The sequence below is a fragment of the Camelus dromedarius genome, chromosome 10 (assembly GCF_036321535.1).
Source record: "Camelus dromedarius isolate mCamDro1 chromosome 10, mCamDro1.pat, whole genome shotgun sequence".
Classification (NCBI taxonomy): Eukaryota; Metazoa; Chordata; class Mammalia; order Artiodactyla; family Camelidae; genus Camelus; species Camelus dromedarius.
The window spans coordinates 75830116-75894118 of record NC_087445.1 but is presented as its reverse complement, the minus strand read 5'-3'; the positions used below and the strand labels follow the sequence as shown (position 1 = coordinate 75894118).

General features: G+C 60.9%; 1 protein-coding gene across 21 annotated transcripts; it reads right to left on the bottom strand.

Annotated features, from left to right (window-relative positions):
• Positions 1 to 4177: 4177 nt before the first annotated feature.
• Positions 4178 to 58430, bottom strand: KCNT1 (potassium sodium-activated channel subfamily T member 1). 21 transcript variants are annotated; one of them, XM_064490680.1, is made up of 32 exons: positions 58285 to 58430; positions 36681 to 36722; positions 30578 to 30657; positions 29960 to 30059; positions 27323 to 27379; positions 25926 to 25974; positions 25782 to 25841; positions 25554 to 25628; positions 25403 to 25486; positions 24654 to 24748; positions 23304 to 23484; positions 21562 to 21726; positions 21178 to 21314; positions 20184 to 20247; positions 19997 to 20105; positions 19634 to 19742; positions 18697 to 18846; positions 18169 to 18407; positions 17655 to 17889; positions 16323 to 16428; positions 14777 to 14949; positions 14338 to 14409; positions 14086 to 14220; positions 13750 to 13861; positions 12087 to 12188; positions 11607 to 11690; positions 11381 to 11509; positions 11069 to 11089; positions 9956 to 10280; positions 8574 to 8636; positions 5378 to 5462; positions 4178 to 5284 (listed from the first exon to the last, which is right to left on the bottom strand). In XM_064490680.1, the coding sequence occupies exons 1-32, from the start codon at positions 58377 to 58379 to the stop codon at positions 5164 to 5166; spliced, it is 3654 nt and encodes a 1217-aa protein (XP_064346750.1). In that variant the 5' UTR covers positions 58380 to 58430; the 3' UTR covers positions 4178 to 5163. The 21 variants fall into 21 exon arrangements, 18 of the variants coding, with proteins under 18 accessions (XP_064346750.1, XP_064346749.1, XP_064346743.1 ...); XM_064490679.1 differs by lacking the exon at positions 58285 to 58430 and adding an exon at positions 42205 to 42364; XM_064490673.1 differs by lacking the exons at positions 36681 to 36722; positions 58285 to 58430 and adding an exon at positions 42205 to 42364.
• Positions 58431 to 64003: the final 5573 nt, after the last annotated feature.

Genomic DNA, 64003 nt, shown 5'->3' with positions numbered 1-64003 from the left:
CAGGTGTCAGACATGGGCACGGGGTGGGGGGGCGTGGGCTGGCTGGGGTGGCTCTGGGGCACCGCATGTGCTTGGTGGGGGCCCTTCTCACCCGAGTCCTAACTCGTCAGGTGTCAGGTGTGGTCCCACAGGAAGGGCTCCTTGTCTTCAGGGTGGGGGCGGACGGCCACCCTGAAGCTGGGTAGGGCCGTCTGTTAGACCTGCAGGCCGTCTGGGAGCCGGGCTGGATGTCTGAATGGTCTGGCCTCCTGAGTGCCAGGCCGACGCCGTCACATAAGCACGGACAACACTTAGGAGCCCTGTCAGGCAGTGCCTCAGCCACACAGATGGAAGGACTCGACAGTGGTTTCGCACACGGGCTAGCAGCCCTCAGTGTGGCCCCTGAGGGCGGGTGGGCAGGCGGGTGTCCCTTGAGGGGACGCTGGGTGGTGCCTCCTACTTGGAGCCGCTTTCCTTCCTTGGGACTGGAAATGGATCAGCTGAACAAGGAGGCCCTGCTTCCCGGACGAGCATTATGTTATTTTTGTTTATTTAAAAAATGACGCATTCACTAAGAATATTAAGCGCGGTAAAAGGTTGAGAAGTGCGTCAGGGAAGGCCGAAGGCCGCCTCCCCCACCCAGAGCCCGCGCAGAGGGCCCTTGCCTCCGGCCTCTGCACACTCCGCGTCACACGCAGGGCGTGTGGCGTGCGCGGGCGTCCCCTGGGCCCCAGGCCCACAGTCACGTCACATGCCCTGTCCCCATGGCACCCTGAAGGGCGCCCCGAGTGTATTGACTGTGGTTTCCCTGTCTCCTGGGCTTGGTGATGGGCTCTGAGGCCCCAGGGAGCGAGCAGGGCCATGCGCTTCCACGCGGCCTGCGGCTCCCCGTCCACCTCAGCCCCTCGCGCAGGACGCAGGCTCAGCACCAGCTCTTGGGGAGGCCTGGGGTTGGGGAGGGGTTTCCCTTGGAAGACCCCCAAGCCCACCTGTGCAGCAGGACAGCAGGAACCGATGTCCCCCCATGACCTCCTCCATCAGGGACTCTGGGAGCTGCTAGCCTGAAGGCACAGGGCTCCAAGGTTGGTCCGGAGGAGCTGTGGCAGGGCAGATGCTCAGAGCCAATCTGAGCCCCCGACGTCTAGAGGGAGCTGTGGCTCAGGCACTGGGACGGTTTGGGGCAGCAGAAAGGCGGCACTGGTGAGCCGCCCTCACAACACAACCCCAGAGAGACCCTGGAGGCCTGGGTCTTGCGGCTTCCAGGACCCCGGCCTGGGGGCCAGGTTCCCTGTAGACCTTCGGGGACCCTCCCCCTGACAAAGAGTCCCTCTGAGGTAGTGGAGGTGCCAGCCAGAGAAGAGATCTGTAGGAGCCAGTGACCTCCCTGGAGGTGACCAGGGCCGGAGTGGAGGTCCACTGTGACCCCAAGTTGTTAACTTGGGCCTAAGTCACCTAGAACTGGGGGGAGGGGGAGCTGGTGTGGAACAGTCCTGGGTAAAGATGCTTTTTCTATCAAAAACACTTCGTACGCCCGTCGCCCCCTGCACCAGTCTTCTAAAGGATGAAACTCAGGCCTCAGAGGGCACCTCCCGGGTGGAGCAGGACTGATGGTGGGACCAAGCTGTGGTCCGCAGCCTCAGAGCCCCAGGTGCTCCTGAGGATGGCAGGAGGGTGCAGCTCAGTCCACAAGCGTGATGCTGCACTTCACGCCCAAGTGCCCGAGAGGGACAGGCCCTGGGGGGGCAGGGATCCGGCAGCCACCCCCGGCAGGGGGCTCAGAGTGCTGTGATAAGGGCCCCGGAGGGGGACGCGGGACGCAGGCCTCCTGAGCTGCCACCCCCTTGTCCACACACTCATGTCGCACCCCCAGTGGAAACCTCGTGTCCCTGGACATCCTCCTGGTCGCCAGCCCCTCCAGGCTCCCAGTTACACTGCCCAGGTGCCCAGCAGGAGGGCGGAGCAGGGCCCTGAGGCCTCGACCATGAAGGGAAACCATCCTGGCCTCGGGCAGATGGGCCTGTGGGGCCCTCACAGCCACAGCTGCGTCCCTGACAGAGCAGGCCTGGCAGGAAGGGTGTCTTCCGGGGGAGAGGAAGACGCCTCCAAGCCTGGCCCACATCTCCTGGTCCAGCGGGCCTCTCTGAGCCTACAGTGACGTGCCGGAGTGGGAGCCAGGCGGTGCCCCCACTGCGGAATGGCTGCAGAGGGTTTGGGCCTGCCTGTGTGGTGAGGGAGGCAGCGCGGAGTGCTGCCCTCAGGCAGGTGCCCACGCAGGGTGCCACGGCCACAGAGGACCTGCCGGTCACTCCCACCACAACGCTCTGTGACCAGGGTGAGGTGGGACATGCTGCAGGGAGCCCCCCCCCCCAATCTGGGACGGTCCCAGCTGGAGGCCCTGCTCTGGGTGCCCCCAAGCTCCTGCTGTAATCACTGGGGATGAAGGTGGCCCTGGCCAGCTGGCCGCCCTGGAGACCTGGAGTTCTGGGAGGTGCTCTGCCAGCCCCTGCCGGCGGAGATCCCAGCTGAGCCCCGCAAGCCCCAGGTGGGCGGGGCTGCTGCGGGGTGGGCAGGCTGAGGTCCTGGACCGCAGACCGCAGCGTGCGGCCAGCCTGCATTACTGTCGGGCCCTGGGCCCCGGCCCTCCAGACGCAGCCCCGCCCAGCCTGTGAGAAGCTGTAGCTTGCCAGTTTCAAAGAAGACTCTGCAGCTCTCTTCTGAGAAGTCCACCAGTCAGTGCGCGCAGGAGTCCACCCGAGGTTGAGTCCCCGTAAAGAAAAGTCACCTTTGAGATGGCTGGGTGTGGCCGGGGTCTGAGTGTTGTGGGGGCGCCTGCTTCGTGCTTCTGTGGAGACCAAATGGAGGCCTTGCTGTGGCCTCGTGCCATCAAGGGCTGGGACCCTGTGCCAGCATGCATCTGCCGGGAGGGGAGGAGGACAGGCTGGGCCATGGCCCCTCCCCGAGGCCGGGCCTCCTTCCTCCGCGCCCCCGGGGGTCTGTCTGCTGACAGGTGCACGTGTTCCCACCCTGTCTTTCGTCTCCGTCTCCCTGTCCCACTCCTGTGGTTCTAGTGAGTGTTCTACGTGGCTCCAGCTCCTCTCACCTCCCTCTCGTCTAACTTTGCACGTCCCTCTACTTGCCGGTTCTGGGCAGGAACAGCTCCTAGGTTCAGGTCTCCGGCCTTTGCTGGGCCCTCTGTCCTCAGGGAGCAGTGGACGTGAGCCTGCGTCCTGGTCTGGGGCAGAACCCTCTCCTCAGTCCCTGCCCTCTGAACCCCGAACTCAACTCGGGCAGCTTCCAGGGCTGCCTCCCAGATGCTGTCTTCCCGGTGTGGGGTTTGAGGGGCTGCAGCCCTGCCAGGATGGAGCCCCCCGTCCAGTGGCCAGGTAGGGTCCCCTCTGCCCCCATTCTCTCAGGGAGCTGGAGCGTGAGTGCCAGGAGGGGTGGCTGGCCAGGAGGGGACACTTGCTGGCAGAACCCTGGAAGCCACTGACACCCTCTGGGACAGGCCCTGGCCCCCAGAGGCCACCCCAGCCCATGTTGACAGCCTGTCACTCTGTTAAGAGCCCCAGGTTTCCCTTCCCTGATCAGCAGCACCTTCCTGACAGCTCACAGCCAGCACTGTCCCCAGCACCGCCCCCTGTTGGGCTTGTAGACACTTTCTGGGCAGGAGGGTCCCAGGAGGGCAATGTGGGGTGAGAGCTGGCCCTGTGGCCAGGGCACAGGGAGAAGAGGCTGGCATTGGGTCATGTCCCACCCTGGGGGCTGTGTGGGTCCTTCGCCTGCCAGTCTCTTGGGGTACTCTGAGCAAGAGCTCCCACCCCAAACAAACAGGTGCCTTTGTGCTGGCGAGGTGCCCAGCTGTGGGCCTCGGGGGTTGTGCACAAGTGCCACAGCTGGACAGAGCCTGGGTCTCTGTCACCCTCACCAGGACTCAGCCGGGCTCCAGGACTGGGCAGCTCACCAGGGAGTCCTCCTGGACACTGGGACCCCCCTCCCCATCACCTGACTTGCTTCCCACTTTTTGGGGAGGACCCAGGCCACCAGCATTTCCTTGGGGTTGGGGTCTTCCCTGTGGGGTCCAGGTGGGTTGGGGACCAGAGCAGGTGTTCCTAACCCTTGAAATTGGGCGCCTGGGAGGGGCCTACACAGGCCGGAGCGGGGGGCCACAGGGTTTGCCTTACAAGGATCCTCGTGTCTGCAGAATGCATCCATTTAATAGAAGTTTCCAGCACTGACCGTGCAAAACCCGTCAAACAGTCACAAAAGAACCATGGTGGCAACCAGAGCCCCTTCTTCAGTGAGAAACCTCCACCCGGGAGATACGGGCCAGCAGCCCCGGGGGGCTGAGTTGTGCTTCAGGTCTGGTGTTAAAAGGGTGTCAGACGGCGCGGCTGCGCAAGTTCCACGTAGAGACAGAAAAAGGACATTGTCTGATTTTCTTCCACAGAGTCATGGTCTGCGGGCCCCTCTGGGGGTCTCAGGCAGCCCCACCTCCCCCCTCATATGTCCAGAGCCCGCCCAGCCTCAGCCAGGGGCTTGGCCAAGATGGAGACCCCCTTGCTTTCCGTCTCCTTCTGGAAGGGGCTCCCTTGCTCGCCTGTGCCTGGTTCTGGAGCCCCGTGTGGCCTGACTCCGGGTCAGACCTCACAGCTGAGACCAGCTGGGACCCACAGGGCCAGGGAGAGCGGCCCACCACCTGCAGCCTGGCCTAGAGCCGAGGGCAGGCCCACGAACTGGCCCGGGTGCGTGGCCATGAACATGGGCGGGTTGAGGTGGGCGTGGCTCTCCTGGTCTGGAGTGCGCTCCATGTGAGCCCAGTGTGGGGCCGGGGCTCGGCCCAGGCTCCTGCCCGCCCTGCATCCAGGATCCATCCAGGATCCAGCCAGGCTCCAGCCGGGCTCCCCGCCTGTCACCTCAGTCAGACCCAGTCACGAGTTGCGGTGCGTTTGTGTAGACATGTGAGTTGTATGGATCTGTAAAAACAGGTTAAAAAAGACTTCCGCCAGCTTCTTGTGGTGCCCGGGGCAGCCTCGCCCCCACCTAGGTGAGGTCTGCTCCCCCCGGGCCAGTCCCGGGGCAGCTCTGGCCGGTTGGCTGGGCCAAGTGACAGGCCCTTGCAGGCTCATGCATCACGCGGCTTGCAGAGTCGGGAGGGGACAGGGTGGTGGAGGGGCTCTGGGCAGCTCAAAGCTGCGTCTCATCCCGCGTCTCCGGGTTGCAGGAGGCCAGCTTGTTGCTACAGCTGCTCTTCCGGCTCTTGGGGCCGCTGGCCACGTGGGCCAGGGGGTCGGAGCGGATGAGATACCTGCGGGGAGGGCAGGAGGTGTGGGTGCGCAGGGCCGTCACACAGGTGGCAGACAGGCAGCTGTCCACACTTGCTCGGGTACAAGGTACTTACACGATGTCGTTGGGCTCCAGCCTCGTGTCAGGCGGGGGGTTGATGAGGACGTAGGAGAGGGTGTTCTGGTGGTCATTCATCTCGTCTGCAGAGGAGACAGGGCCCCGGCGGGTGGTCACCACTCTGCCCCTGCCCACCTCCGCTCTGTGGGGCTCGGAGCAGTGGCGGCAGCTTCCTCCTGGCCTCTCCAGCCATCCTGCCTGAGCCCTGGTCCTGTTGAACCCAGCTGGGGCCGCCCTCCCTGGCAGACAGCTGCCACACCCCGACCCTGCACAGGTTGGGTCAGCCATGAGGGGCGGGGGCACCAGTTCTGACCCACCCCCTACCTAGGCAGCTTGCTCAGCTGAGTCACCAGCACCTCAAGACGTGGTGGCCCTGAGCAGAGGCATCCAGCACAGCTGCCCACACCCGCCCACACCTACACGTATGCACACACTGGCACCACCACACACCCCCATCACCTGCACACACCCCTGGCCCAGCCCTCAGGCTCGTCTCTGCCCCACACAGGCCACCCCGTCCCTCCTCAGCCTTCCACTCTGGACTTGTCCTCCATTTCCTGAAACCTGTTCTGTGGCCCAGCCCAGAGTGTCTACCAGCTTACCCTCCTGGAGGGGGCCCTTGGGTGCACTCGGAGCCCGGGCTGCTGCCTGTCCTGGGGATAGCCCGGCCTCTGGCTCACGGGGTGTGACCCACAGGGGTGCAAATGGGTTCAGGAGAAACTGGTCACCTCCCAGGTGTCTTGCTGGCCACCATTCAGCAGTGACCTTCAATTAAAGCTTGTGGCCTTAATTTATCATCTGGTGATGTCTAAAGGCACCTCCTGACCCAGGACTGGGCCTCAAGGGGCCGCCCTCCAGAGGGCTCCAGCCCTGGGTGGCCTCTGCGCCGCCCCTCCCACCGGGAGTGCACCGGCCGCAGCCACTGAGGGACGGAGTTCTCCGGGGAGCGGGAGCGGCTGCTGTTGGCTTGTCTGGGTTTTGCTTCTCTGAACTGCTGAGTTCAGAGCCGAATCTGGTGGTGGATTCGGGGTCCCCTCAGGGGCAGGTGGAGCACAGCGTGCTTCCAGGGGAGCAGGCAGGGGCATGGGCTGGGACTTGGGGGGCCAACAGATACGTGGAGACTCTGATGGTCATCTGTGCCAGCCTTCACGTCTGTACCCAGGGATGGGACGCCTGCCTACTCGGCCCCCCCACCACACAGGTGAGTCACCCTGCCTGATGGCCAGGGCCGGGGCCGGGACCCTTTGATGGCAGCTGTGTGTTCTGAGGGGGTGGCTCCTGCTGGAGGCTAAGCATTTCCGGGGTGGGCAGCATGGAGCCGGCAGCAGCAAGACGCAGGTGGGAGAGGGAGGCGGCTTCTGAAGGCCCCTGGGGACCCCGCAACCCTGAGCACAGCCATTAGCTGGGCAGCCACTTGGTGACAGGCGTGTAGTCAGAACAAGTGAAAAAGGAAAGGACATGTCTGGGCCCCTCTGCTGGACAAGGGCGAGAGCCACGCCTGCCTTGCTGGCCCTCCCCACCTGGCCTAGACTCTGCTCCTCCCCAGGGGTGGACGGACCATGGGCGTTTCTGGGACTGATGGGCCTGTGGCTGGCCCGAGTGAGGCCAGCTTTGTGCTTCTAGGGCACAGGGCTGAGAGCCGGGGGCGGGGAACGCGGGGCCAGGCTGAGCATGGTCAGTCATGAGGCACAGACCCTGATTCCCTGGGATGGGTGGGCTTCACCATGGCCGCTGTGCTCTGGGCACTTGCACACAGGCTCCCGCCCAGCTCTGGCGTCCACTTCACTCCTCTGGAGCCCCTGCTCCGACCCCAGCCTTGCTCTCCTCCTCCATGAATTGAAGGTACTGTAGTGCCCCCCAGGGTGGCTGTGAGGAAGGGGTTGTGTCTGTGTGTTGGGGCTGGTGGTGTTTCCTCCCTCATCTGCATGCAGCTGGGGGCCCTCATGGATGGTGCCCCACCGGACACCTATTAGCCTCCCCTCTGGTTTTAGGTCCTGGCCCAGGCACCTCTTGGTGTCCACATGGTGGTGGCAGGGGTGCTCAGTAAACACCACCCAGTGAGTCCTGGTGACCCCATAGGGGAGGCCGTCCCTGCCCAGGAGCCATGGCAGGAAGCAGGGGCGCAGCCGGGTGTCGGAAGGGGGCTACAGCCATCCATTCATAGAAGCCCCAGGCTCGGACCCGTGCTGGCCTGGTGGGTCTTCATGAGCGGAGTCATGGGGCGCGGGGTGAGGAGGAGCGCAGGGCAAGCAGGCCAGCTCCCGGCAGCACCCCCGTCTGTGAAGTGAAGCACAGAGCTCACTCCTGGGCCTGCCCCTAGATGTCTCCAGGTCATTGCCAGAAACAGGCCCACCTGAGCTAACGCCTCCCTGGACTTAGGGCAGCTCTGGGCTCACCCCAACCCCAGGGACCTGGGCATGTGGGCTCCAAGCTCCCCCTGGGGCATGAGGAGCCCAGGGTAGGAAAGGGTCCCAGCAATGGGGCCTGTGGCCCAGGCTCTGCTCTGACCTCTGCTGGGGTCTTGGGGCAGGTCTGGGGTCTACAGGGTGTCTTCTTGGAAAAAACGGAGTCCAGGCAGCACCTGAGCCTGTAGACTATGAGAAATGGGGTGCAGACAGACTCTGCTTTAACTGAAGAGGGAATACCCTTCTTGAAGCCCCAGGCGGGGCATGGACGTCAGCAGTCTACCTGGCTTGGGGGGCCCTCGACGTCTCAGGGTGGAGCAGACCCCAAGGCCCCAGGCGCCAGCCCAGGCCTCACCACACCCCACCGTGCAGGGGCGTGGGCACCCTGGGCTGGAGCCATCTGGGTGCTTTCCGAGAGCTGGGTGGGCTTAGGGTCCTCGGGCATCCCCAGGGCCTGGCTGCAGGCAGACGCCTGCCTGTGTGGTCAGGTCAGGGCTTAGACGACAGTCGGGGTAAGGAGACTGGGGTACTGGGGTGAGCTCCACAGTCCGGGCACCGGCACAAACCACAGGCCCCCTGGGGTCCGTCCCGTTGGCAACAGGCCCAGAGGGGAGGTCAAGGTCCCTGCAGTGGGGCGGCCTGGGAGCACGTGACTTCCTGCCTGCGGGACCCTCTCTCGTGCCTTGTCCTATCTGCCTCCCTGGCCAGGGCAGGCGGCCACCAGGCTGACTGTCAGCATGGCGCTGGCAAGCCCTCTAGGCCAGACTCCGGCCGCCGGAGCAGAATTACCTTGCAAATATCCCAGGTTTACCCGATTCATGACATCACTGGCTGTTAAATTTGCTACATCCTCTACAGAACACACAAAAAGAAGGACAGACAGAAACAGAGAGAGAGAGGTCAGCAAGCAGTGCGGAGGTGGCAGCCGGCACAGCAGGGTGGGGGCAGCCAGCTGCACATGGGACCAGCGACCGCCAGCTGAGAGGCCTGTCTGTCCCTGACAGAAGTCGGCTACCAAGCTCGGGTGGGGGCTGGCGGGGGGTCTCAGCAGCTGAGGGGAAGGCTGCGGAGGTGGGTCCCTGCCCTAGGGGTCAGCCCGGCTGGAGTCTCAGTCTGCCAGCATGCAACCTGGGGCAGTGAACACTGGGAACCCCACTTGGAACCTCAGTGGTCAGTGTTCTACCCAGAAGGGGTGACAGCACCCACCTGGGGAAGATTCACTGAGAGAGGACAAAGGTAAATTGTGTGGCGGGGAGAGGCTGGGGCGGCTCTCGTGGGCCACCCGTCCCCCTCGGGGCCAGGTGTGCACAGCTAGCAGACAGCCTGGCTGGAGTGACCCTTTGGCAGCTTCTGGGTGAAGCCTGAGCTGCCTGGTCCCACTGGGAGGGGGCTCACGGGCCCCTGACCCAGAAGGTGGGGAGGCTGGGCACCTCTGGGGGACAGAGCCAGGCCTGGGCGGTGGGCAGAGTCCCCGAGATGGAACCCAAAGGAGGCCAGAGCCTCCACTCAGCCCAGGGCGTGGACAAGGCCGGCCAGCAGTGGGAGCGTGGCCTCTTGGCCCCATCAACAGAGGCAGCATCTCTGGAGTGAAGGAGGAGGTGAACGTCTCTCCTCTGGCCCAGCCAGGGCACCCCAGGTCTGTTCATGGTCAAGGTCACCAGCTTTTCCCCAAAATGAGCTACAGGGTGAATCTGCCAATTATGAATGCCTGGGTGGCCCTGCCCCGGGGTAGCAGGAACAGGGCGGCCATGCCCCAGGGGCAGCCAGGAAGCGTGCCTTGGTGCTGGGCCATTCGACCAGCTGCCCCTGACCTGCCCCCACCGGACCTCTGGCTGCTGGGAGGGGAAGGGGAGGGGGGCCTGGGTCTCTGGGGTCTCCTGTTCCTGTTCCTGTTGCAGGGCCCCTGCACCCCTGATCCCAGCAGGACTGGCCAGGAATGGCTCATCAGTCCCCACCAAGGCTTGTGCCCTTGGCTTTTGGGGAGCCCCACAGTGGCCTCCTCGGGGGCTGCTGCGTGCCGGCTCGGCCAGCTCTGCGCCCGTATCTGCAGAGCAGAGGGGGTGAGCCCTTTCCTCTCGGGGCTCCTGCACCCGCCCCAGCAGCGGAGCTCCGACAGACATGGGGTGGGCACCCCGTGGGCTGGGCCAGGCCGGCAGGCGGGGCGGCCTTACCATAGCCAGTGGTGGGCAGCCCCAGGTGCTTCATGCGGTTTTTAACCAGCTCGGAGAGCTCCTGCCGCTCGGAGCGCTGGTACAGGCTGAGCCGCTGCTGGCTGATCCACTCGGCCGCCGCCTTCCCCGAGTGCCGGGGGCCCTTGCGGCTCAGTCTCCGTGCCCACGGCAGGCTCTTGCGCCGCAGGAGCGGATGCTCAGCCGGGTCGGCGCCTGCTGTCTGCCGGCCGTGGGCGCTGCCGCCGCCGCCGCCCACCCGCGAGCCCCAGGGCCCCTTCACTTCCCGCGTGTCCTCGCAGTCCTCCACGCTCACAGAGACCTGGGACTGGCAGGCAGGAGGAGTGAGGGCCAGGGGAGGGCATGCAAACAGAGGACTGGCCGGGGCAGAGGTGGAAGGGGAGGGAGCAGGGCGGGGAGGGGTGCTGAACAGAGCATGGGATGGGACTCACAGAAGGGGTGTGGGGAGGACAGTCACAGCCCCCGGAGGGTCCCCAGACCAAGGGCGTGAGTGCCTTCCTCTCCAGCTGGGGAGGGGGTGCCAGGCCAGAGCCTTTCTCCTGAGCCCCAAACTGTCCACTCAGTAGCCCTGGTTCCAGGTCTGTCCCTGATTTGCTGGTGAGAGAGGGCACCTCCCTCAGCCTCTGGGCCATGCATGTCCTGACTTTGTCACAGGAGGGCCACCTCCTCTGTGCCACTCAGTTGCCTCATCTTGGCAGGGGGGTGGGTGGGGAGAGCTGGGGCGGGTGCATGGTGGGCTCTGAAGCACCAGGGCCTTGGGTGGCTCGGTGGGGGTGTGGGGCTCTGGGGGTGATGTGGGGGCCTGGGGGCATGGAGGTTGGGACAGACAGTGGGGAGGAAGGTGCACCCGCCAAGATAGGGGCCGTGGCCTGAGGTGCAGGTGGCACGTGGTGGGGGGAGCCCGGTCTTCCCATCGGGCCTTGTCCCCACCTGTACGCGGCGGGGTGGGGGGTGAGGAGGCCTCTGAGCTGCACCTCGGCCAGCACATCCTGGGGACCTGTTCCCTCACCCCCTCCCAGGCCTGGGGTGAGTGTGGGCTCAGGCAGGACTCTTGTGAGTTAAGTGAACCCACGTGGGCCCAAAGGGGCCACTCACCTGGGCCCTGAGGTCGTGGGGCTGCAAAGGAAACCAGGGCAGCCTGGGTACCTGTGGGTGCTTCTGTCCCCAGCCCCCAATGCTGCCCAAGCCCTCGTGGGCTCAGGACAGTGGGCAGGCCGATTTCCGTGGTTCTAGCTGGTAGTCTGCGGCCCCTCGGTGCTCTGGAGCCTCCCCTGCCCCATTGGGGGTTACAGCCACCCAAAGGGTGCCGCACGTGGACCTGACCGTGACAGGACCTGACAGCAAAGGCCCAGATCCCCAAAGCTAGAAAGAGGGGGCTGACCCAGTGGGAGCCCCCTCCTTGCAAACCTCTGAGGTGGAGAAGACGTGGCACTGGGTCCTGTAGATACCGATGGGGATCTCGGCGCTGGAGGAGCACAGCTTCTGGAAGAGGCGGCCATAGGTGCGGATCCACAGGTCATCCTCGGTGATCTTCATCTGGAACGCGTAGGAGCCCTGGGCTGGGCTGGCCTCCCTCCCCTGGGCTCCCCCCGGGCACAGCCTGCCACCCGCCCGGCCGGCCCAGGGCACTTACGGCACAGAGGTAGCCGGAGCCCGGCGTGGTGTCCAGGCCCAGCAGCAGCCTGGTGATGGGGATCATGTAGTCTTTCACAAATGACTGGAAGGAGGGGTGGCGGTGAGGCCGGGATGGGGGCCCAGACCGCCCCCCAATCCCAGGGCTCCACTGGTTCCCCGGACATGACCCCAGCCTCCCATGCCACCTGCTTGCTGGGCCCCCAGCACAGCGTGCCCAGCAGACAGAGCTGGGCAGCCTTCCCTGGCCGTGGTGATTCACTTGGTCAAAAGGGATCAGAAACCGAAGGCTGCTGGGAGGCGACCCCAGCGCAGCACCTTCTGGGAGGAAGAGGACGGGGGACGTTTAGAGGTGAGCCCCTGCTGCTCCCGGGGCCCAGGGGTGGGCGCTCAGAACTTGGACTGGACATCGGCCAGAGACCAAGAGTGGCTGGGCCCCGGCCCGGCACCGCGGGTGCCTCCCTGCCTGCCTCCCGCTGACCTGATACAGTAATGTGTCCAGCATGCTGATGCTGAAGACGCGGCCGGCGGCGAACGGCAGGCGGAACATGAAGGCCAGGTTGGAGCCGTTCTCCCGCTCCCTCTGCAGGACAGGGGCTCAGGCTGGCTGGTGCCCATGGTCGCGGGGCAAGCACCAGCAGATAGCTGACCACAGGCCAAGTGCCCAGCTACGTGTCCCCCCAGACACTCAGGGGCCAGAGTCAGGAGTAAGGGTTCGGGGCTCTGATGGGAAGAAATGGGGACTGTGCTTGGTTTAATGCCCTACTGTTGCCACTCTGGCACTCCTAACACCCTTAGTAATTTGATCTTGGAATTCGTGTTCTGTAAGTGAAATCGGGGAAGGTGGGGTGCGCAGGCAGAGACGTGTGTCTCGTGGTTCCTGCCTCCCTGCATACACGGCATTCACGAGGCTCCACGGCCCAGATTCTGAAGGCCCCCCATGTGTGATTCCTGCTTCGGCTGCTGGAACAAGTTACCGAAAACCCAACAGCTTAAAACATCACACATTCGCGCTCATGGTCTGGAAGTGGCAGGTCCAAGTGGATTTCAGGCCTGGAATCAAGACCGAGTCCCTCAGGCGGCCCTCGAGGGGAATCTCTTCACCACCTTCCCTGGTTTCTGGAAGTGGATGTCCCTCTGCTTGCGGCCCCCTCCTCCACCTTCACGGCCGGCAGTGCAGCACTGTCCCCTCTGTGACTCTGACCTCTGGCCTCCATCTTACAAGGGCCTGGGTGATGGCGTGGGCCCCCCCGGGTGTCCAGGGTCATCTCCCACCTCAGGATCCTTAACTGAGTTGTTTGTGTCCCATACTCTGTGCAGGTTCTGGGGTTGGGACTTGGACATCTTGGGGCTGCTGCCCCCCCTGCATGAGGCAGGCCTACCACGGAGGGGTGGGCTCAGAGCCCAAGAGGCCACCCTTCCCACTGGACCAGAATGCAATTCAGACAGAAAGAAGGCGAGATGCCCAGGTCACCCAGGAGCCCGCTGGTGGCCCTTCTCGCTGGCGCTGCTTCCTTCCCTGCAGCTCCCTTGCTGCAAGCACTGATGGTGGGACCGACAGACGTCTGGGCAACTGTCAGCAGGGAGCTGAGGGCACTCTGGCAGCACTGCTGGTGTCCCTGAAGGTGTCTCTCTGCCCTGGGCTCCACACCTGATCCTGGCTGATGCGCCTCATGGGGTCCCCAGGGGCAGAAAACTGATTCCAGCTCTGTCACTGCTCCGCTGTGTGACCTAAGGCACATTACTCCCCTCTCTGATTCCCAGTCCCTCGTCTGTGCTGGGACGGGCACATCCCTTCTGGGCAGTTCATAGAATGGACATGGTTCAGGTTTGAGGGTGGTGTCACCTGGGTTAGAAGTTTCTGACTTGACAGGCAGCCTCGGCCCCCCACATGGCCAGGCCTGGACCCTGCCTTAGGGGATGATGCTGCTCCTGGACAATGACCGTACCGTCTCTTGGCTACATCTGAGCCCCCATCTCTGAAGCCCTCTGGCTGGAGGAGGGCAGGCACCCAGGCCTCCCGTGGCCCCCAACCCCCAGGGCCCCTCAGCCCCTTCATTCACTCCCTCCAGGCTCTGGTACAGGCTCTGAACCCCATCAGCTCCACAGGTCGGGCAGGGGAGGTCGGGCAGGGGGCCACTCACCTTTTCCAGTTTGGAAAGAGCCAGAGAGTAGCTGTCCTTGGCGCGGAACTGCATGAAGCGCATGTTGGACGGGTGGGTGAGCTCTGTGGTGATGCTGAGGCTGGGGAAGAGCCTGGGTAGGGGGAGGGTCCCTGGTCACGACGGGGAGGGGGCTCAGGGTCCCTGGTCACAGACATGGGGAGAGCTCAGGGTCCCTGGTCACAGACTTGGTGGAGGGGCTCAGGGAGGGTCCCTTGGTCACAGACTTGGTGGGGGTGCTCAGGGAGGGTCCCTGGTCACGGTGGGGGAGAGGGGGGCTCGGTGCATCTGCCCTGCACAGGAGCCCGCGGCGCCCACCGGAACATGGTCTGCACGTTGACAATGGTCTTGGCGTCGGCCATGTAGTCCTCCTCGGCGCTCATGGTGCTCTCCTTGTCCACCACCACCAGGTTGTCGGCGTAGATGATGCCACACTGCAGCAGGCTGTCCAGGCTGCAGGGAGACTCCCTTTGGGTGCCTGGTCCAGCCACCGCCCAGAGGCAGAGGGGAGAGCAGGGGTCTTCCCTCTGAGAATGGGAGTGGCCCACCGCCCTGGGCCCAGCGCCTTACTTGTCCACGGAGCCCTCCATGTAGTAGACCATGGGGAAGCAGCAGATGGCCTCCAGGAAGTGGTGGTCGGGCCTGTGGGGACAGCCGGTCCTGGAGCCACCCACCTGACCCGCTCCCGCCACCCATGTCCAGCCCGGCCCTGACCTGGATGAGAGGCCAATGGGGAGGATCTTTTTCATCCCAGGGGAAACCAAGGCCCCAGGGGGCAGGATGGCCAAAGCTGGACTCTGGGCTCCGGGCTGCCAGGACTGGGGGTAGTGGTGCTGGGTAGGTGCCCAGGGGCTCATGGTTGTGGGGCCCCAGCTGGGTCGGGGAGACTCTGAGGGAGGATGATGCAGCATCCCTGAGGGCCTGAGAGCGTGGGAAAGGGCCAGGGGCCCACCCGCACCCCGGGCCCTGCCGGCCTCCCCCCCAGCCCCCCCAGCCCAGCTGGCCTCACTTGTTGTCCAGCAGCAGCACGATGGGGTTGAGCTCCCTGCGGGGCCGGTAGTAGGCCCGGAGTGGCACGATGAAGTTGTACAGTCCGTTGCCCGCCATCTCCGCCGAGACGATGATCAGCTTGTTCTTGAAGCCATAGGCCTTGGCATCTTCGTAGCTGTTGTGCTTGCAGCCCTGGGGGAAGACGTCGAGTCAGTGAGGGAGGGGCAGGGGAGGGACGGGGTCTTCAGCCACACGGGCCCACCACGGCCAGAGGCCACCAGCCCGCCAGAGAGAGCTGGGGCCGCGGCGGGGGAGCTCGCGTCCGGGAGGGAAGGGAGGTGTCTGTGCAAGCACGTGGTCTCAGTAGATGCAGAAATGGACAGAGGTCTCGTGTGTGCGTGTCTGTACACATGTTCTGTCCTGGGTGCGTGTGTGTTCACACTTTCCAGCTCTGCATGGAGAGGCCCAGACGCACAGCTGCAGTGCACACACCCAGGACCCAGGTGTCATTTTTAAACATCGTTTCCACTAAAGGGAGTCAGGATTCTTGGAGAAGTGGTAGGTTCCAGGACTGGGGCTGGGCAAGTACAAGACGGGGCGGGAACTCCGGGGACTCAAAAGCACGCAAGTGCTCAACGGACAACGGGGACGTGTCGGAAGGACCCAGAAGCCAGCTCGACCGAAGGCCCCGCCAGCAAAACTAGGAAAGTCTGCGCATCAAACCCAGCATGATTTGTAGCAAATGACGGCACTGCAGTGATCCTACCGTAATGAGCAACCATCTGCATAAAACAGCAGATCCACACTGATGTACGTAAACGGCTAAGAACACGCATTTGGGAAAAGGGGAGGCACATCCTTGCTGTGGAAAGCTGACATAAATATGGAAGGGAATGCAATCAGCAAAACATCGGATGCAGCTGAAACGCATGGGGGAAGCTCGGTGAAGAGCGGCTTATGTACCTGGCCCCCAAATGTCTCCCTCCAAATGACGTCCTGACTGCAAAGGCAAAACCCATTTCTCCAGCGGAGGGACCCAGGGGAGCCACCTGAACCACGTGACCTAAGGCGGCATCACAAGGGCCCCTAGGAGGGACCCGGCCCTAAACACACATACAGGCCCAGGTGCCCCTCCGGGGACACTCCACTGAACTGATGGCTGGGATCCCCAGATGCCGAGGCCCAGAGACGCTGAGGACCAGGTTGGGACGAGGAGCATTAAGGATGGAGGGAGGCAGTCGCAACAGCCAGATGCAGCATGGGGTTGGGACTGGCTCCGGCCACAAAGGGTGGTGAGGGCTCCTGGGACAACAGGGCACTTGAGTGTGGGCTGCAGGTCTGATACCGTGTCCTGGCCTTGGTGTGTGGACTGTGGTTACCGGAGGGCTGCCCTGGCTTCAGGAGATGCACGCGAACACAGGAGGGAAACGTGAGAAAGGATGTCCCTATGACAGAACAGCTGCCCAGGAAGGCAGGGAGCCAAGGGGCAAGTTGTGGACTTGGGATCAGGCCCAGGATCTCCTCAGAGTGGCCCTGCAGCTTCCCTGATGTTTGCTGCAACCTACCTTGTCTAGTCGCAGGCAGCAGAAGGGGGCCTTCACAGGCAGAAGGTGGCACAGGGTGGGGGAGCTGCCGATGTAGGGCGAGTTGGGGGGGTAGCCCTTCACGTACCTGGGGGGCAGGGGAGGGTGTGGGGAGACAGAAGTCTCAGCACAGGTGGCCACTTGGGGGCGCCAGATCCCACAGACCTGTTCCACCTCCCGTGTGTGAAGCGGCCCCTGCTGCTGCTCCCTGCCCCCAGGAAGCCCCAGGACCCCCACAGTCAGCCTTGGCCACTCCAGGGTGGGGCATGAAGGAGGGCTGTACCGGGGACCACCATCTATTCCCTGGGGGTCTGGGGGAGATTCCACGAAACACACACACACACACACACAGAGAACATGCACACGGAAGTCACATGCACACGCACACCTGCACGAGCTTACACAGGCCTGGAGACCGCAGCAAAACTGTAAGGGGCTCTGACGGCCCCTCACCCCGACCCCCCGTGCCCCCAGCGTCCCAGTGACTAGGCCAGTGCTGGCCCTTGGCCCTTCTCTACTGGCTCCCACAGCCAGGCGGATCCCCCTGCCGTCCCCAGCAGCACCTGGAGTGGTCACCCTGCCATGGTCGAGACCCCCAAGCAGCCTGGGGAGGGGCTGGCCTCCTGCTTTGCCTCCACTTGGCTTCAGGGACGTGGCATCAGAGGTTAGCCCTTCCTCTGCCCCAGGTGTGTCAGAGCCCTGCTGGCCCCCTCCCTCTCAGAGCTCATCCCTGGCAGGCGCTCTACCCTTAAAGCACGTCTCCCCTACCCAGAGGCAAAGGCAGGAGCAGAGAGTAGCTGCAGTGACGGCCCAGCTGGGAGGAATGGGATGGTGGCTGGCCATGGCCCTGTGGTCAGGAGCCGCCTGTTCTGGCTGAGGCCAAGTGACTAAGAGTTGCTGAGGTCACAGTGGGGTCTCTCCCATCTCATAATCTAGAGGAAGTCCTGGCCCCAAACCCTGGGATGACAGCTCAGGGTGGGCCAGTGGCCTCCAGGCCTGGCCAGCTCCTCGACCAGGGCTCCCCTAGAGGTGACCTCTGCAGACTATGCTCAGAGGATAGCCGCCCCTGCCAAGCAGGCCACGGTACTGAGGAGTGGCCACCCAGGGCGCGAGGCAGGGAGGATGAGGGGTGAGGGCAGGCACAGACACTTTCCTGTCCACCTGTTGTGTCCTCAGAAGATTCCCTGTACAAACAAGGTCTCTGGGGGAAGCTGTTTGGAAGCTGGGATTGAGAGCATGGAGGGGACCCAGGACCTTCGCCAGTGACCCTGCCTCTTTCGGGGTGCCAGCTCTCATCCCCCAGGTGGCACTCACTCCACCACAGACAGCCCCTCGTCGTCCGACGGCGTCATCTCATCCTCGGACTGGTCACTCAGCAGGTCGCAGGGCAGCAGGGCGGAGCTGTCGGCCAACTCCAGGACAGGCGCGATGCTGGGCCGCCGGCTGCCGGAGCCGTTCTCCGTGGGGAGTGCCAGCTTGCTGCCCCCGCCGCCCCCGCCGCTCTGTGCAGGCCGGCACTCCGTGCTTTGGAGGTCCATGGCCACGGTCCCTGGAACAGAGAGGCTGAACTTGGCTGACAGCCCCTCCCAGACCTCCTGCGGGCAGGTGTTCCCAGAGCGGAGGTGGACAGAGGCTCCCATGATGCAGGGCGGTCTCACCCCACAGGCACTCGGACACTGATGCCGACAACAGTCCCCACAGGAAGGCAGGGATAGCCCTCTGGCCAGAAGCGAAAACAGGCCCAGACACGGGACTCCCCAGGGCTACAGCGCAGGCCAGGAGGAGGGGGCGGGCCCTGGCCCGCCCTGCCCGCCCCGCCCCGCCTCACCCATGGAGGCGAGGACGCTGCGCACGGGCAGGTGGGGCGGCCCGTGGTACAGCCCCGGCCCCGAGAAGCCCTTCTTCTTCTGCTTTTCCTCCTGCTTGAAGATGAAGGCAGAGTTCTCCTCCTTGGTGATGTTGATATAGAAGCAGGTGTCGGAGGCGGCCAGGATGTGCCGCGGCCCCGGGTTCAGCAGGATGCTCTTGTTCTCCTCCCGCTTCAGGCCAATGAGGCACACGCCATACCTGGGTGGGCGGGCGGGGGCTCGGTGGGGCCCAGAGCTACTCCTCCTGGCACCCCGCCTGGGCATCGGGACCCCTTCCCACTCGACCCAAGACCCACCCAGGTCCGAGCCTCGGAGGGGAGACGCCCCGTGGCGGGTCTGGTGCTGGTGTGGATGTGATGTCCAACCCCCGGGTCCCCACGTGCCCACCGGGCTTGGCCCGCCCATTCTAGCCTCCAGAGCCCTGCCCAGCACTCCCCTGCCCTGCCCTGCCGTGGTCCAGGTCTAGGGGGCCGGGGTGGGGACCGTACTTCTTGTGGGCGTGGAAGGCAGCGTAGGTGAAGCTCTTGCCCTGGTACTCGCGGAAGAACTTGCTGTCCCCCATGCGGATGTGGTAGACCTCGTTGCCTGAGCAGCGACCATACATGCGCTGCCACTGCTCCGGCGACTCCTGGCCTTCTCTGGGTGGGGGGCGGGTGGGAGGTCACCTCCACGGCTGCCCCCTGTCCCCCACTCTCTAGCCTGGCCGGGATGCCGGTGCCCCCCTAGTTTGGCTTCTGATGGCATGGGTGGAAGCCAGCTTGGCCCCTGACCCCTTCTTATCTGGCTGAGACTAGACATGGGTGACCTCATGGGTCACTTGGCCATTTTTCAAAATCTGTAAACACAATGGTCTGACTTTAGGGGGTGTCAGAATGTTTTAGGGTCAAGACCAGCCTCTGTGACCTGTGGGTCCTCCTCCCCTGCTTGGTCCCTCCCCTGGGGCCACCCAGGCCCCATAGGGAGCCAGCGGAGGCCCAGTGTCTTGGGGAGGGGGTGCCAGCCCCAACCTGGTCTTCCCAGGAAGAAGATAATGCCCCTCCTTTGTCCCAGGGCAGCCCAGGTGCTGAGAACCAAACGCACTTTCTCCCTTAAACCAAGATGCACTAGCCCCCGTCACTGTGCCTAAAACTCAGGGCTCTCCCCGGCCCCCACCCTTCCCTCTGCTCCATGGCGCGCGCTGCTTGCAATTCCCAGCAGCCCCCTGGCTGCCCCTCAGCTCCAACCCCTCCCTTGGTGAGCTGCCTACTGCTTCCCACATGAGCCCGACATCCTCAGCTGAGTCCTCCCGTGGTTGCCCTCTGGGGCATTCCCCCATCTCCGCAGCCCCACACCCCTCCCGTGCCCCTAGCGCCCCTGCCTTGTCTCCCTGGGGTGCCCTGTGGGCGCTGCACAGCTGGGTGGTGGTCACAGGGAGGGGGCACTCACTGGCCGCGGGACGTGTGCACCAGCAGCGTGATGAGGGTGGATGTGGCCGGGCAGATGCAGTTTAGTGCCAGCATGGCGTACTTGCATTCCTCCTCACACACCACGTGGTCTTCGGGAGGAGGGCAGGTCACTGCGCAGGCCTCCCTGCCCCAAAGGCAGCCGCCCCCTTGCCAGGTGCCCTCCCAGAACCCCTCCTCTGCTCAGCCCACCCAGGGCACTCACCTGTCCCCCAGGTGCCCATAACGGTGCTTGTCAGACAGGGCTCCTGCCCTCACTGACCCCCAGGCCCCCAGGTGTACAGCCTGCATGAGCTCTGCCACCCCTCCACCCCAGCACCCTCTTCCCTATCCTGGCCAAATGTACCTGCAAACTTGACGTGAAACTTGTTCTCGGGCTTGAGGATCTGGACGTACAGGGGGCAGTTGGGGGCAAAGTCCTTCACGGCCCAGGCGCGCAGGATGGTCTGGTGGTCCTGGGGGTGGGGGGGCGGCAGTTAGTGCAGGCGCCCCCCGGCCTGTGGGCAGGTGGGCGGTGTGTGGGGGTTGCTCACCGCTGCTGTGCGATCCACCTCGTTCCGGCTGCTGAGGATAAAGCAGGCCTCCCCGTTGTCCATCCTGCAAAGCACCAGGTCTGAGCACCCTCAGGACTGTCTGTGTTCCTGTCTTGGCCATCAGGGGAAGGGGTGGACCTTGTCAAGACCCCATCTCACTCTCACCAGCCCTGGATGGGCTGAGGATGGGCCCCAGCTAACTGGGGATAGGGCCGGGGCACAGAACAGAGGACACACTTGGTGGCAGAGCAGAGATGCTGGACCCCGCCTGCTGGCCTGTCCCGTCTTGGGGCAGGCTGCCTGAGGTCTGGGATGACCAGTTCTGCTCCCCTCACACCTCCCAGAGCCCCTGGCTACAGAAAGAGCATCTAAGAAACTGTCACTCACACCCCAGGGCAGGGAGGCCTGGAGCCTCCCACCCCATCACCATGCACCCCCAACATGTCCCTGCCTGGGGACTTGATTCCTGCCCCCAGTTTATGTGCGAGACTGGGGTCCAGGGCTCAGGAATTGGGCAGGTGGAGGACTTGGCTGCCTGGTCTCCTACCCCCTTGGCCCCCATACAACCCACATTTCAGCAGGAAGGTTGCATCGGGCTCTGGAATAAAGTCATGATGGGGGTGTGGGGCTCCTGCAGTGTCTCAGAATGTGCTGCATCACATTCTGAAAAGTTCAGTTCACAACTCAGTCTTCTCACCTCAAGTCACTCTGTCACCTCGTCTTTAAGAGAAAACCCGCCCACAGCCTTAGCTTCCCACCAGCCCACCCTCACTCCCACTTTGAGCCTCTCCCAGAACCTGGTGCACATTGGGCAGGTGGGAGAGCTTTGCCCGGGTTGCTCTGCGGGCTCAGTGGGGGGCCTGGCTCTCCTGGGTGGGCAGCAGGCATGGAGCTGGAGGTGCTGCCTGCCTGATGGCCCATACCCACCGGCCCACGCTCAGGGCCATTGCTCAGGTGATGCAGGACCACACCCTCACCCCCAGCTGGCACTCACTTGGCCCGCATGAGGTCTTGGTCCTTGAGTGCGGAGCCCTGGAGGTAGATGACCCGCTGGGACCACAGTGGTATCTGCAGGACCCTGCGAACCTGGATGTCCATCTCAGTGGGACACAGGATGACAACGTAATAGTCCTGCAGGTAGGGCAGGTTCAGCCATCTAGCAAGCTCACCCCACCCTCTGCCCACCCTGCTTTCCTAGTGTTTTCACACCTGTTGCTTCTTGAGATCCCCAGCCCTCTCTGTGATGGAGTATCTCGCAGGAGGGAAACGCAGGACCCCACAAATCCATCCCCAGAGTGTGGGAGACCACCTGGGCTCCACCACACAGCCAGGGGAACCAAGATCCTGGGGAGGGGTGGGGCCGTGGGTGCGGCCTCACCTGCAGCCGGGGATGGGCATAGAACTCGTTCAGGAAGTCCATGAGCAGGTCGATCTTAAGGGAGCTGACGCACAGGATCACGTGCTTCTCCGTCTGGGCCCGGTGGCGGCTGTAGTTGCCTCCTGATTTCTGCCGCTCCATCCACAGGTAGACGAGCTCCTCAAACTGCAGGTAAGAGCAGGTGAGTGCCAGGTGGCCTGGGGCTCCAGGAGCTGCGACAGCACAGAGCAGGACAGACAGACCGCTGGCAGCACGTGCAGGGCAGGGAGGGCAGAGAGCAGAGCAGGACGGAGGAGGTGGGTGTGGGGCAAGGACAGAGCTGCGTCCCGACTATGTCTTGGAAGACTAGGTGTTTGCAGCACATGTCACTCAGTGGGACGGGTGGACGCAGAGTGGACATCCTGGCCAGTGTGTAGGACAGTGAGAGACAAGTTGGTCCAGCTCCCAGCCCCTAGAGGCCAAGGTGACCATCGTGGCTGCCAGTCTGCGGTCTGGACATCCAGATAACTATGAGACCTTTGGGTCTCCATCAGCACCTGAGACACATTTTGGAGAAACCTCGAAGTGTCAGGAAATTCTCGGCCACAGAATTAGGGACCCAGACTCCTAGCGTGGAAGGAACACCACTGTGGTTATGAGCCCACACCAAGGGTGTGCCAACTCAAGGCTGCTGTTTGGGGTGCCGTCCACTCTGGCCCACACTTCCTGGCCGTGAACTTTGGGTGTTGGGAGCCCTTTTTAAATACGACATTGACAGATACATAAAAGTCAGCTGGAGGTGAGAGTGTGTGAGGGCTCCAGGGAGCTGTCCGGGGTGCTGACCCGCCCAGGGCCTCCCGCTGCAGTCTGACCTGTGAAGTTTCTCCCCATGAAAGTTCTCAGGTTTCCATCTCAAGCACTCAGGTCATTTATTCAACACAGTTTAAAATGAATGGTAGCGGTTGCCCCCACAGTGCTCACCTGCGCTGGGCAATGTGCTAGTAAGTAGGCCTTCCTGGGGGGCTGTTCTCTGGCCCAGAGGGAAGCAGGGAACAGGGGGTGTCGGCTGGGGCTAGGGGCTCTGAGCTGCAAGGTTGGGGTGGGGGCAGGGGCTGGGGGACTGAGCTCAGGGGCAGCAGAGGACCCCCTGGGTGGACTGGCCCCTGTTATAGCCACAGTTAGGTGCCTCCCTCACCCCTGTCCCTCCACATCCCGAGTGTCTACCTTGGGGTCTGGCTTCCCCTAATCTGTCCTGATCCCTCCCCAGGCCTTTTCCTGCCCTCTGAAGGGTCAGGGGTGTCTGCAGCTGGCTGGCCCCCTCTCCAGGCCTCCACCTTTCATACATAAACAGAGATGGGGTCTCTCTTCCCGCAGTGTGACTCAGCTGTCAGACTGGCCTTGCTGACAGGTGACATGTGGTCCTGACAGCTACGCCAGCTGAGGACTCCTGACACCCAGCCCGCGGAAGACTGGCAGCTCTTCCAGCTCCACACTCCGCACAGGTCCTGGGAGAGCCAGCCTGCGGCACCTGGAGACCACCTCTCCACGTCTGAGAACACTGAACTCGTCCACAGTCCTGACTGCCTCAGGCCTCACTACTTACCAGACCCCCAGTGGGCCCCTGGCAGGCACCCCCACTCCGTGTAGTGTTGTTCCCTGCCTCTTGGGATCTCGGCCCCGGGGCCCCTCCAGTGAGCATCACCCCTCCTCTGCTTTCACACCCCTGTCTGGAGGAGGGACGACTCCTGCTGGGCGGGGCTCACCTGCAGTGGGAGGACCACAAGGGCCACGCAGATCATGACAACCACCAGCAGCTGGGATGGCCAGATCTTGGGCGTCACATCTCCGTAGCCCACGGTGGAGAAGGTGACGATGCAGAAGTAGAAGGAAGTCAGGAGTGACAGGTTGTCGCCCGCACGCTCCAGGTGCTGGATGCCACAGGTCCTGGGGGCCGGGTGACAGGGGCTGCGTGGGGCCTCAGATACCCTGAGCTCCTGGGGCAAAGTGCTGCCTGCCTGCAGTACCTTGTCACCCAGAGCCCAAGGGTTGCCCCATCACTGACATGGTCCCCCAGCTGGCCCTCAGCCCAGCTCACCGACTGGGACTCCCAGTGCTTCCGGACCCCAACCAGTGAGAGCCAGCACACCCAGCACCTCGGATCCCCCCAGACCTTCCTTTCCCACCCCCTGGCTCTTTTGAGGCCCCTAAAAAATTGACCCGGAGTGTGGACACAGAGCTGTGTGGGTTCAGCCTGGGCCTGGGTGGAGTGGTCAGTGGGGGTGGGCATGGCCGCCCAGCCTGTGGGCCCCTATGTGCCACCCCACCTCAGAGCCTCATCCTCGCCTGGGAGGACAGACAGGGCATGGGGCACACTCAGCCCCCTGCCAGCTGGGGCTGAGCTGGACAATCCTTCCCATGCCCGTGGCCTCATGTTCCTGTCCCCAGACTGGAAGGTGCTGATGGTGGACTGTGGTGTGTGGGACCCTCCCCTTGGGATGACAGATGGACACGGTGTCTGCTGGGAGGGAGCAGGCTGAATCACCCTGGAGCTTTCTACCCCGAGGACACCCCATCAGCTCGTTGAGGTCTGTGTGTGTTGGGGGTGAGTGGGGGGGGGGAAGGAGACACGTGACCCTCCCTCCTGGGCCCCAGTGCCTGCCCTCATCCTGGTCTGGGGCACAAGCAGGCCTGGGGCGTGGGCCTTGCTCAGCAGGGGTGGGGCTGTGGTGGGGGTGTGGCTCTCAGCTCCAGGGGCCCCACCTCTCACCCAGGCTGCTCCCAGACCTTATTCTCAGCTGGACCTTAAGTAAAGGGTCCCCATCTGGCCAGGGTTTGAGGCCAGTTCCCTCCTCCAAGCTGCCTCCTGAGGGACCATCCAGGAAGCCAGACCTGGGGCTTCTCGGCACCAGAGGAGCTGGACGTGGGATGCTCTGGCCAGGGAACATGGGCTCCGAGCTGACTTGAGGTCCTCGGTCACTGCCGGGCTGCCACCCGCCACCTGGAGGCCTTCCTGGCCTTCTGGACACAAGGGCCTGGCTCTGCCCAGGGAATGGGGTGCCCTGCCACGCGGTGGGACCTCTGGGCGTGCGGGGGCCTCTTGGCAGCACACTCACCCCGTGAAGACCAGGCACAGCAGGGTGCAGAAAAGGATGAGGACCTGGTTGAACATGGCTGACTGGGTGCGCAGGATGGCGCGGTGGAAGTCGTTCTGCGGGGGTGCCGTCAGCAGCAGAGGCCGGACCCGGATGGAGCCCAGATACACAAAAGAGAATAGAGGGAGGTTGAAGGCCCCTGGGTACAGCAGGTGGACTCGACCTCAGCTCTCATTCTCAGCACCCTGAGAGGCTTCCACCATGGGGTGGGGGGTGACCAGAGGCTGTGACCTCAGCACCGTCTCCTCACTTCACAGTTAGGAGGGAGGGAGAGCAATGGGGCCTAGGCTTGGGGTGGCACCCTGGGAGGAAACGGTGCTGCCTGCTGCCGTGGGCCTTGCTCAGACCTCAGCACGGGGACCTGCCTGTGGCCCTGGGTCACGTGGTCCTCGTTGTGTGGCCTGAGTTTGTGTGGAGCCCTGGGTCACATGGCCCCATTGGCTGTCACTTGCAAGTCTCCCTGCCCTTTCCCCCAGCCAAGGTTCTGGGGTCAGGAACAGCCCATGGTGACCCCCTCGGACATCAGGGCTGGGGCTCCAGCTGGTCGGGAAGGAGACATGAGGGCATCTCAGTAATGGAGACCATGCGTGTCTGCCCAGGAGCGTGGGAAGCTGGCCAGCTCTCTGCCAGGCCAGGGCCAGGGCCAAGCTGCTGCCCAGGGTCCTGGGGTGCCCACCCCCCTGTACGGAGCTGCCTGGGCCCCGGCTTACGATCATGTTTTCCAGGGCGTGTTTGGCCAGCCAGCAGTTGAGAAACACAGGGATGAACAAATTCCGCAGTGGGGCCCAGAATATCTGCAGAGGAGATGGGTCAGGGGGCTGGGGGCCCAGCAGCCCCCCGCTCAGCCGGCGGCTCACCCACCGTGATGATGAAGGGCAGTGTGTTGATCATCTCCAGGATGAAGGACACGCGGAAGATCTGCTCCCAGATGTTGCCCTGGGGAGCCAAGCGGGCCTTCAGGTGAGGTGGGGTGGGGAGGGGGCACAGGAGTGGGGCGGGGGCTGAGGAGAGAGACAAACCAAGCAGGAGGTCAGGGAAGTGGGTGGGGGAGGGGGCCCAGGGGCAAGGCCAGGCCTGGGGGGCACTCACTTTGTAGCTGAGGTAAATGAGGAGCATGGTCTCCAGAAAGCTGATTATGGCCACGATGACCTGGGGTGGGGTGGGTCAGGAGCCTTTGAGCGGGGCTGGGGGAGGCAGGGCCCACCCAGAGCTGCACCCACCCCACCCACTCACCTGAATGGCCCACAGAGGCATCTTTCTCTCCACCCACAGGATGGGGGCCCTGGGGAGAGAGGGAGGTGAGCCCCGGACTGGGAGACCCCAGCTGCCGGGGTCTCCAGCCAGACAGAGGGCACCAGCCTTGCCCTCAGAGGGGACGAGAACAGGATGGAGCGGAGGTTCCCCGGAGGCCTCCAGGGAGGTGCCTGTGAACTCAGGGCCTAAATTGCCTGCCTGGGGGCTGGGCTGCGGGCTCAGAGGCTCCAGCTGGCCCAGGTGCCACCCTTTCTTGCCCGGGCTCCTGGGGATGGGCTCCTACACGTGTCCCAGCAGGGGAGGCGCTGACCAGCCACCCTCTCAGGTTTCCTGACCTCAGTTCCTTGTCCATAACCTGGCAGAGCTATTGTGAGGGGAGCGACATGGGGAGGGGGTCTTCCTGCCCAGACGTAGCCTCCGGACAAAGGTTGGGTGAGAACAGAGGGATGGGGCCAGGCCAGCTCAGCGCTGAGCCTGCTTCCCCAGGCAGAGGCCAGACCCCAGGTGTCCATGGCCCTGACCCCCGAGGGCCCCCCCTGGGGTGGGAGGGCCCCCTATCTGGTGGGGGGTGTTGGGCCTATTGTGAGCACCTGCCACCCCACCCCTACTCCAAGCCAAAGCCCCAGAAAGGAGGGACTTCCAAGGGCCTGGTGTGCCGGGAAGGGCTGGCATGTCCCTTCTTCCTCAACCCTCTGTGTCCCCCAGAGATGGGCGACGGGCTGGAGTAGGAACAGCTGAGGAGCTGGAACCAGGGGTCAGGGCTCCTGCAAATTCGGTCTTGCTGCTGTGAAGAACCAGGTCTGCTCTGCAAGGCTGGGCTGGGGGTACCAGGGGAGGGTTGTGGGTGCAAGAATAAGGCCGAGGGGGTTGCTCTGGGTTTTGGGGACAGACGGTGAGAGACTGGAAGGGAGAAGGCCCTAATAGGGAGGTAGCCAAGCCCCTGGGACACGTCCTAACCTCTGGACCAGGCATCCTATGTCTCTGGGGTCACTTCCCACTGCCTGACGGGGGCACTTGCTCTCCTGGGCTAAAGTATCATGACATGGAGTCGCAGTGACTGACACTCTGGCAGGTCCTCCCAGCTTCTCTCCTCCCCACCCATCATCCGTGATGGGGCCTGGGCCAGGCCTGCTTGTGGTGACACTAGTTGTAACTCACAGATTGCTCCTGGGCCCTCAGGGTTCTCCGCAGGGCCGTGCCCCAGCGCTGCCCACTGCTCCACCAGGGCCTGGGGGATCTGGTTGGCTATGTCCCCAGGGACCTCAAGAGGCTCACAGGCTGAGGCTGGGCATCTGACCTGGGGGCCAGGCAGTGTCAACCTCTGTCCACCGCACCCCACCCTCGGCCTCTGAGTGGGAGCTGGGCACTGAACTCACCAATTGATCTCGGAGGACGACTCATTGTAGGTGTAGTTCTGCTTGGGGCAGCCCCAGCTGTGGAGAGACAGAGCTGGCCCAACTGCAGCCCCTCCCCCTCCCAGTACCAGCCCTGAAGGGACCAGACCCCTCCCAGAGCTGCCACAGGCTCAGGGAGTGTGGGGGGCACCCTCTTCCCCTCCCAGGGCCCAGCCCACACATCTCAGGCATCTGTGTTCTAGCAGAGATGGGGTGGAGGGACCAGGCAGCCTGCTCCCACCCTGCAGACATGCCCGGAGGGTCTCTAATGAAGGAGGCCAGGCTTGGTGAGGGTACAACCCTCTGAGGTGTGAGAGGCCAGCCAGAGGAAGCAGCTTGCCGGGAAGGGCTGGACACGGCCAGAGAAGGACCACAGAGCACTCAGGGGCTCCTGAGCGTCAGAGCTGCTGCACACAAGGCTGGACAGTGGGAGGGAGGCATGGAGAGAAAGCAGAGCTCCTACCCACTGGGGTGACTCCAAGACCAAGTCACTCCTGAGGACCAGTCCCCTAAGCCACCTGGATACCTGTCACTGGGAAGGTGGCAAGGGTCTGATGGACACATTAGTTCTGCCCCAGATTATAACCAAGGCCAGTGTCGCTGATCAATGGGCCCTCACTCTCAGAGCCACATGGTGATGGGAGATCCCTCCGGTTTTTCTCAACTGACTTGCTTCCTCCTCAGTCTTACTGAGGCTGTTGTTGCAAACTCACCACCCATAGAAGGGGCTGGCCACCCTCTCACCCTCCATGCATCTATCTATGCACCTACCCATCCATCCATCTACTCACCCACTGTCCATCCGTGCACTGTCCATCCATCCACCATCCCTCCATCCATCCACTGATTTATCCATCCTTCCATCCTCTGTCTATCCACTCATCCATTCATTTATCCATCATCTATCCAATCACCCACCCACCCACCCATCCATCCTACCCATGCCTCTACCAGCCCCCTCATCCATCCATTCGCTCTCCCATCTGTGCAATGAACACAGCAGACCTGGTCCCCATGGGGATGTGGAGCCAGATGACCCAGATGCCTCTGGGAGTGTGAGAAGCTGGGATGCACCCACAAAAGTCAGTATGAGAGTCAATTAGAGCCCCAGTTTTCCTTCTCAAACCACCATGGTGGGATCTGTCCGTCCTCCTGCACTCGGGATGAAGACAAGAGGTCCGTTCTCAGGAGAGAGTGTTAGAGTCTGGCCTGGGGAATCCATCTTGCTGCACTTGGGGGCGGGGGTGGGTAAGTATAAGCCTGCACAGCAAACTTTCACCCTTCTTCCTTCCTCCTCCATCTACAGGAGCCCAGTACCAGGCCTTCCCCTCTAGGAAAGATCTACTCTGAGGAGCTGGGCAGACAAGTGGCCCCGGCCACCCAGAGGACGGTGGTGACCAGGCCGCACCCCCTGACCGCAGGGCTCGCAGCCTCTGAGTGCCCACCCTTACTGTGAGCCGTGCCAGGGTGGCCGGACTTCTGAGGAAGTCCCCTCAACAGAAGCCCAGGAGAGCAGAGATGGAGCGAGAGAGGAACACATAAGCAAGAAAAAGGGTTTCAGACAAGCCCCAGAGGCATGGAAGACAGTGCTGCCTGCAGCAGGGATGGACACTCGGAGATGAAGAGTTCTTGGGAATTAGAAAACACGAGAGCAGAAGTGAAAATCTCAACTAGAGAGCTGGAGAGAAGGCCAAGGAGAGCCGCCAGAAAGAACAAGAGGGAAACAGGAGGGAGACAATCATTCCAGAACATTCCAGAATCCCACATCCAGGTACGAGGGAGGCCAGGGAGGGCTCTCGGAGCAGACGGGGGAGGCAACCTCCAAAGACCCAACTCTAGAGGAGCCCAGCCCGGCGTGGACCCAGCTCAGTGTCCACGGGGACCAACGTGGTGAAGAGAAGGGGCCACGCCAGGCGTCACAGAGACTCGCCAGACACAGGCACAGAGAGAAGGACCCCAGCTTCCAGGGAGGAAGGCTGGGCTCCCCACGAGGATCACGAGTGGAAACGGCCAGGCCACCTCGACCGCAGCAGGAAGACGCCGCAGCAGGAGCCCGCGCGCCCCACCCTGCTTCCGGCCGTGGGCCCAGGCAGCTGTTCCCAGGGCTTTGCCGGGAAGTCACATGGCCCGTGTTCCGGGTAAACGGAGAGTTGAGGAAGAGGACACTAGGGGCCCGGGAGGCACAGTGGAACCAGGTGGAGCTCCAAGAAAGGGGCAGAGACCCTGCAGGGCTCACACCCACCCCACCCAGGGGCCTGGCGACACCCCCAACCCCCACCCAGCAGTAGCTGAGAGCCTCCCGCACACCAGGGCCGGGGGGAGGGGGGCGGCATCCCAGACCCCCAAGGAGAGACCTGTCCAGGTCCGCGCACAGCTGCAAACGCAGCCGTTGTCCACAGACACTGACACCATCTGCTCATGCGCAACTTTCCGGTCAGCGGGATCCTGTGGGCAGTGTGCTGGCCGCGGCTCTTTTGCGGACAGATGTCAGGTGGGGTCACGTGGGGGAAGGAAGGACTCCCCAAGGCCCCGGGCATGGACCCCCATGCAGACCCCGTGGGCCTCTGTAACAGCGGCAGGCCCGGCAGGAAGGCTCAGCCCTGGGCCATGGTCACCCACCATCCGATCCCCAGGGCTGGGTCGTCGAGCAGCACTCGGACGATGTAGAGCAGGCAGGTGAGCAGCTTCAGGGAGAAGTTGAACAGTCGGATCCTCAGGCCTGTGGGGGCGGGGACGGTGGTCAGGCCACACTCCCCCTCCCTACTGGGCCTCGGATACCCTGACTGGCCCTGCCAGCACTGACGGGGTGCTCTGCATTGAGGGGGTGCTGTTGGGCCAGACTCTGAAAGGCTCCACCCCGTCCTAATGCAGGACATCCTAAGGTGGGCATGCAGAGGATTCCCCGAGCTTCTGGATCCCGGGGCAGACTGGAGGGGTTTGGGGAGCAACCGACAGACCAATGGACTAGGACCCACGGGAACCACTTCCGGGCCCCATCCCGCATCCCAGGTAGCCGAGCTCCTGCTGGGAAGGGTGGGGAGGGAGCCTGCACTGGGTGGGGGGGGCACATGCAGGGGCCTGGGAGGGGGCCGGGTCCCCACAGGCTCCCTCCAGCTCCCACCACGGAAGGTGGTGCGGAGCTGAGATGGGGGCACTCCCACCGCCCCTGTGCCCCACCCCCCACCGACACAGCCCCTCCTCTGCAAACCACCCCTCACCCCTGCAGGCCCCACTCACTGGATCTTTGGTTTTTGATGAAGAACAGCTTGAGCCGCTCCTTGAAGGTGTTCTCGTTGACGTAGAACTCCACCTGGACCCTGGGGGCCAGCACGGGCGTGGGCTCTGGGCCAGCAGGGGCTCAAGCCCAAATCCCCGCACCAGGCTGCTCCTCCCCACTGCCCGAGCCAAGGTCAGTGCCTCCACCTCGGATGGGAGGCCCCGTGTCCGACATTCCCAGGCCCCCGGCAGACCTGCCCACCGGCCGACACCGTCTCAACGCCCAGGGCCCTGCAGAGGTGCACACTCACGGGCCCCCAGCCTCGCTGTCACCAGCAGCTGCCAGGATTCAATGGGGCCTGTGTGGCCCCTGGCCTGGGGCTCCAAGGCCATATCACCTGTATAGAATGTTCCAGAAGCTGGTGGGCAGGTGCTCTGTCTGGCATCCCCTGGTGGTTATGCCTGGGGGCTCATGCAGGCTGCAGGACATTTGGGGCAGACGGCCAGCAGTGGGGCCCCTCCAGCCACTCCCCTCCCTTGAGCTCACTGCACCCGGCCAATCCTCAGATGCTGGGAGCCCCTGTCTAGGCTCCCAGAACCCACAGACGTTGCTGGAACCCCGTTGAATAGGGGAGCTAGAACAAGCTATCTGGTCACCCAGGGTAGTGTGAGGCCTGCAGGCAACAGGCCTGCTGTGACCCACATGCTGGATGGGTGGGCGAGGGCTTAATGTTCCACCAGAATGAAAACACCAGTGTTGACAGCAGGCAGGACCACGGATGACCCCGCAGCCAGGTTCCCAGGGCAGGAACGGTCGGCTCACACCACTTTCCTCGTGGAAGTGGGGGCCCCTTGCTCTGGGTTTGCACCTGCTGTCTCCCAAGCCTCTTACAGCCTCCATCACAGGCTGCATCTGCCCTCATCGGCGAGAGAGTCTTAGGAATCCCACGAGCAGCCCACAGGCATCACTGTGGCCAGGCTTCACTCCATGACCAGGCAGAGGCACCAGCAGCCCAGGGATTTGGGGTGACGCTTTTGGCCAGAAAGGCCTGGTCCAGATGCCATGCCCTGTGCCCCACCTTACCCAAATGTCAGGTGGAGGCAGCCCGTGACACTCAGGGATGTTGTCAGGGTGGGACGAGACCCCCCTAGGTGAGGCAGCTGCTTACCCACAGCTCCATACAATGGTCATGACATGGGAGGCAGAGGGGCTGAGCACCCTGAAGGCAGACTCCAGCTGCCCAGGGGAATCCTGGAGGGCTGCATGGAGGAGGTGGCTGTTGAGCAGAGGGGATGCAGGACAGTGGCCCACAGGCAGAGGTGAGGTGCTGGCTCTCGCAGGTCCCTGCTCCCCACCCCCACCTCCCTGTCATCTCCTCCCAGGGCAGGGGGCTCTGACACCCAGGCGGGTGGGCTGTGAGCGTCCTCCTCCTCTGACCAGACTCTGGCTCCCGTCAAAGCAGAAGTGAATGCCACTCTCACCTTGAAAGTTAAATGTGCTGCTCTGCTAGGGGCTGGCTGCCCCAACATCCCCAAGAAGTGTTTAAAATATTCATCACTCCCCAAAGTCTGCTCGAGGTAAAGTACCTGACACAGACTTGATGTTTTGGCCTCAGCCATCTGGACCTACCCTGGGGCTGGGCCTGAGGGAGGGGCCTTGGGCAGAGCCCCAGCACCTCCCCGACCTGCCACTTGCTGGGGGCCCAGGCCTGACCACAGTGGCCTCCACTAGTCTCAGGGCTCAAGAAAGGCCCAGGGGAGAAGATGCACAAAGCCAGTGGTCAGTGTACCCCACTGCACCCCAGCACACCCTACTGTCCTCCAGGACATTTGTGTACTCCACTGTGCTTCAACGCACCCCACTGTATACTGCATCCCAGCACACCCCACTGCACCCAGAATACCCCACTGTGCCACTATACCCCACTGCACCCCAGAACACCCCAATACACCCCACTGTACCCTAGCAATCCATTGTACACTGCACCCCAGCATACCCCACTGTACACAGCACCCCAGCACAGCCCGCTGCATTGGAGCCCCAAGCCCTGTAGGTGCCACCTGGAGTGGGGTCGGGGAGCTCCCAAGGGTCCCTTCTCTCTGGAGGAGGGATTCAGACAAGCCCGGCTGGGCTGGGGCCGGATCAGGGGACAGATGCCCCTCAGCAGCACCCACATGTCTTGAGGGACCACGTGGCCCAGAGCACCAGCTCACAAACATGCCCCCCCACCCTCTTGCCCCGCACAGCGAAGCCTTAAAGAGGGGTCCTCACCTCTGGGCCCCTCCATTCCGGCAGCCCCACAGCACCCTCATTGGGCCAGCAAGGCCGTGCTTGGCCCATATGGCTGGTGGCTGAGTCTCCTCCATCCTTCTCAGCCCCTGCACCCTGACACCTGCTGGCACCCTCCCTGCCCCAGCTCCCGGCCCACGTGCCTCTCACAGTCGCACCGGGGCTCGTGGATCAGGACCACGGGCCTGACACTGGTCATGCCTCGGACACCTTCATTTCTAGATCCTAGACCCTCTCCAGCCCCCAGATGTGGAACCTCCATCACTCGTCAGCCTGCCCCCTCAGGCGGCTGTGGACGTCCCCCTGGACAGACCCCTGTGCCCCAGTCTCTCGCATGAGAGGAGAGGAAGAGTGGTGAGGGGAGATGCCCTGAGGCAGACCAACCCCGGGAGGTCCAGCCTGGCGCTGAGAACCCACGGAGCCCCCTCCACTTTTATTTTTCACGAGCTAAGATGCCTGCTCCTCCCACCACCACAAAAATCAATTCCGAGCTTCTCCTTTACCCTGCTGCAGTACGGCTAAGGCTGCAGTGCAATTCGGCCCAGAGTGGTGCTGGGGAGGGTGCTGGCCCACCCGCTGACACTCTCCATGGGCTGGTCCTGGCTCAGCAAGCTCATGGGAGGAAGTGAGCCGGCCTGAGGTCATGGACAGACAGACTGGCTGACCAGGCAGTGACAGGAGCACCCCCCACCCCCGCCATGGGTGTCCCAAGGGTGCCTGGCAGGGGGTGCTTAGACCATGGAGAAATTAAAATGGTCCTGTAGGCGTCTCAGGGTCCTTCCCTGTACAGTCCAGCTAAACAGTGCTTTTCAAAGGGGAGAAGTGAGTGAGGGGCGGGCCCTGGCACCCAGGGGCTCAGACAGTCCGGGAGCTCAGGGCTGGCCTTGCTCCGTGTGTCCGACTGTGGCCACACCTATCGCTCACGCCACCGGAAAAGGACGGCCCCATACCCCAAACCCCCGTGTGCACCTGCAGCGGGCCTGTGGCTGACGCCTACCATGGGCAGTGGGCAGAGGCCTGAATTTGGGTGAGGACTGTGGTCTGTCCAGCTGTGGCTCAAGCCCCATGGTGGAGCTGGTGACCAAGCTCACAGGAAGATGCTCTGAGGAGCAGGGAGGAGCTGGGCAGGGGACTGTGGGCTGCGAGAGCTCCCACGGTGACGGGTCCTGAAGCCAGGTGGCAAGCTGCCTGCAAACACAGCTCAAGAGCCTCGGGCAAGGGCAGAAAAGAGGGTCCTCCTACTGGGGGTTCATTCACATTTCTTTACTACTCCTTCGGCAAGATGCCCGCTGGGGAGGGCTGGCCACTGCTGCCCGCTGCCAGGGGTGCGGGAGGGCCTACAGCAGGGGTGACTCACCGGCATGTACTGGGCAGGCCTGGTCACCTGGCCCTGAGGCTTCAGGGAATCTGGGCCTCAGACGGCCCCTGGGATCAGGCCATGAGCCACGAGGACTGGACAAGCCAAACCCACACCCTGTCCTGGGACAGTCTGCAGCCCTGGTCCCTCCTGTCCTTCTCAGAGCGAGCAGCTTTTGGGCTGGTGAGGACAGGGATTCAGGCCAGGTGGCTGGAGAGCCATCTCCCTGAGCCCTGCACCTCAGAGGACTCCCGCCAGCCCCGTCCCTGCATGCATGGTAAGGCAGACCACACCAGTCACCCAGGGGGTCAGAGGCACTGAGGCTCTGGGCTCTCCATTGGGCCTGGGCCTCCCGAGTTTTGGGGGTGCAGGGTCAGGTCCCAGCAGGTAGCTCTGCCCCATCCCCACACAGCTTGTGTTAGAGCGAGCTCACACCTGGTGTGCGGCCCGGGCCTGCTGCCTCCCTGTGACCAGAGTCTTGCCCACACTGGGGTGGACCTGAGGAGGTCCCCTTGTTCCAGCCAAGTGGCCTGAACCCCACCCACCCCACATCAGGTTGGGACCTGCCAGGTGAGGGCAGGTGGAGGGCGGGGGCCGCAGCGTTCCCTGCTGACTGGCAGGCTCGGGGGGCGGGTCTTCCCGGGATTCCTGGCAGGCGGTGCCGGCAGATGGCCTGGGCTGGGAAGCTGCAAATGCAGGGCCGGGCAGCCGGCCCTGGCGGGAGGGTGGCCAGACACCAGGCACACGGCCGCAGGCAGGCCCACCCGCCCAGCCATGACAGCTGCACACTCACATGACGCCGAGGTCCGGCTGCCTCTTTCCCTTGTCTGCCACTGCTTGCGGGTGGCTCTGCAGCAGGTGCCTGGGAGCTCCACACAGGAGGCCACGGAGCCGTGGGCAAGAAGGAAAAGCAGAGCCCAGGCCCAACTACTGACCCCGAGGCCAGCTATTCTGAGAATGGGCAGAGCCTGTGACCAGCCCAGGGCCCGGGCAAGGGCAGACACGTGGCCCGCTCCGCTCCCCAAGCAACGCCACGTCCTGGGGTGGGCGGGTAAGGAGCCGGCCAGGGAGGCAGGTGCCTGGGGCTGGTCTGGGGTTGGAGGCACAGAAGACTGGCAGGGGGGCCGCTGGGGAAGGTCACTGGGCTGGAGGGGGAGGAAGGGGCTGTTTTGCCCCCAGCACAGCCAGCCCTGAGCCTGCAGACTTGCCTACGGGCGTCAAAAAACATTCTGGCGGGGACATCCCTCTCACCCCGCCTGGACTCTCACCAGCGTGGCTCTGGCTCCACTTCCAAGGCAGGGTGGAAGGGGACGGGGCCTCAGGCTGGGCCACAGGACACCTGCCTTCCCAGGTTGTCTTGCAGTGGGTACCTGGGACACTGAGGAAAGGGAGGGCTCCAAGGGGCCGGCAGGGTGGACAGTGGCCTCTCAGACTGACAGATGGGCCTGGCTGGTCCTCCCCAGTAGGGTAGCCCCACCTGGGGCCCACTGCACACACATCCAAGAGGGTCTGGCACCTTGGCTGAGCCAGGGGTCCTGGGGAGCCTCCTTGGGCCTCCAAGGGCCTGGGGACATTTGCTGCACCAGTGACAACTCCACTCTGGGGCAGTGGAACTGCAGCCTCAGCCCCTTGGGTAGCTGTAACCTTCTGTTTCCTCCCACAGTCTCAGCCCTGCTCCTGGGGAGCCAGTGGGGCCTGGAGAGCCCTGTGACCGTGGAGGTGCCTTCCCAGTCACCCGTTACCCAACAGGGGACTGGCTGGGAGACTGCAGCCCAAAGTTGGTCCAGCCTCCAGCTCCCAGGCTCCTGCTGGGGGGTGATGACACCGAGTCCCGGGTTGTACGTGGCAACGTGGAGGGCATCACGGGAAGTACCGAGTGGGCGTGGCTGTCGCCACCACTGATGCTGATTAATGGAATAACCCAGCCCCCTTCGGAGGCCGCACTGAACGCCATGGGTCTGAGCGGGCAAGGGGCTCTTTCCCAGGAATGCACTCAACATGGCTGCTGAGCGGGGATCAGGTCCCCCAGCCTCAAAGCACTTTCAACTTGACGTAAATCTTAACTGAAGCTGGTAAAGCCTGGTGGGGTTCACAGCGGTGCAGCCCAGCCAGCCGCCCAGGGGCCTGGACCTGCACTGGTGGCTGCGGTGGGCAGAAGCCAGGGCCTCAGTGGGACCTAAAGGCCTGTTTCCACACAGGCAACTCGGCAGGGGTCCCCATTCCCTCTCCAGGGCTGTAGCCATCACTGTGGGACAAAGGGGGTACTCGCCTCTGGACACCCTCATTTCCTCCTCCCTGTCTCCTCCCCAGGGAACCGCACATCATCCCGTCCCAAGCCTCAGCCCCGCCCAAGGTCCGGCTGCAGGACAGGGGCTGCTGGGCAGAGTGGACTCTCCCACCAGGGCTGGCACGGGCCGAGACGCCCTCCCCTAGGGTCTGCCAAGGGGCTGGAGGACACCTGTAAGCAAAGCACTTACTGAGACAGAGAGGAGTCCAGACTGAAATCTTCCACATGAAGCCTGGGGACAGAACGGAGTGGACACATCAACGTGGACAGCGGGGTGGACAGACAGATGGAGGGTCTGGACTCCCAGACCAGGCGTGGGCACAGGCGCACAGAGGATCTGGGCAGGGTCCAAGGGCAGCAGAGGCGCGCCCACGCGCACACACCCCTGACCGGGCCTGGCCCCTTGGTGCCCAAGAAAGCAGCGCGGCGCATGTGGCAGTGCCAGCACATGCACCTCAACTCTGCCCAGGCCAGATCAGGAAACCACGCAGGACCCCACCTGCAGCCCAGTGAACAGGTTAGGGCAGCAGGTGTGGCGAGTCCTCACAGCTCCTGCTCCACACTGAGCCTGCTGCAAGCCCTGGGTGACCCCAGTGTCCAGGAAGTGGCACTGTCAGCCCCCGTGACACCCAGGAGGCTGATGGCAGTGAAGGATGGCCCCACACAGGGCCACCAGCTGGACATGATGCTCAGGGCTCCTTGTCTTCAAGCCTGCTGGCCTCCCCTTGACTCCCCTGCACTCCACAGGCCATGGCGCCCCCCACCCTGCCCCTCGGCTTCCTGGCAACAGAACAGGCCCATGCTGGGAGCTAACCCTTCTTAGGGATTCCCAGGGCACCCCCTCTACTGAGTCAGCAACACACACCTGCTGCCCTTTGGGTGGCCTGGCCTAGGGCTCTCCCAGACTGGCCGCAGCCTGCTGACACCAAGGTGGACATAGCCTGTGCCTATGGGAGACTGGAGACTGGGAGGGAGAGAGAGGCTGCTAGGAGCTGAGCTTCCTGGCTCCCAGGACTGGCCTGTGTTGGGGCTGGGTAGGGTGGGAGGTGCAGAGGGTCTGCTTTTTGCTGGTGATGCGCCCATCTAAGGCCAGCTCCTCTGCAGAGGACTTCAGGGGGCCTCTTTTTTTAATTCTTAAAGCAACCGTTTCCCAGAAGAGGAAACCAAGGTTCAGAGAGGACCACCGCCTTCCCAAGGCCACAGGCGGGGAGGAGGGAGCTGGCCAGCAGGGTGGGGTCATAGACACTTGCCTGCCTGCCTGTGTAGGGCCCTCTGGGTGGGCAGGCGCCCCGCCAGGGCCCCCAGCCTAGAGCTCCTGGCAGGGCATGGTGGGGGCTGGGCGCCGAAGAGAGCAGGGGAAGCCCGGGCTTAAATGGGCCTGAGCCTGGGGTTGCTGGGAGCTTCCAGCCGATTCTGCATGTTCATCTGGTTCAGGTTCCCTCTGGCCTGGGCGCTGCCCCAGTGCTGAGTTGGGGCGACAGCTGCACTGGAGTGGCAGGAGCCTGGCAGGACCATAGCCCGTCACAGCAGGAGAGTGGGTAAGGGGCGCTGGCGGGAGAAGACTAGGAGACACGGAGAGCAGAGAGAGACCAGGTTCCTGGAGGGGAGGGGGCCGCATGAAGGTGTGGATCTGTGGGGGAAGAGGGGCCCCAGCATGGCGGGTTCCGGGCTCAGGGGTAGCAGGCCAGCAGAGTTAGGCCCGGGGTAAGGGGTGGGGCTCTGCCTGCAGCAGGTGAACTCAGACAGCCCTGAGGGGTTCTGAGAACAGCAGGAGGGAGGGCCACACTGCAGCCTGCCCGAGGGTGAGACGTGGTGGGTACACGGTGGGCTCTGAGCACGCGGGGAGGGCGAGGGCGGGTGTGCAGACTCGGACGCAGAGTTCCGGATTGGTCCTGGGCTGGCTGAGTTGCTGCTTCCCGCAGTCTTTGCTCCCCTGACCTCCCAGCCCCCATAATTCACAGAAGCCCCCAGGGCCCTGCATGCAGAGGTGGGCCCTGACCCGCCAGGCCGGTCCTTGCTGGGCAGCCAGGCTCAGAGGGGCCACCCCGAGTCAGGGCCCTGGGGGTACCAGCTGCCTCTAGGGGCCACTGCAGCCACCACCTGGGTCTCCTGCTGATTTCAATCCCCCCCAGGCCCCGCTCCTGACTCCACCCTCCATCCCACCTCTGGGAGCTCCCTTCTCCTACCCACGCCCTCCCATCAGACCAGCTCTGAGCAAGTCCCTCCTTGGATGTCTGTTCCTGGTGAGGGTCCTGGATTGGTGAGCCCCGCTCCTAAACCTATGGGCTGGGGGGTGGAGGTGGAGAGGGAGGGAGTGCAGACAGCCCCATGGCCCAGCTTGCAGGCCTCACCTCCTGTTGGCTTCTACTTCTCTGCCCAGGTCCTCCTGCTCCCCCCTCCCGGGGACCCTCTTCCTCTCTTTCTGCCCTCAGCCTCCCACTCCTCCCCCTGCCCCTGTGGCCCCACCCACACCCACACAATGGTCCCTACTCCCCAGCCTGGGCTCTGCCTCCTAGAGTTCTACCCCGGGCATGCTTCTAGGTCCCCCAAACTCAGCTGTCCACAGTGTGCCCTACACCCTGCCACGACTCCCTGCAACTCTCAGACCCCAGGATTCTACCTGCTAGATCTTTTTTCAGCCTGCTCCTTGTCACCGGGGCCCCACCATGTCTTCCAGGCTACCCCTGCAAGTGCTCTCCAACAGTACACCAGTGAGCCCCTCACTTGGGGCAGAGAGGCTGAGTAACCAGGCCCTTCCCTCCAGCCCCGCCCTGTCCCTCCACCTCCTTCCTTCCAGGTCAGTGCACCTAGCTGGGACCTACCTGGAAGCCTCCTGCCTACACCATCCAGTGACTCTATCCCTACCAGCCTGGGGGTCCCGGGAAATGCCCCTATCCCCATGTTCTCTGCAAGAGTCCCCAGGAGCCAGCACACTGGCCTGCCCTGCTCTCCTGTGGGCCCCTGCCTGCCGCCCCTCCCGGCCCTGGGGGACAGTGCTGGGCCTTAGCACCCCCACCCCATCCTGGCTCTCGGAGCCCCTCCTGCTCACAACTATTGGGGCTCCAAGGCCAGGGCTGAACCCCCCCCCCCCCACCAGCAGGTCCCCAAACTGGAGCCCCAGTCCATGTAGGCAGCTTCGCCTTCCCTGGCCCTGACTGGAGGAAGGGCTCCTGATGAGCACACATGGGAACAGCTCTGCCTGCAGGAGTGTCGACTGCGCCAGCAGGCCTGCGGGCCTGTCCACCACCCAGTGTGGGCATCGCTTACCACTCTGCGCAGACCCAGGAAAAAGATCGTGGTTGAGGAAGCCCCCAGGGAGAAGGCGGCAGGAGGCAGAGGCTGCACTGGGGCCCAGTTGGGTGTGAGCTGTGCGGTGGCACCTGTGAGCGGCAAGGCCACTCAGCCCTGGGGTTGCTGGGGGCGCAAACTCCTGATCCACCAGGAGAGTTCATTACATGGCCAGCCTCTCCTTCACTGGTTCTTTAGCTCAAAACCTCTTAAGTGATGGTTCCCATCACCCCTGCCCCAGGTCTAACCACCCCTCCCCTCACACCCCACCCCATGCTGGAGGCGCAGACAGAGAAGGAGGGGCAGACCCCTGAGATATGAGCCCAGGCAGGGGCTGGGGGGAGGAGGGATGAACACTGGCCCACAGCATCCAGGAGATGGGGGCGTGGTGCTTGGGCGGAGGTGAGTTGCTCTGGGCAGGGTGTCGGGAGCAAGCACCTTCCTGTGGCTCAGTCCCTTGGGGGCAGTAGAGATTCCTCCCCCTGCCTCGCTACCTTCCCAGCAATAATGAGGCCTTCAGGCGGCTCTGGGCCACCCTGGAGAGGGCTGAGGCCTCATGGCCCTGTGAGCCCTGACCCTGCTGGCTCCCAAAGATGGCCAAGCATGTAGAATGGGGTAGCTGCAGGAGCTATGGCCGCCGGCTCCCTTAGGCAGGGGGCACCTACCTCCCTGCTCTGGTCTTGCTGAAATCTCCATCAGACTTGAAGTCTTAAGGAACAAACCCTGAAACCCTGCAAGTTCTCCTCTGCTCAGGAACCTGCCATGGCTCCCTACTGCTCCCATCAGAGCAAACTCCACATCTAATGCTTGAGGGGGAAGAGGTGGTTGCAGACCCCCATGCTGCTAGGCCTGCTGTGCAGCTGCAGACAGCCCCCTTTCCTCTACTCTGCAGAAGGAGGCTGATTAGGACCCTGCACCGCAGGTGCTGCACGGGGACTGAGTGACGCTGCCCCATGCAGAGTCAGCACAGGACTGGGGATGGCACAGGTGGGTGTGTGTGTGGGGGGAGGACTTCCTGGAGGAGGTGGCCCTGCCACCACAGCTCCCATGCTGCACTGTGGGCTCAGATGCAGCCTGGGCAGGACCTGCCATCCCTGTATCCCTGCAGGAACAGGGACAGAAGGGAGCCAATTCTTTGCAAGGGCCAGGCTGGCTGTAACCAGAGGCTCTGGACTCACTGGCCCGCATAGCGTCCAGGAAGAGAATGGGGAGGAGAGGTATCTGGTCCCCAGGGCCCAGCCAGCACTTGCCTTCTCCCTGCCCAGGGGCTGCCCACGAGCTGCTTGAACCCACCAGGAGTGCCTGTTAGAGGCACTTAACCTCCAGCCTTAGCGGTCTCCTCCAGCAAATGGGAATGACCATCAGGCAGCTGCCCCTCACTGTCCTGTCGAGGAGCAGGAAATGGGATGTGAGAACAGGGAGGGGCCTGGATGGCCTGTGGGCAGCAGGGAGGGGCAGGAGGAGGCCCCCCAGGCATCCTTGTCCTACCATCTGCCAGGCTGAGTCCCTGCCAATTCCTTGCCCCGACCCTGAAGAGGCATGGCACCCCCTTCCAGGCTTCGGCCCTGCCCACCTCTCCGTGCTCCCCCTGAAGGGCCAGCGCCCCAGGAAGCCCTCACTCTCCTTGCCCGGCCAAGTCTGCACCTCTAGCAGGCACAGGTTTCCTGCCCACGATGTGTGCCCACATCAGAGTGGGTCTGATTCATCTCCGTTTCCCCCGCAGCATCTAGAAGGGCTCCTGGCACAGGGAAGGTGCTGGCTAAGTATCAGCGCTGCAGACATTGAGCCTCAGTGTCCTCATCCATGAAATGGGGGTGTTGCGCTGCATCCATGGTCAAGGAGGGGTTGGAGAGGGGTCAGCCCTGCCCCTGCCTGGCCAGGGAACCAGCCTCCTGCACCCCAGCTGTCACTGGCTCTGGGCACCAGCCCCAGGGAGCCTAAGCCCTGATGCATCCATGCCCCAATCTGCTGTGCAGCCTTCCACTAGCCCCCGGACCACCCTGGGCCTCACACAATTCACCTCTGAAGTGGGGACACAAATGCTGGCCCTGCCTCCCTCCAGGTGGCTGCTAGAACCAATATGAGTGCAGCCTCCAGTGGGACAGGGCTCAGGCAGTGGTCACCAAGCCACCTGGCACAGCGCCCAGGTCCCCACTTCCTTTCTCCCTTCTGATCTTACCTGCAGGCCCACTGCGCTCAGCCTATAAAAGCAGTAGGGAACAGGGGTCCCACAAGCTCCCTAAGGCAGACTGGAGACACAGAAGGTGGGTAGGGCGCCTGGGTTGGGGTCCCTTCCTTCCCTCCCTTCCCGGGGCTGCAGGCAACGCGGCAGGTGCAGCCAAGTGCAGCCCAGCGCAGACCGTGCAGGATGCGAGCGGCAGAGATGCAAAGCCCCTCCCGGCGGCACCCCGCGCCCTCGCCCCTACCTCTGGCCCACGTCGCTGCCCATGGAGCCCCTCCCACGGGCCGGCAGCAGCGGGCTCAGCCCATGCGGCTCCTCGGGGGCTGAGGCGCCGGCCGGGGCTCCCCTGGGACCCGCCTTGCCCTCGGACGGCGAGCGCGGCAGCTTGGCCCGCGCCATCCTGCGGGAGCGCACGGCGGCGGCGGCGGCGGCGGCGGCGGGGGCGGGGGCGGAGCGGGCGCTACCAACTCCGCGCGCCGCCCCGCGCGCTCCCCGCGCCGCCGCTGCAGTGGAACGGCCGAGGGGGGCTGGGAAGCCGTGGGGGCAGCCCGGGGGCGCCGAGGCTTGGTCCCTCCCCCGCCCTGGCAGGCCCTGGGCAAAGAGGACGCCCCACATGGGAGGGGGTCTCAGCGCCCTCCCGCAGCTGCCAGGGGCTGCCTCACAAGGGAAGTCGTAGTAATAGTCTTAAGGACAGTCACGGCGCCGGGGGAAGGGAGGAATAGTAGCGCAGTGACAGCTGGTGGCTCTTGGCCGCTCACCACCACAGGCAGGGCAGCTGGAGAGGGGAGAGCGCCACTGGTGCTCGGCCACGTGCCAAGTCACAGCCGGCAGTGGTCCTGGGGACCCAGGTGGGGCTCCAGATGGCCGGCCCAGAGCCATGGGCACCTCGCAGCCCCCACCCCTGCTGCCCAGGTTAGGTGGGTCCAGCCCGCTGGCCAGGTGGGAAGTCGCTGCCTGCCCCCTCTCTGGTAGGAACTCAGGGTCTGCCCTCTTCCTGTTTCCTTCCCCCCAGAGTGGTCCGGGAGTCAGTCCATGGAGTACTGGTTTACCGGTGCCCACGTGCCAGGCTCGGCTCGATGCCGGACATGAGATCCCAGACGTGGATAAAGCAGCTACTTCGTGGAGAGCTGTCTCCCCCGGAGGCCCTGCTGCGGGTGAGCGCCGACTGTCTGATTACACACAGCTGAGGGAGAGTGCAGATTTCTGTCCATTTGCAAAGTGGGAAACCGAGGCGCTGAGGGAGGAAGTGGCTTCTCCAGGAGACCCAGACAGGAAGGAGTTGAGCAAGGCCTCCTGCCAGGACCAGCCCACTGCGCCTCTGCGCCCTGTTGCCACATTATGTGGCTTTTCTGCCTAATTCCTTGCATTTTCAGATTTGGGAGGTTGGGGTGCTGAGGTGACTCACCTGGGACACAGCGGCTGGTATTGGCCCTGGGGAACCAAGGCTCAGGGTCTGGCAGCCCCAGAGCCCAGCTGGGAGCAGGAGGCTTGGAGAGGCACAGCTGTCTCAGGCTGCAGGGACTCAGGCTGCCCCAACCCTCACGTCAGACCGGAGGCTCCATCTCGGCCAGCCTGCCTCCTTCACCCCACTGTGACCCCCGCAGACCACCAGCGTCTGGCGCTTACAGGAGGTTTGTGGGAGGGAGGTGTGCTGAGTCAGGGTAAAGCATGTAAAGCCATTTGATGGTCTCAGCAAACGCTCACATGTGCGTCCCTCTCGATGGCGAACCACATCCGTCGTCGTCTGCCTTACACCAGCAGAGCTCGAGGAGACACCTGCCGGCCCCTGGGGAGAGGGGCAGCCGATGTCGGCCACTCCTCGTCCTTCCTGTAGGGTGACACCGAGGGGCTGCAGAGAGTGAGGGCTGCAAGGGTCTCAGGCCAGGTGGTCTGTGAGACACACTGTGATGTGTGTAAAACAGCTGGCAGGACCGACCTTAGGCCTCCACATCTGTGTCCATGCACAGAGGGCCTGCTGCCGTCAGGGACACTCACTTGTGCGCTCGGCAAGCGGCGAAAGCAGGTCCCTGGGACTCTCGGTTCCACAAAGAGACCAGCACGCAATTTCCTGGAGCAGCATCATCAAGTGGCAGCCTGTCTTGGGATGCTCACAGAAGCCCCGTCTGCAAGAGCACAGGGCTTCACGCCCAGCTGCGCGGAGGGCGCACCGCGTGGCCCAGCAGTGCAGAGTCTTGTCTTTCCCGGCCTGGGTTTTGAGACCGCAGTCGGTCAGCACGGACCAGCGGTGTCTGAGGTCAGGGGTCAGAGCCAGGGGACAAGGGCAGCATGTCCGGCCTTTTGTGTGGTGGGATCTAAAGACAGACACAGGCCGCTGGGTGGTAGTTAGAGCTGGGAGTGGGCTGGGGGCTGCCGCATCACTTGTGTAAGGTTTGACTTACCTGGAAAGCGATGGTCTGCTTTAGTCATACAGAGTCTAGAGGTATTTTCCTGTGTGGGGAGGACAGACACCCCTCCTGTCTGGACTAGTGGCCTAAGGCCCTGCATCCCCTGGCCCTGGGGCACTGTGAGGAGTGTCCATCTGGATACCCGCAGGGCAGGGAGGGCAGGCCCAGGCCCCCGGGCCCTGAGGTGTCATCCCAGCACTGCCCACTCCCATGGGGCTCAGATGGCCTCAGGCCCCATGGCTGCGAGGTGGGGTGGGGCGGGCACAGACAAAGAATAATCTTCCTTGCTCGAGCATTTGCACCCAGCCGCACGGCTGCCCTGCGGGGGCTGGGGGGTCATCCTGTGCATGGGGACTACTGGCAGGGTGGGAGCAGGGGTAGGGGTGGGAGAGAGGCACAACCAGGCGGCATCCAAGCTGTGTCTGAAGATGGAACCAGCCAGGCTCCCCGGAGGACTGGGTAAGGGGGGCTCAGTCAGGGGTGAGCTAGAGGGGTGGTAACACCTGAGAGGGGGAGACAGAGGAGCAGGCGGCGGGGGGCTTCCCAGACCCTCTCTGGACAGTCTCAAAGGACAACCAGACAACCACAGTGGACACAGCAGAATATCACCCAGCCATAAAAAGGAAGGAAATCTCGATATAGGCTACAGCATGGATGAATCTTGAAGACACTGTGTTCAGTGAAATAAATCAGACACAAAGGAAAAATCCTAGGAGCCACTTATCTGAGGGCCCTAGAGGAGTCAAATCCACAGAGACAGGAAGTGGATGGTGGGGCTGGGGGAGGGGAGGGGGCTACTGGGCACAGAGCTTCAGTTTGGGAAGATGAAAGTCCTGGAGACGGATGTGGTGATGGTTGCACAACAAAGTGAATGTGTTTAGTGCCGCTGAGCTGTGTACTTAAAAGTGGTTAAGGTGGTAAATTTCATGTATATTTTACCACAATTAAAATAAATAAATAAAATTTTTAAAAGGAAGGAAGAAGGGAGGAAGGAAGTGAGAGATAGAAGGAAAAAGGGGGAGAAACAGGTCGGATTTCATAAGATAAGGAACCCAGCTGACAATAAAACATGACCCAGAGCAGAAGGAATTCCCCACAAAGGCTTCAAGCACTAAACCAGCTTGACAGGGACCAGCTCAAAGATGACATAAGTCTGGTATATCAATAGAGTGAGAAAAAACAGAGACTACAGAGCTCTGGAAACAAGCTGAGAGCCCAAACACTAAATCACATGGGGTCACTAGTGAACCCAAACCAGAAAAGACATGACTGAAAATGGAGTTACTGACAGAGGGACAGCCCCACTGGCACAGAGGCAGAGGAGAGGGTCCAGGAGGTAAGAGCTGTGGGGCATGCTCACCCAAAGAACTGCTCATGCCCCTGAGCAGAGGCCCCACCCTGGGTTAAGTATTTAAAACATATTTAGAAAGTATTGGGAAATATCATGATGAAATCACTACACACTGAGTTCCAGGAAAATAAGATACAGGATACACCACGCCCAGATATTGATCCCATTAATCTACTGGGCTTAAAGGATGAAGAAAGAATTCTTTAGGCAATAAGACGGGGTTGGGGCGGGAAGAGGATGTAGCTTAGTGGTAGAGCACGTGCTTAGCATGCATAAGACCCTGGGTTTGATCCCTAGTACCTCCATTAAATAAATAAATAAGTAAAATAAACCTAATTGCCCCCCCCCCAAATTAATTAAATAAATAAGACAGGAAAAGCAAATCAAGTGAGGGGTAGAGCAAGCCGGCCTTAGGAGCTGGGGGAGGGGAGGGGGAATGAGTATTTAATGGGGACTGAGTTTCAGTTTGGGAAGATGGAAGAGATGGATGGTGATGATTGTTGCATATTAGGGATATGCTTAGTGGAAATTTAAAACAAAGACTGTCACAAGAGACAAAGAATGACATCACATAACGATCAAGGGACCACTCCAAGAAGACAGAACAACTGTAAATACATAAGCACCCAACATAGGCATGCATACCTAAATACATAAAACAAATATTAACAGACATAAAAGGAAAAATAAAATGACAACCTAGAAGAAACAGACAAATTTCTAGAAATGAACAATCTTCTAAGACTGAATCTGGAAGAAATAGAAAATATGAACAGACCAATTACCAGTAATGAAATTGAATCAGTTATTAAAAAGAAAATCCCACAAACAAAAGTCTAGCACCAGATGGTCTCACAGGTGAATTCTACTAAACAGTGAGAGAAGAGTACACATCTATTCTCAAACTAATCTAAAAAACTGGAGAGGAAGGAATGCTTCCAAACTCAATCTGAGGCCAGCATCACCCTGATATCACAACCAGACAAAGATATCACAAAAAAAGAAAATCACAGGTTAATATCACTGATGAACAATCAATGATGCAAAAATCCTCAACAAAGTAATAGCAAACTAAACTCAACAGTAAAAAGATCATACATAATGAACAAATGGGATTTATCCCAGGGATGCAAGGATGGTTCAATATCCACAAATCAATCAATATGATACACCACATCAGCAAATTGAAAAATGGAAAACATACGATCATCTCAATAGTTGCAGAAGATGCTCTTGGCAAAATTCAACATCCATTTATAATGAAAGTTCTCAACAAAGCAGGTATAGAGGGAACATACTTCAAAATAATAAAGGCTATATATATAAGCCTACAGCTAACATCACAATGGTGAAAAGCTGAAATCATTTCCTTTAAGATCAGGAACAAGACAAGGATGTCCACTCTCGCCACTCTTATTCAACATAGTATTGGAAGTCCTAGCCATAGCAATCAGACAAGAAATAAAAGAAACCCAAATTGGAAAGGAAGAAACGGTCCATTGTTTGCAGATGACATGAAACTATACACAGAAAATCCTAAAGATGCCACCAGAAAACTACTAGAGCTCACCAGTGAATTCCATAATGTTGCAGGAGACAAAACTGATATACAGAAATTTGTTGCATTTCTATAAACTGAAAATGAACTACCAGAAAGAGAAGTTTTAAAAAATCCCATTTACCATCACATCAAAATAATAAAATAAAAAGGACTAAATTTAACTAGGAAAACAAAAGACTTGTACTTAGAAAACTATAAGACACTGATGAAAGAAACTGAAGATGACACAGACAGACAGAAAGATATACTGTGTTCTTGGACTGGAAGAATTAAGATTGCTAAAATGACCATACTCCCCAAGGCAGTCTACAGATTCAATGCAATCACTATCAAAATACCAATGGCATTTTTCACAGAACTAGAACAAATAATTCTAAAATCTGTATGGAAACAAAACAGACCCTGACTGGCCAAAGCAATCCTGAGAAGGAAGAACAGTGCTGGAGGTATCGCGCTCCCTAACTTCAGACTTTACTACAAACCAATTCTGACACGCACACACACAGATCAATGGAACAGATTAGAGTGCCCAGAAGTAAACCCACGCACACATGGTCAAATAGTCCACAACAAAGGATACAAGAATACACAATGGAGAAGAGAAAGTCTTTTCAATAAGTGGTGCTGGGAAAACTGGACAGCTACATGTAAAAGAATGAAATTAGAACATTCTCTAACACCATATACAAAAATAAACTGAAAATGGATCGAAGCCCTAAATGTAAGACCTAAAAACACAAAACCTAGAAGAAAACATAGGCAGAACATTCTTTGGCATAAGTCGCAGCAATGTATTTTTGATCTATCTCCCAAGGCAAAGTAAATAAAAGCAAAAACAGACAAATGAGACCTAGTTAAACTTAAGAGCTTTTGCACAGCAAAGGAAACCATTGACAAAATGGAAAGGCAACCCACTGAATGGGAGAAAAGATTTGCAAGTGATATGACCAATAAAGGATTAATATCCAAACTATCTAAAATATATAAACAGCTCATACAACTCAATATGAAAGAAACAAACAACTGGATTAAGAAGTGGGTAGAAGGTCTGAACAGACATTTTTCCAAAGAAGACATCCAGATGGCCAACAGGCACATGGAAAGATGTTCAACATTGCTAATCATCAAAGAAATGCAGATCGAAACCACAATGAGAGATCACTTCACACCTGTCAGAATGGCTATTATCAAAAAGACCACAAATAACCAATGTTGGTGAGCACGTGGTGAAAAGGGAACCCTCGTACACTGTGGGAATGTGAATTGGTGCAGCCACTGTAAAGGAAAGAATGGAGGGTCTTCGAAAAACTGAAAATTGAATGCCTGTGTGCCCTAGCAATTCCACTCCTGGGTATGTATCCAGGAAAAAAAAAACACTAACTCAAAAAGATCAATGCACCCCAGTGTTCACAGCAGCATCACTTACAGCAAACAAGCTACAGAAGCAACCTAAGTGTCCATCAACAGAGGACTGGTGAAAGATGTAATAAATGCATACAGTGGAATACCACTCAGCCATAAAAAGGATGAAGTATTATCTTTTGCAACAATGTGGATGGACCTGTAGGTATTATACTTAGTGAATTAAGTCAGAGAAAGACAAATTCTGTATGTTATCAGTTACATGCAGAATCTAAAAATAAAATGAATAAATATAACAACAGAAAAAGACTCACAGATACAGAGAACAAACTAGTGGTTACTAGTGGGAGAGGGGGATGGGGAGGGGCAAAATAGGGGGAGGGGCAAAATAGGGGTAGAGGTTTAAGAGCTACAAACTACTATGTGTAAAATAAATACGCCGCAAGGGTAATTGGACAGCACAGGGAATACAGCCAATATTTTATAATAACTTTGAATGGAGTATAATCTATAAAAAGTTTGAATCACTATGTTGTACGCCTGAAACTAACATAATATTATCAATCAACTATACTTTAATAAAACATTTTTAAAAAGAATATACTAATGTCACTGAACTGTACACTCAAAAATGATTAAGGTGGTGAATTTTATGTCATGTGTATTTTTACATAATTTTTTAAAACTCGGAAAAAAAAAAAAAAGAAGAGTACAAAATCCAGCCGGAAGGGCTCCCACCGGCCGAAGAAGATGGAGACACGGTGTACCTCCTACCTCCTACCTCCTACCTCCGTAACAAGTTACTACAGACACAGCGGCTTAAGACAACGGGTTTACTCTCTTGCAGCTCTGGGGTTCCGAGTCCTAAAATCTACATGTGGGCAGGGCTGCTGCCTTCTGGGGGCTCTGGGGGAAGTGCTTCCCGGCCTCTTCCAACTCCTGGAGGCGTCTGCATTCCTCCTTGTGGCCCTTCCTCACGTGGCTCTGGCCCACCCATATGGCCCAGGACCACCCCCATCTCAAGAGCCTTAAGCTCAACACACCTGCAAAGCCTCTCTTGCCACCTGAGATGCTTGCAGGTCTGAGGGGTTAGGACGCGGACACCTGGGGCGGGGGGCACCACTCAGGCCATCACACAGGGTGAATGTGTGTAACAGCATCCGTCAGTACAGGACACCCAGAGAGAGGAGTCCGGAGAAAACACCCTCGGCTGCCACCCTTCGAGGCAGCTGCAATGCACTTGGAAAACCGGTAATTAAGGGGAAAGGACTGAATGTGTTTTCCTGCCTTTTCAGCAGGAATTATATTTCAGGGCGGACAATGAGCTCCCAGTGATGAAGGAAAACCACCAGTTAAAGAAGAACGTGGCAAACGCTCAAGGAGGGAGGAGCAGAACAGGAAAGGGGCTTGTCCAAGCCGCCGTGGAGCGTGGGGCTCAGGGAGGGCGTCCCATGGGGCTGCCACCTCAGATGCACAGGGCTCATGTTCCCATGGTGATGGGTCACCTTGCAGCGAGGAGCGGAGTGGAACTACCCCGTGCAAGGGTGGGGCTGTCACTGGTGTACCACAGGCCCATCTGGCCACCTCTAATGGAGGGACAACCAAGATGCAGGGCAACACGGGACTACAATGACACTTAAAAATGCTCTCTTGCATGAAACATTCCAGTTCCGTTCACCGGAAATGGACCCAACATGCAGGTTACAAGGAATACTGGAGGTACACCAAGAAGCTGAACCATCCACCAAGAGGAAACCCGACACGCAGATGCGGAACTTTCTGTGGGACAAGAGGCCGGGTGTATCAGCTACTTATGCTGTATGATGAATCACCCCCGATTCTGCAGCTTAAAGCACCAGGTTTATTATCTCGCAGTACCTAGGTCAGCAGGCCAGGCACGGCTTAGCTTGGTGTTTGCTTAGGCCCCGCAAGGCTGAAATCAGCATTGGCAGGGCTGGGCTTCTGCCTGGAGCCCTGGGGAAAATCTGCTTCCAGGCTCAGTTGGCAGGATCCAGCTCCTGGCGGCTGCCCAACTGAGGTCCCCCTTTCTTGCTGGCTGTGGGCTGCTCAGCCCCTACAGGCTGCCTCCCCCTGGCCCCTCCATCTTTAAAGCCAGCCATCGTGTGTCAGATTCCCCTGTGCTCCCAGAGCTGGAGAAGACGCTCTGCTCACCGCAACTAGACTGGGTCCAACCTCTGTTGATTAACTCAGCCAACTGACTAGTAACCTTAACTATAATGCAAAACTGCCATGGGTATGCAGGTCCTGGGGCCGACGTGACCAAGCACCACAGCCCCGATGGGGTAAGAAACAGGCTGGCCCTTCCCCAGTTCTGGAGCCAGGAGTCTGAGATCAAGGTGTCGCAGGGCTGGCTCCTCCGAGGCTCTGAGGTAGGACCCGCTCCAGGCTTGTCTCCAAAATTCCCCTCTTTAAAAGGACACAGTCACGTTGGATTAGGATTCGGCCCACCCTAATGATGTTACGTTTACGTAATCACCTGCAAGGATCCTACTTCCAAGCAAGGAAATCCTGGTGTGACATCGCACCCCTTCTTGGGCTTGGCGATGAGGGTGGGAGACCCGGGAGGGCCACACCGGGTAGGCGCCGGTCTGGGTTAAAAGGAGTTTGTAAGCCCAAATAACCAGACATGACATAATATTCCCAGACTGAACAAACCAACCCAGGATAGGCTGGGGGCCCCCGGGGGAAGCATCCTCCCCAAGCCAGGTGTGTGCTGCCCCTCTCCCCAAGAGCCCCCACCACTCACCCCAGGCTCTCTGGTCACCTCCTGGGCATCACCCTAGGCTTCCCAAGTTTTCAGGGTAGATGCCTCCTCCTATCCTGCCCCTCCCCATTGCAGACGTGAGTCTCAGGAGATGCCCCATAAATGCCACATGAAGTCTGTGCTTCCCAGGGACTGGCCTGGCCCCCCTGGGCTGGGGGTGGGAGAGGTACCCCCACCTCAAGAGTCACCAGGTGCTTGTCCGCTCGTCCTTACCTGCCCCAGAGAGAAGTGAGGTGATTTCTCGCTAGTGTTCACTATCCCCCAAACCACTGAGATTTCTCGCTGTGAGTGTCCTAGGCAGCCATTACAAGCGACCACGACTAGGGGACTTAAACTTCTGGAGGCCAGAGGTCCAAAATCAGTATCTCTGGACTGAAATCGAGGTGTCACAGAGCTATGCCCACCCCACCCCACGGCTCTAGGGGAGGGTCCTTCCTGCCTCCTCCAGCTGCTGGTGACCCCTGGCCTCCCTGGCTTGTGGCCGCATCACCCCTGTCCTCCATCCTTACATGGACTTCTCTGTGTTAAATCTCCCTCTGCTTCCTTTTTTTTTTTTTAATTGTAGTAAGAGACACTTAACAAAATATTTTAGTCACTTGTTTTAATCACTCTGCTATAAGGACACCGCTGGCCGCATCTAACACTCGCCAGAATGGTCTCTGTCCCCACCTTGAAACCCTTAGCTTGCTCACGCTGCGAAGCCTTTGCCGTGTAAGGCCACATCACAGGTTCCAGGGGTCAGGGCGTGGGCATCTCTTCAGGGCCACTGCTGAGCCGACCCGGGAAGAGTCCCAGGCCCTGCCTGGCTGTCCCCAGCCTGGGATGGATCCTGACAGCTCCTGGGTAGCCCTGTGCTCCCTGTGTCCCCAGTCCTGCCGGAGAACCCAGTGGGTGCAGAAGGGCCAGCATGTTGGGGTGGGGGCCCTGCTGTGATGCCAGCCGTCCCTTCCTGGCATGACAGCCACCGCCAGGCACGTTCCCCGCACACTGTCCAGTCCTACTCTACATGGAGCTGACGGTGGCAGGAGACCCCCAACCTGCCTAGGCCCCACCAGCCAGGGCCGCAGCCATTTCCATGGCCGCCTGTGTCCTCTGAGGACTTCGGGTTTGCAAAAGACACAGGCTCCTGGCCAGGGTGGAGCTAGGATCCCACCTCGCCCCATCCTGACTGTGGCTGAGTGGAAGGAAGACCCGGGAAGTTTAAACATAACCCTGTGGCCCGAGCTCAGCCCTGCACAGGAAGAACCCAGAGGACCGCCGGGGGCCTCGGCCTGCTCCAGAATCAGCTTGCTTCAGCCTGGCTGGCACAGGTGGGGTCCCATCCTGACTCCCTGCGGCCACTCTCCACTGTGACAGCACCCTCTCATGTCCCATCCATCCCTGTGATCTGCACGTACAAGGCTCAGGTGGGCCGAGAGGCTCAGGTCCAGGGCAACTGTGGGGTCCCCCAGCCCCTAGTCCTCACCCTGGCCCCACCTGCCTGTGGCTCTCCCCTCCCTCCAGCAGTGCTCTGCCCTCTCCTCTGCCCTCTTCTGCCCCTAAAACAGCACCACCCCCCACTCTCGGCGGTGGGTGTCCCTGTTCTCAGACTCACCCCATCCCGTTTCCCTCAAGTCTGGCCACGAACTGCCTCCTCCCCTTCCTCTCCATGCACCCGAATTCTCCATCCCAGGGGCCTTCCGCCAGAAGGGAGAAGACTGCACAGGCAGAAGGTCACAGGATTCTCAGAGGTCAACATCATCCCCACAGCCCCCTCAACCACTCCCCCAAGCTGAGAGACCCCCGCAAGTGCTGGCCTGCGGGAAGGCCCTAGGCCCTGCACCGGTGAGCAGAGAACCAAGTCCTCACCCTCTGAATCTTGTCCCCACCCTCTGCCCAGCCATCTCCAGGGAGCCCCCGAGTTGGGGTCATGCCTCTCTGGACAGAGGTGTTCTCTTGGGACACCAGGCCAAACTAGCTCTAGCAGTTGTGTTGGGGGAGGGGGGCGGGTCGCAAGCGCACCACCTGTGAGCTCCCTGGCCTCACGTCCCTGGCCTCCTGGGTGGAGCCCAGCCTGTCCACCTGGTGTCCTAACCACTGGGCCTGCTCCTGACTCCCTGGACTACCCCAGGCACCTGCTCCCGGGAGTGCACTCCCAGAAAGGCCCCTGGGTCTGACACAGACGGCCTGCTGAGAAGGGCCTTAGGGATCATCCAGGCACAGGGACCCCGGGACCCACAGTGGACCTCATGGATCTGGGATGATGGGAAGCACAGGGGGAGGGGTCCTCAGCCCTACTGGATCCTGTTTCAAAGCCCCGGCCACCCCAACACCTGCACCTCTCATGGGGAACCTGGGATCTGGTGGGGTCCTGTCTAGGCCCTCAAGATAGAAGCAGGTGGTGCAGGGGCAGCCCAGCCTACCCCAGTGTCCCCCGAGCACCCCCAAAGGACAGCTGATGGGCCCACCAGCGACCCCTCCAAAGCTGCTAAGGCCATCATGGGCCTGGGTACCTTCAAGGATCCTGAGGCCAACTCTGGCCCAGACACCTGGCTAACTGTCCTGGAGTGGGGAGCTTCAGAGAGCGGGGGTGGGGTGGGGGTGCTGGAAGGGGCGCCCAGGAGAAGCAGAGCACTGAGCAAAGCTCCCTCCCAAGGGAGGGTGTGGGGGAGGCTGATCTGGGTGGGGCTCAGTCTGAGTCAGCGGGGCATGCAGGCAGGTTGCGGTGGGGCAGGCACGGTGATGGGAGAGAGTGGCAGGGGGACAGACATGGAGGGTGGCCAGGACGTGGAGGACAGACCCAGGCAGGGCCCTGAGTGGTGCAGGCATGGGTAATTTAAATCAGTTCAGCACCTGGGATGCTTATGACCCTCGCCAGCCAGTTATGCCCCGGCTGGGAGTGCTCTCGTCAGTCCAGCTCAGAAATTGTTCAGTTTTAGCAATTACAGATGAGGACACTAAGGGTGGAGCCTTTCCTTGGGATCTCTGCCCCCACCGTGACTTCCGGCGCATAGGCCTGGTGGGCTTTCGCTCCAAGGGGTAGCCTGCTTTGTCCCCCACCCTAGGGGCAGCCTCATCCACTTCTGCTCAGCCAAGGGGGCGGGGTGGTGGGACGGGAAACACCTCCAGCAGAGATCCCACCTCCCCAAGCCCTGTCTGCTCCTTCCTGCACCCAGTCCAGGGGACCAGGGACCATGGCTGCCAATGGTGGAAGGTCCTGCAGGGCTAGGCAGGGGTCTGTCCTCACGGCTCCCCCATGCTCCTGCCAGTGCAGGCCTGTCCCCCCACTTCTCGGCTTGTTATGTGAAACAATATTTGGTGTTATTCAAGTTCCATCCTCTGTTGTCAGAAAAACTTAGGGAAACAGCCGAATGGGGCCCTTCTGGGCGGCCTTCTGACCTCTGGAGGCCTGGCCACCCCGCCTTCCTGGCATGCCCTCACCAGAGCCCCCAGAGAGGACCTCGCCACCCACCCATCCTCCACTCAGACGCCTGGGAGTGCGGGGAGGGCACAGACCCTGACGCCACCTCCAGCTGAGGCTCAGGGTCCCTGCTGGGCCGGGTCCTGGCCTGGCAGGCAGCTGTTCCCCCGGCATGCAGGCCAGGAGGCCACCTGGCTGGCCCCTTCTCCTCACCTGTGGCTCTGCATCCACCCTCCCAGCCTTCTGGTGATTCTGCCCCTTGTGGAAGACCAGCCAGTGGTGTGACAGCCCCTGTGTCCTCCCCCACTACTGTGCATAGAGTGCCCCTGTCCCCCATCTTCCTAAGCCGGGGGCACAGGGAGGGACTGAAGCCTCATGTCCACATTCCAGACTAGGCAGCAGAGAAACATTGACAATCACCAAAGCCCCATTGCCACAGCCCTTTCCTGCTCTCCTTATGGCCGCCCTTCAGGGGGCCGGTGGTCATTGGCCCTCTATAGGGAGAGGTCCAGACGTAGGGGCTCACAGCCTGGCCAGGCCTATAGCCCCTGAGCAGTGCAGGAGGCCCTCAGATGCCGAGTCCGTCCCAGGACCAGGTGCCACTGCTCAGCTTCCAGACCCACTGGAGGGTCCACTCTGGACAGGGAGGGGTCTCCTAGAGCTGCCCCTTGGTTCCTGGGGTGAGGGGGCAGTGAGCTGTCCCAGAACAGGGCAGGGAGCCCTGAGCCTCAGGCCTTGGAGGGTCCAGGTGCCCTTCTGCCAGGAGTCCTGCTCCCCAGAATCCCCAAGACCTGGCTGGCAGGCAGCAGTGACAGCCCCCCAGGACCGTAGCTGCCTGGACGGCATGCCCGCTCTGGCTCTGCCCGCCTCCTCCACTGTTCCCCTCCTTCCCTCTCAGGAGAGGCTGGCCAGCAGCAGGGCAGCCTCCTTTGCCCACGTCAGCCGAGCCTCCTTCCCCTCAAGGCCACAGAGGCTGTGGTGACTCATGGCTGTGGCTTTATTTCCCTGGAGGGAAGCAGGCCCACATCCCTGCCCGCCCACACACAGCCCATTGGCAGTCAGGCAGCAGCACCTCCACTCGACCCACAGAGCCTACCCTGGGGCGTGAGTGGGACTGGGAGAGGATTCCAGGCAGCAGGGACCCAGGAGCATGCTGGAGAGGGGTGCTGTGGGGGCCATCCCTGTGCTGAGACCACCCTGTGCCAGTGTGGGGGGTCTCCCTGCACCCCCCACCTCTGTGATGCAGAGGGAGGGCAACCACAGCTTCGATGCCCCCTTTGCAATGCTGATTCGTCCAGGCCACCTCCACCCAGGCCCTGCACCTTCTCTCTGGGGTGAGAAGGGGGACCCTCCCCCAAACGGCCTGCAGCGGCTGCAGTAGCCAAACTTCCTTCCCTCTCACTGAAATTCCCCGGGGCCAGCCAGTCCTATAGATGCCAGCACAGTGTCCCCATGCCTGAGGACCACGGGGGTCTTTCTTCTGGAGGATTCGCTCTCTCTCAAACACAAACACACACACACACAAACACACACCCACACACATATAGCTCACCACCGAACACCATCAGCACACAAGCATGAGATCCCTGGGCTCAGCATACAGAAGTCATTTCCCCTCAAAATAAGGTCAAGCAGGATGGAGACTGGGGGGTTGCCAGGCGATGAGGGGGACTGGGAAGTGACTGCTGATGGGTATGAGGTTTTCTTCTGGGATGACAGAATGCCTGAAACTAGACAGTGGTGGTGATCTGATCTGAATGTACCCAAGCTCACTTTATACTTTATGTTTTGTATCTTTTACCACAATAAAAAACTCCGAACCACAGGACCCAGAACATGGTGGAGGATTCAGTGCCAGCCTCCTGTTTCCCAAGAGACAAGGACAGTTCCCCCCAGGCAGACACATGCCACCCTACGGCTGATGGCAAAGGCCTGACACCGAGGGATGTGCCACTGCAATTACATCAGCTGTAGTCACTGGCACTTCTGGAGCATTCGGAGGCCCCAGGCCCACTCGGGGAGAGGGACGCTTTCCTGTCCAACAGTGGAAGGACCTCGAGGGCTGCTGTTCTCAAGAATTAGCCAAGTCCCCACGGAGCAGGTGCTGAGGGTCTGGTGACGACTCAGGAAGAAGCTGAGCTCGCATTTGGCTTAGGGAAGCGTCTAGCCCTGCCCTGCATCCCAGCCGCACATGCTGGGCCGAGACCACTTACCCTTTTCCGCCTCTCCCCACGCGGGGATTAAATGAGCTTTTCACCAGGGCACGTGTTCCTGCATGGGTTTACCTGTTACCACAGCACTCAGTCCAACAACATAGAACTACAGGGTGAAATAAGCCCCTCTGCTGGGCTTGCACCCTTGATTCCACGTGGGTGAAGCCCTTGGGTTCAATATCCCCTCCCAGTTCTACTTGGAGGATGAAACCGAATGTCTGTGAGGTCTGGCAGGAAAGATATTCCATTTCCAGCAGGCAGAGTGATTTTATCATCTTGTTCCACCAGCCTCACACAGTCTTTACACATTGACCTTATTCACGAGCACGACTCCTTCCTCAGCTGCAGCCTCAGCGGCAGATTATTCTCAGAGCTCCTCCGTGTCCTGGCAATTTTCAACCTCATGGACTTTATGTACTAACTTGAATAATTGCACCGTTGGGGGTGCTGCAGATTCACGAACCCAGTTCAGCACTGGTGGGGAAGGAGACCCGCAGATACCAGGGCCCCCGTCACCCACCACACTGCAAGGGAAGAGGACTGGGTCCGAAGGCCCACAGGCTCCAGCGTGAGTTCTTGGCACTCGCCTTCACTTGCAAGCATAAAAGCACCTCCCCGGAGGCTGACGGAGCTAAAGTGCTGGGTGTTTACCGAGACAGCTATTTGGGGAAAAGGCAAAGAAAAGCAACATTCTCCCAGCTTCCTGCCAGCCCCCTCAGCATATGAATTATTCCCAAGGGCTCATTTTGCTGGTCCTTTACTGAAAAACTGAGAGACTCAAGTTTATTCTGCCTTTTTTTTTTTTTTCCTGGCCAGGAGAATTTGAGGTGAGGGGATGCTATCACTCTCTGTAAGTGACCATGGCATAAGCTTGAAGGACACCATCACTGAATTAATAATAAATGACCACAGCCAGCGTCTGGAGGACGCCAGCCGTCAGCCAGACTCCAGGACTCCGCCACAGAGCGCTTCCGGCCCTGGCTTGTCCCCAAAATCAGCAGACCTGCGAGCGGTGCGGGGGGCCTGTGGGCAGACCTGGGGAAGCCGGCCCGGGAATCGGTCACTGGGGTGACTCCCCAGGACAAGAGCATCCCGTCCCAACCTCCAGGCCCCTCCCGGGAAAATGCTCCCCACCCTCTCAAACTTCTCCTGTCCGGATGCGCCGAGAAAGTTGAAGGGCGTGGGCTGCGGGCGCAGCGGCGGCCTTCAGCACCACGGACAGCTCCGCGCGCCGCCCCTTGCCCTACCTGTCGTCGTTCTGGAAGGACTGGTCGCCCAGCAGCAGGTCCCGGAAGCGGTACCTCGGCGGCAATGGCAGCACCTCTGAGTCCAGGTCACTCATCTTGAGGCTGGCGGTGTCCAGGAGCGCACCGTCTCCGTGGCCGCCGTCCCCGGCGCTGGGCTGCCTGCGGGCACACGCCACCGCCCCCTCAGCCCGCGCCCGCGCCCGCCGCGCAGAGCCGCCCGACCGCCATGCAACCCCCCCGCCCTCCTGGCCCGGTCCCCGCCCGAGCAGCCCTCCCTTCGGCCCCTCCCCCACCCCCCCCCCCCACCCCCACAGCCCCGGGCCAGCTTAGAAGTCCAGCGCAGCCCCAGGCTACTGCACCATACGAGCTCCTGCCCAGCTGCTTGGCCTGAGAAGGCCCACTCCCAAGTGCCTCCAGGGCACGGGGAGGCTGGCCACTGCCGACACCAGGGGTAGGTGCTCACACCACTCAAGACCCTCACCAGGGCTATGCAGCTACCCCAACACAGACTTTGCCAACACTGGCTGTTCAGCCTTCCTCAGGGTCCAGAACACCCACCTCTGCCTCAAAGACCCCCTCTCAGAACCTCAGGCTGCTGGGCATGGGAAGAGGGAAGTGAGTGACCAGGAACTTAAGAAGAGGCCCTCATCTGTAGCCTCCCAAGGCCAAGGTCCAGCCTGACCTGAGGCCAAGCAGCTCAGGTCAGATCAGAACCTGGGAGGTGGTGCCCGCGGGGGAGGGCAGGATCCCCCTGAGACCCCAGCTGCCCTTTTGCCAATATCACCATTACTCTGGGGCCACAGAGACCCCTAATGCAATCACCTGAGTTTAGGAGACCTGGCAGTGGTGGAGCAGGGGAACAGGGTCAGACCAGGTAAACGGAGAGGGTCTTTGGTGGTCTGCAGCCTTTTGGGGCCCAAATGTTTGTCTTCCGCCACTCCTCTACCTTTCCTGCCCCTATCTCTAAGCCAAAGTGAGTTTTTCCAGCAGTTATCCACATGCAGCAAGGCTCCCGATTCCCAGCCTCCTGGGACAGCAGCCCTCAGAGCCCTCGGGACATCAGCACCAGGACCTCTCTGCCCTCCAAATCAGAGCTCGCTGGCCGCCCCTGGAGCCCCGTCACAGCATGGTGGTACTTGACCCAGCAAAGCAGCTGCACAACCAACTGAATGAGCGGGAACTCACTTCCACGGCACAGATGGACAGAATGCAGGCCTGGGCCGTCAGCACAGCTGGGAGACTCAGCTCAGACCCCGCGGCTCCCGGCCCCAGCCAGCACCTGGACTCCTGGTCCTCTGGCATCCATCTGACCCTCCGGGTGAGTCCTGCCCCTCAGACAGCCCACGGTGGGGTGCCTGTAGGGAGGCAAGAATTCTCTTCCTGCAGTCTCTACCTGTGGGGCTGAGTATTGCTCTCACCCGGCTCCTCTAGGAGCCAAGACCCCTGGGGGGCAACACGTCAGCTGTGGTGGTAGACCTGGGAATGGGCCCCCTGGACCCCTTCTAAGTCACTCCAGGGAGGGCACGTGAGCTGGGGCAGGGGGATTCTTCACACGGTCAGGCCTGTCCCCGTAAGGGACAGGTGATAGAGGAGCCCGGCTCCACCTCCAGGCCTGTGCAGGGGTCTGCTGACCACACTGAGAGCTTGTGTTGAAAAATCGAGGCCGGGAGCAATCACCACTAACCTGGAACACGAGGTCCACTCAGGTGGGCACTATGGATCCCTCCTCTCTGTCCTCAAGCGGGAAAGGAAGGCACATTCCCCAAGCCCCACCGAGAGCCTGGCCCAGGCTCCCTGAACCCCGCACGAGCAGCAGGCAGGTGCCAGCACCCTATCCGACGGCCATCAGGAGTTGCTCAAGGACCGTCTCAGTAAAGCCATGAGGGGTAGCATGGGCCCAACACGCCTGCGTGCTGTCATCCCAGGTCACGGGGTCAACCCCCAGGATCTGGCACCATTTGAAAAATAACATTTTCCTAATTGCATAAGCGTGGTTGCATGTTTTTCCTTAGTCACAAGCTGGCTGGGCTGTGGGGAGGTGTGGGCAGGCAGGGAACCACGTGGCTGGAGGCTGGGGGCTGCAGCTTCCTGGTTTTGCCCCTTTCTTGCTGAAAGCCTCCTTCAATGGCAGAACCCCAGGAGACTACCGGCTCCCTGCACGTGCCTGCCTCTGCCCTCCTCCGCACTTTGACCTGCTTTGGGTATTCTCTCCTGGCCTCAAGGCCCAGACAAAGCAGGGCCCATGGAAGTGCTCGGAGGGTAGGGCCTCTGTTTGGTTTAGGGGGGACACCGGGGGGAAGGAAATGTGCCAGGAGGTGAGAGGCTGGGTCCTTGCCCCAAGACATGGCCTGGGGAGGGTGACGGGTTATGCCGCCCCTCCTCCATCGCAGTGCTGCTGTGACACCAGACACTGGAGTGAGCACAGGGTGGAGAACAGACACCCCGCAGCCCTCCCGGAACCCTGCCTCATCTCCCCGGCAGAGCTGAGAGCCTACACAAACCTGACTGTTTGTTGTGCAGGCCAAGGGCCAGGGCCCCGGGGGCTCCTGGAAAGCTGCCTGTTCTAGGAGGGACATGGCTGAGCATGGCGGTAGGGTCTGCTTGAGGCGTCTCCCCAAGTCCGAAGCCTTGTGTCACTGAGAGGTGTGGGGCAGGACGGAGTGGGGGTCTCGTTCCCACAGAGCTGAGATAGTCCAAGTGGGGCAAGAGCACAGCCCTGGCTCAGCTGCCTGGACACGGAGGCCACCTCGCAGTCTTCAACTTCTCATCTCCCCTTGCCACTCCTTCCTCCCTGTGTGGCCCAAGGGGGCCAAGGAGGCAATTGGGGACCCCTAATACCACACCATCTTTTCTGTGTGATGGTCACACTGAAGACCTGACAATTTCTACAAGAACTCAGTGCTTTGGTGGCATAAGGAAGATACCCACCTCCCAGGCCCTCGCTCGCCCTCAGGACAAGGCATGGAGTTTCATCTGTGGGACTCACCATCCCCTGGAACCAAGGCAGGGCAGCCCCCTCCCATGCAAGGCCTTGGGGACTCTCAGGGCCCTGTCAGCATAAACCCGCCAGGCCCAGGGAGCCACTAAGGGTCCTGAAGACTCAGGTGTGGCCCAGTCTTGCTCCATCAGTCCATGCTGGGCCACCCCAGGGAAGTCACTTCACCTCTCTGAGCCTGTTTCCTCATCTGTAAACAAACATCTGATACCCACTGCCTTTACGAGGTGACTATAAAGATGTAATGAGAGAGTGTGTCTGAAGTGTTCGAAGTACTACATGGCTCGTGAGTGTGCAATCCATGACAATTTTAAATTTGGGGCTGGTTAGCCACAGTTCGGCCAAGTTCCTGTGGACAAAGGCTCTGACCTGAAGTGTCCTGTTCCTGGGCTGGCCAGCTCCTCATCACACCCTCTCCAGGTCAGCTGGGGGCTCCTTGGGGTGTTCAGCTTGGGAGGATGACCGCACCCAGCACACACGCAGGAGGTCACCTGCTCGTGCACCCGGACCCTCCAGCCCTGGGGAAGTGAAGCCAGGGTGGCAGTGCCGAGTACCAGCTGCGAGCCCGGCATTGTGACTGCAGGGTGGTGGATGGAATCCTCTGAACAGTGCACACAGCCAGGACTCCCTGTCCCTCCGATGAGGGCTGGGGACCCCCAGTGCATGCAGCCTGGGAAGAGGCCCATGGGGTGGGGGAGGCAGGTGCACCTGTAGGGAGCCATCCTGTTTACCACCATCTGTGCCGCCTTAGGGCACCCGAGGGGAACCCCTCCAAGAACCAGAGACTTCTGCTTTCCTGTCCCTCCCACATCCACGCCCTTGGTGGTTGAGGAGTCAAGGAGGACGCAGGAAGGTAAAGTGGTCAAAAATCTACTTCTCCTGCCAAAGACATCAGGCCCTGGTGGTTGTGCAGTTGAGTTCTGCCACCTCATCAAATGTCCCAAAGCTCAGAAAGCAAAGGAAGCTACTTAGCTCCTTTTCCAAAGCTGGCCTAATCCCACCACCAAAACCAGAGGCAGACAACTCCTGTGCACACCTGAGACAATGGCCCTTCAGACACAAAGTGCGAAAATCCTAAAAGAAGCGTCAGTGATGGAACCCAGCAGTGTGTCATAACAACACTGAACTGCCAACACCGAACAGGATTTACCAAAAAACTGCAACATACTTCACCATGCTAAGAAATTCAAGGAGCAAATCCATGTTATCTTATGAGCAGACACAGTAAAAAGATTTAACACCCCAAATACACGAATAAATTAGATGTAGAGTGAGACTTTTTAATTCGCTTAACACCCACAAAAGGAGTCTACCAGAAACCCAGGCAGTGGTGAAACCCTGGAGGCATTCCCGCTCCAGCTGGGAACACAAGGCAGCTGGCTGTGATGGAGTCCTGGGTGCCCAGCGGGACGAAAGGAGGAGTTAACAGCAAAGAACGCCGAGGAGGAAGAAATGGGGCTCAGATGTCTGCAGCCGGCCTGACCGTTTACCTAGAAAACCCAGGAGAATCCACTGAATACAGATGAGAACAGACGAGAGCCTCGTACAAACCGGGAGCAGGAGCTCCAGCGGCAGAGGCGGCGGCATCCCAGGGCAGAAGGACCTGCTCCCGGCAGCCGCGCAGACTCCAGAGCAGGAGCCCACTCACCTGCCACAAACCTACAGGACCATCCGGGGACACCGCCCACTGTTCCCCGCCCACTGTCACCAACTCCAGATGAAGGGGGAGAGTTAATTAGAGCCCATCAACGCACACGGGGTCATTTTCTCAGAACCTGACAAACTGTTTCTGAAATTCACACTGGAGAATAAACATGCCAGAACAGCCTGGACAGGTGTGAGAACACCAGGGAGGAGGGACGGTCCTGGCCGGCTGTCAGGGCTAATTCACAGCCACAGCCAAGGGGACTCGAGGGTTTGGCGTAAGAAGGACACACACAGGGGACTTTCGGACGTGAGAAGGAGGCCCTGGAAGGGACATCACTAAGACAGTGTTGGTGCTGGAATGGAAATGGCCCGTCCTGAGGGCCGCTCACGCCATGCTCACGACACCCTCTGCAGTGGGGATGGGTCCCCCCTACTTTGCTGATGTGGAAACGGAGACCCGGCAGGGTCAGCGCTGGGGCCCAGGGCCTTTAGGCGGCTGCGCCGTCCAGCCGTGTGCCTTCCCTGCACTAAAGGCAAACCCCACCTCACAGCCCAAAGCAAGGAGGAGCCGGAGACCACAGAGAATGCGGGCGAAAGACGTTTGGGGTCAAGAAGGCCTCTTATTTAATACACAAACCCACAAGGCATAGTGGAACAGACTTACAAATGCTTCCATGTCGGAACAAGACACTTCTGTTTAAAGACACACCGAGGATAGGGAAGAATAGTGGCAAAAGTTACTATCAGGTCAGCGCAAGAGTGTCCGCAAGCCACGCAGAACAGACAGACCAGCAGGAGAGGAGGCAGAGGACAGACGAGAGGCGACTCAAGGAGAGAAAATAAACTAACCGACACATGTGTAAGCTTCCCCCCCACCCAGTGGGAGGGAAACAGCCCAGCAAGTACCGAACTGGTCCCGGCAGGACCCTCTGATCTGAGCCTCTGCCCGGGACACCCTCACCTAGGCCGAGGACCTGGGCACAGATCCTCCCTACTCCAGGTTGGTGATGACGCCGCAGACGCTGGACTGTCCGCTGGTGCAGGACAGAGACCCAAGCAGAAGCAGCTCTACAAACA

Bases quoted from the DNA above. Each gene is read 5' to 3' on its own strand.
- KCNT1 (XM_064490663.1), bottom strand. From the start codon at position 36,940: ATGTGCTGGCACTGCCACATGCGCCGCGCTGCTTTCTTGGGCACCAAG. The intron at 30,060-30,577 runs GTGAGTGGGGCC...CCGCCCCCACAG, and splicing joins CATCAAAAACCAAAGATCCA to GCCTGAGGATCCGACTGTTC. The intron at 17,890-18,168 runs GTGAGGCGGGGC...TCTCTGTTCCAG, and splicing joins CAGCGTCCTCGCCTCCATGG to GGACCGTGGCCATGGACCTC.